Source organism: Cupressus sempervirens, chromosome 11 (assembly GCF_028749045.1).
Source record: "Cupressus sempervirens isolate cs-2001-9-10 chromosome 11, ASM2874904v1, whole genome shotgun sequence".
Taxonomy (NCBI): domain Eukaryota; kingdom Viridiplantae; phylum Streptophyta; class Pinopsida; order Cupressales; family Cupressaceae; genus Cupressus; species Cupressus sempervirens.
This window is the reverse complement of record NC_143128.1, coordinates 363605955-363678043: the sequence shown is the minus strand read 5'-3', so window position 1 is coordinate 363678043 and position 72089 is coordinate 363605955. Positions and strand designations below refer to the sequence as shown.

The 72089-nt window shown below is 33.4% G+C and overlaps 1 protein-coding gene and 2 pseudogenes across 1 annotated transcript; all 3 read left to right on the top strand.

The window, feature by feature from the left end:
- Positions 1 to 26731: 26731 nt before the first annotated feature.
- On the top strand, positions 26732 to 48772 carry LOC149529581 (uncharacterized; annotated as a pseudogene).
- Positions 48773 to 55338: 6566 nt separating this feature from the next.
- LOC149529580 (large ribosomal subunit protein uL3-like) lies at positions 55339 to 56511 on the top strand (annotated as a pseudogene).
- Positions 56512 to 56700: 189 nt separating this feature from the next.
- Positions 56701 to 64742, top strand: LOC149529579 (uncharacterized). Its single transcript, XM_089808163.1, has 5 exons — positions 56701 to 56756; positions 56862 to 56976; positions 57317 to 57406; positions 57515 to 57613; positions 64689 to 64742. Exons 1-5 carry the CDS (start codon positions 56701 to 56703, stop codon positions 64740 to 64742), a joined length of 414 nt encoding a protein of 137 aa, XP_089664289.1.
- The last annotated feature ends 7347 nt before the right edge of the window (positions 64743 to 72089 follow it).

Here is a 72089-nt window from a genome sequence, read left to right as displayed (position 1 = left end):
CATGTAGATATTGAGGATTTGACCTCAAAATACTATCAAATAAAAGAAGTCTTACTTGGAGAACCCACTATAGATATTACCAATTGAAGGTCACTACATGAATCAAATAAGTGTTTAGGCACTTAAAATAGGATAAGTCTAAAGTGTTAAAGCTATGAAAGAAGAATGAACTCCTAAGAGGTTATTTGCATGAAATAGTTGGTTCATTGGATCCGGAAAATCTTGAGGAGACTCTAAGAGTGGCGCTCAATAAGAGGGAAAAGCAAAATGTACAATTAGATCCATTTTTGAAGGCTTGTCAAAAATGACAGGAAAGATTTGAAGAAAAGGGTGTGCAGATCATACAAGGAAATCTTAAGTTGTTGGACCACATGTAGGATAATTCAGACAAGTTGGTTTCCATATTGAACCAAGATTTTGGGTTGATGGATGAGATACATACCGAGGATAAAGACCTACAAGTATTACAATCAATAAAGGGTTAGAGGTATCGGATGTTGATGGATGCATATACGATAGATGAGCTCAGTAAGATAGATGATTGGATAGAGAATATTGTGGATGGTAATAAAGTAATGGAGATATTACATGTAGATATTCATAGGCTCAAGGATCAAACCCAAGAGTAAATTTTGGAAGCAGAGAAATATTACAATGATTCTTGCCTTGATGTTTTTGAAGATGATTCAAGGGATAGACTTATGATTGTGCAAGTAGTTGTTGAAGAATTTTAGAAGACTTTTGAAGAAGCTTCCATTGATGAGGATATTTGACAAGAATTTGAGACCAAAGAGGCATTGCTAGAATTGGATGTAAAATTGGGAGATTTTGCAGAGACTTGCATAGAGGTGGGAAACTATCGACAAAATGTAAAGGATAAATATGATTCTTTAGATTTTTTGGATGCAGCCTAAGAGATAGATATTATAGAGAAATTCAAGAACAAATACCTAGACATAGCTCTAGTATGAAAGGGAACAAAATCCAAAAGTTAGAATTTCAGTTTTGACACTTGGTAAAATTTTTCCTTTTTGAGCCCATCTCCAAAGGTGTGCAAGGTGCACTTCTCCAAAGGTGCACCAAATTTTTTTTGAAGAACTCAGAGATGTGTCAACAATTAATTGCTAGTTCTAAATTTAGATCTTTTCATGCATCGAAAATGCATTTTGATAGAAGTTTAACTCCTACAAACATCTAGAGAAGGCTGAGCTTCTACTTTTGGCATCTCTAGAGACTCCTACATCATCTAATGGCTTTTTTCTTCTTATTTTCTCATGATTTCTTTGGTTTAAGACATGTAAAGGTTCATGCACCAATTAGATGATATAAATAAGGGTGGAGTCCTACTTAGCACCAATTAGAGAGTCAATTTATACATAATTAGATTTGTTTTATTAGTTTTAAGCATATATTTGCATGAAGAGATCTCTCGCTCTCAACACAAATTGAGGAGATGATTTCTTATAAATTTAGGAATATAACATGTATTCTAGGCCATTTTTTTGATGCAATAATATATGCTATTGGTGCTCTCATTCTAAGTGAAATTTATTCTTGTCGAGGTTTGTTACATATTGTGGATGTATGTTCATGGAGTGTAATGGAGCCAATAGTTTTGTTGTGTCATTTTGATTGAGAGGTCTTTTGATTTTGGTGATTTCCACATGTTTACAAATTTTTTTGATGTATTTAGGTGGAGATCATAGATTTTTGTCTCACACGAGCATAGTTTTCATGGCCTTTCAATCTGATGAAAAGTGAAACATCTTATAGCTACTGAATTCCCATTGATGATTACATTAGTGGAAGTAAGGAAGTGTTGCTCCTATTTTCATTGGTTACCTACCTATCTTTTCAAAAGCTTAACTCACAAATGTGTTGTTTTCATGGCTTATGTCCATTAGGGATTTACTTTTCATTTCATTTTAAACTTCTTGTTACCCTATCTTCATTATTTTCTTTTACAAACTCTTGGTTAATTTAGGAATTCATATAGTTGCATAGTTAAAACTACATTCGTTATAAATAGAAAAATGCACAAATATATTTCATTTTTTTGTGTTGTTACTTTTTTTTGAGATAGCAATTAGATTCAACATCTTATCCAAAATTGGTCAGAACCAGAAAAGGCCTCCTCATGAACACTCAAATTTATCTTCTACTGAGTGGATTCCAATAGGTCCCAAGATCTCCCAAAACCTTGGAGTTGATCCTAGATCAGCTTTTCAAGGGAGGAGTTTGAAAAGATTCTTGTCATTAAGGATTGTGCAAAATGACACCTCAACACATGTATTTGTCTTTCTTTATCAACACTTGACCACATCATTAGGAATAGTATAGAACAAATCCTTAACCATACTATACCTAACCATCAATACTCTATCTGCACGACCTCATTCTTTATCTTCTACTTTGCCAGTCTTCAAAAAAATATTGCTATGTTGACATCAATGACAAAAATAGTCACAAATGAAATATGTCAATCATGCTAATACACTCCTATGTTCTTTAGAAGTTATTAGGATACTCCCCAAAGGAATACCATCAACATTCATTCTAACAAATAATTTATCACATATCTTTTGGAGGGAAGTAGTGAAAACCCTAGTATACACAATGAACAAAATCCAGATTAGACAAGGCATTGATAAGACAACTTATTAACTTTGGTTTAGACATACGTCTAATGTGAGATACTTTAGAATCTTTGGATGTAAGTTTTATATTAAGAGAGATGATGATATTGGGAATTTTGATTCCAGAATTGATGAAGGATTATTTCTTGTATTGATTGAAGAAAACATATATATATGTTTTAATTAGAGATTGAAGACTATTGTTGAAAGAGCTAATATGAGAGTTGATGAAAACTTTACAATTCAAGAAAGGATACTTGATTATGATTTTGATGGAGCAAATAATCAAAGGAAAGAATCAAAATCTTGAGCAATATTTTTTTTATGAAACTAACACTAATTTGGAGAATGAATTACAAAGAGAAGAACCTAGAATAAAAATCAGAGTTTAACAAGTAACATCTAATAGGAATGTTGCAAAGAATCACCATATAGAATAATTCATTGGAAGTGTGAACAAAAGAGTAATGAAAATAAATAAGGTTAGTGAAAAATTATTTTTGATATCTCAAGTTGAACCTAAAAATGATGATGAATCTTGTAAAGATGACTTTTGAATAAATATTATTAAAGAAAAAGTAAATCATATTGAAAGGACCAAAACTTGAGAATTCCTTCCTAGAGCTAAAGACAAGAATGTTATTGGAACTAAGTGGGTATTTAGAAACAAGATGAATGAACAAGGTGAAGTTGTAAGAAACAAAGAAAAACTAGTTTGAAAAGGATATTCACAACAAGAAGGAATTGATTTTGAAGAAACTTTTGCACTTGTTGCTAGATTAGAGGTAGTGAGATTTTTTTTGGCATATGCAACTAGCAAGAACTTGAAAGTTTATCAAATGGATATTAAGTCATCTTTTCTGAATGGAGAACTTGAATCTAGGAGGTATACATTGAAAAACTTGATGGTTTTCCTTTGATAGAAGAAAAGGATATGTTTGCATATTGAAGAAAGCATTGCATGGATTGAAACAAGAAACTAGAGCTTGGTATGCAAGATTGGAGAAACATCTAACTAATTTTGGATTTGTGAAAGGTTATGTTGATAGTAATTTCATACTTGAGAAATAATGAAGATGGTTTTCTAATTGTTGTACTCTTTGTGGATGAAATTATTTTTGGAGGTAATGATAAAGCTATCAAGATATCTTCAAAAGAAATGAAGGAAGAATTTGAGATGAGTATGTGTTGGTGTAAATAATTATTCACTATTTGCACTTACTTAAGTTTACTTAGGTTAAATCATTATTTTAATATTTATTTATTAGCCACCTACGAGTATGTACACTCTTTTGAGTTGCCGTGTTGACAACATAGGAGTTCACACCTCTTTTATGCACATGGTGTCTACAACCTTCTCATTCTTATCCACTCATCTAGAATAATGGATAAGGCATGTTCTTAGTTGTCATGATGCTTATCTTATCTCCTAGTTCTTTCTAGAGGCATTCTAGGTGCTTCTTGAGAGGCCTTTATATACAAGCACTCCTAGTGTGTTTGTACATCATACACTGAACAGAGCAATGTATTAGGACATACTCTGATTAATTGATCATATCCATTTTTGGTCTATAGTTGTGCTTGTGTTTGAGTTCTTAATTATTAGGTGAATTTTTCCCTTAGACAAATTCTTACATGGTAACAAAGCTCTTGGAGATGTCCTCTACATGAAGCCATTTGAGACCATCATCTTGCTACATCACCACAACCCAACTCTAGAGTATCACGAAAATTGGGAGTGTCCAACACTATATCTAACCTCACCATTGCGTCCAAAACATTACTTTGATGAAAATTGGCTATAAATATAGGTATATTTGGCCATAGTCAACTGTGAGGAAATTTTTTTTTTACAAATCTAACCCTGAAGGCCCCGATTTGCAACACGGGTATGATCTTAAGATCTACAATTTAATTATTCAGATCTGGTATTTTTATTTTCTCTATAGCATATTTTTGGATTTTTTTTCAATTTTTTTTGTCCAAGCTGCCTTGCAAAGAAAATTTTTATTGCAGGTATCGGGCTATCAGATCCCAGCCCTACAAGTTCGCACAAGTGATTCGACGACCATTTATTATATTTTTGACACCACATAGTTTAATTTGGCGAGTGCCCCTTTTATTCAATGGCTACTCACACCACTTCCGAGTGGTTAAGCCTCTACAAGAGCCCCAATGAGCTCTTTGCTTGTATTGTTGTGAAGATTTGTTTTTATTCATTGCTTAAGGCACCCACATAACCAATGTGGGATTTTTATTCCCACTAACCCAACAACATTTTGCCAATATTCTTCCCACTGCCATAGTCTAATGATTGTAAATCTCCATCTTTGGCCACTGAAATCCAAGTCCGAAATCTGTTGTATAAAAAAATGGTGTTAGCTTTTATTTTGCGACCACCATTTTTGAATTCCTGATACATGGAAATAAAATTTTCAGCAACGTAGAGACAATAGGTATCCAATGATAGGGAATATTTTGGCATCATTATCAAGATTTTGGTGCAATTTTAAACCTTTTCTGGCAATGACTATTGGTGGTTTTTCGGTGCCTAGCAAGTGTTTTTCCAACCCATAGTATTCAAACTTGGCAAGACCCGCGGTATTGGTCTTTGCAGTCCATTGTTTTCAAACCCAATGCACATCTTTGCTGTAGACACATGGACCTATAAGGAGCCCCAACACGGTCTACTATCCGCCCAGTTTAGCATTGGCAACTAGACCCTGTACAGCCACATGGACCATTGAAATAGTGACACATGGACTGCTTTAACTCTGCCATGTGTCATCTTGCCACAAATTTTATCTGCCAGCTATCTGTGCCTCGTCATTGTTGACATACAGCTAGAATTTCCATGTTAGCCATGTGGACAGCTAGACATTTTGATGCATGTACAGACTGAACACTTGCCACATGTCTTATTTCCATACATTCTGTATAGTATGGAAATCTCAATCAACACCCCAACATCTGCCACATTAGTAGGGGGTCCTTATTTTGCTAACATCAGATTTTCACTGGTTTAAATTTGATGCCCATTTGACCATCAAACCTAGTCATTTTACAACTATAGTGACGGTCTTTTGACCATCAATTTTAACATTGCTATTTTTTTCTCCAGATTGCATTTCAGTTTGGCAACCTGACTTCGTGAGCTCATATCTTGGACATCCAAACTTTGATTTAGGGGCAATTTTTTTTGAAATTGGGTAGAATTTTCTAAATTTTCTAGTGGTGGTGTTATTTTTTGGTTTTGGTGCAAAGATTTGTTACAATTTATGTCTTTTGGTGATTGTACCTACACAATCCTACATTTTGTACCTTGAAACAATCCGTATGGGCTCATCTAGACTCCTTTTTAGGTTCTATTTTTTTTTAAAGTGCATATTTTTTCATCTACCTTCTAGATCTAAAGTTAGAGTCTAGGGTTGTCTGGAAAAATTTGTCACTTTCAGAACTAGGGTCATTTCTGTGTTGTATTGCTTTTAGAATTTAGCTATAGTGCTTAATTCTAGTCTAAGGCCTCAAAAGGCAGTTGCAATAGAGAAAATTAGAGTTTACTTTATTTATTTTGACAAGTACACACACCACATATAAAGTGCCAACAACATCTATTTTTTGGAGGGGGGGAGGGTTCTTTGATTTCTTTGGAGGTTTCATTAATTAGTCCATCATGGAAGAGGATGATTTGATCTATTTGCACCCAGATAACTATCAAGAATGGAGTCAAATAGCTATCAAATATCTTAGTCAGCACAATGCACTACCTTATGTGAGAGGACTTAACTATGATATTGAGACTTTCTCCTTCATTACTCGTGTTCTCTTTCTATATATAGATATGGACATTATGGATTCACTTATTGACCTTAAGGAAACTAATCCATATGTTCATTAGATGTATCTTTCGGAGCACTATGGAGATCCAAACATTCCTTCATTCCCAAAAGATCTCATCCCTCTAGTTGCTGTTGACTCCTCTTTAGATGAGATCACACCTCCAGTTCCTATTGCTCCTACTAATCCTATTCTAGCCACAAATGCTTCAGATTTAGTGTAGCAGGATACTTTATGTCTTCCTACACTACCTTCATGTGAAGACTTCCTTCTTACCCTTGCAAGCCTATTCATGGAGTCTCACATTGAAGATGTGGGAGACATTATTGATGACATTTGTCTTCTTTTTGAGGTGAATTCCATTGCCACAGTGATAGATTCATGTACTTCAGCACTACAGAGTACACATAGTCTTCCAAGTGATTATTTCTTGCCAGACATTTCAGCTCTATTCTTGGAGTCACACATAGTGGATATGGGAGACTTTTATGATGATTTCTCACTTCTCTTTGCTGAGGTTGATTCTTCTATAGTTATTGCACATTCTCTACATGATCAATCTTTCTAGGTTGGCATGATTGTGGATTCTTATGTACACCATCTGCAAGAGGTCTCTTTCACATTTGAGAAGATAGTTGGTTTCCTAAAGTAGCTTCTTCATCACTCCTTGTTCAATCTACACTTCTTCATAGTAGTTTTGGAGGAAGCCATAATCAGTATCAACATAGGGACTTTTGATCAGGTTTCATCGACATCGATCATCATAGAGATTCCTTCTCCATATAGGGAACACATCTCATAGGTACCCTTGCCTTTGTTTCTTCCAAAGGGGAGGAGAATCATTTAGAGGTCATGGATCAGCTTCTACATTGGCACATTTCTCACTAGTTGGCACACTAATTTTAAGGTGGGGGGATTACCTTGTCTCCTTCTTCTCTTTTTTTGGGAGGACTTTTTCCTCTTAGGGGGTTTTGTCCTTCTCCATTTTTCTCTGGTATATACTGGATGTATGTCATAATGGGGGGGTCTTGATTACTCCATCCATCCATGCATCCTTATTTATCTCTCTTTTTGGGGGAGGGTTTTTCCCATAAGGTTTTCCCTTTTTCTCTACTTTATGGGAGATTGCATTTCATTATGTACATGGGTACCTAACAGGGCCTAGTAGCCAGGACCTATTATGCATTTCATCCTAGTTTTTGCGAGCTTAAGTGCATTCCCCTAAGTTTCACTTAAGGGGGGGTGTTGGTGTAAATAACTATTCACTATTTACACTTACTTAAGTTTACTTAGGTTAATGCATAATTTTAATATTTATTTATTAGCCACCTAGGAGTATGTGCACTCTTGTGAGTTGTCATGTTGACAACATAGGAATTCACACCTCTTTTATGCACATAGTGTCTATAGCACAAGATTTAGCACACTAATTAAGCACATGGTTTCTACAACCTTCTCATTCTTATCCACTCATCTAGAATGATGGATAAGGCACGTGCTTAGTTGTCATGATGCTTATCTTATCTCCTAGTTCTTTCTAGAGGTATTCTAGGTGCTTCCTAAGAGGCCTTTATATATAGAAACTCCTAGTGTGTTTGCACATGATACACTGAATAGAGAAATGTATTAGGACATACTCTGATTAATTGATCATATCCATTTTTGGTCTACAATTGTGCTTGTGTTTGAGTTGTTAGTTCTTGGGTGAATTTTTCCCTAGGAAAATTCTTACAGTATGATTGGTGAGATGAAATACTTCTTGGGATTATAGATTTCTCACAAAAAGGATGGAATGTTTATATCACAAGCTAAGCATCTTAAGGATTTGTTGAAGGGATTTGGATGTGGAAATCTGTAAACCTATTGGAACACGTTTAGTGACTAGATGTAAATTATCAAGAAAGGATGATTCCCCTATTAGAAAGATGAAATACTAAGAGGGGGGATGAATTAATATTTCATAGACTTTAGCCTAGAACTAGATATCTTTAATAACTTTATAACTTACATAAGAAATAAAACTAACTATGTCGAATAATAACTATAACCATGCAATAAGAGAACTCATAACACCATATTTTGTTAACCAAGTAAACCCTGGCCAAGGGAAAACCTCGGTGGGGATGATACCCAAAAAATGTTCCACTAATAAAAAGTATCTTGTGAAAGATATTGACCCTATTAGGATTCTATTACACCCATTTAGTGTCTTGATCCTTTATAGAGGACTATGCCTTGGTAGAAGCTCCAATCCTATTAGAAGTTGTTATATAAATTAAAAAATGTATGCAAGATGAGCCCACTATCAAAAAATGCAATGTACAATATAGTTCTTTAATACAAAGAGATAAATACAAAAACCTCTTTACATTGTTGTTGATATCTTCAATATTTGATATTGCCTTTTTTGCTCATCACAAAATTTGCATTCATCTGATCCTACATCATAATTTACATCACAAATCATTATATCAATATCACATTACACCACACTAACATTGGATTTAGCAATATTCCTTTATACCTTGCTAATTACAATATATTTTCCTATTCAACCTTCATGCCTTTATATATTTCCTTATCAGAGATTACTTTAATGGTGAATCTTTGCCATTTGGCAATCTTGTCCCATCAGTCGATCTTCATTTGGAGAATATCACATGTAATGTAGGTCAAATGCATCACCAAATATTTATAATATTTGAATCCAATGCTCGCGGTAGTCACCCATTACTTTTCACATAATTGGTAAAAAATCTTGGTCCAATCGCCATTGTAATAAATGTTTTGGATAAATTTATTTTTAAAAAAATTCCATCCTTTGCATGTTTTTTCTTATTGGACAACGTTCTTTTTCCATTACTACAACCAACTAATTTTCCCTTGGGTTGGGCATGACCTACCATTTTCCTCATGTGTGTCAACCACCAACCCCATTTAGCCAACTATTTCCTATTATGGGCTTGCATAGGAAGGTGCAATTCACCTACATTTGACATTCCTGCTTGTTAATCCCACATAGTTCACTAGCCAAGATTGGTATTATATATACATTCATTTTATGTAATTTTCTATTTTTTTGGTCTGGAAGTGGAAACTAACATTTCTTATTGCTACCAAAGTTTTAGAGTGCTGAGTGCATTTCCTATTGACTCGTAGACCATTGTTTTCATAATAGGTAATTGATTTTTAATTTATATTTTTATGTTATACTAGTACTGGTTATTTTTTACTATCCACTGGACATTTCACATGCTAAGATAGGTTTGCAAATTTTATTGGGTAGTACCGTAGATTGTAGTACCATAGTATCCTTTTTATGAGAATGAATCATATTATTGCTATTATATGTAGTCTAAGTAGTCTATGTTGGAAATACAAGGTAGGAGAGGTTACTGAGAGGGGAAGGATGAATCAAGAACTAGTAAAAGTTTATCTTACTTCACCAATTTATCCTTCATATAATACTTTGATATAATTGCATGCATGGAAGAATGAAAGAAAATAAACATCCATAACACTTTGACACAAGATATGGTGACCCTAAAACCTTCCAAAGAGAAAGTAAAACTAGGGTGAGGATGATACCCACAAGCTTTAGTATGATAGTATAAAATTAACCTATTAAGGCTTACAATTGACCACTTTTGGTGATGTACCCTGTTAGGATCAATAAGGATTGTGAGGTCCACCTTGTCAAAGGATTTAGAAACATACAACAAAGTATGCACTCGATTAGGAGATTTAGCAAAAACTATTAAGTATACCCTGTTAAAGGATTTGATTGATGCACCTATTAGGATGAAATAGTGGTTGATCTATAATTTGCAACTCTGATTTGCTGGTAGAGATTTCTTGTATTGCAATGATCACCTGACTATGCTAGATAAATTTTTGCTATCCCTTATACTACTTGTAGCCTTCTTAATTTTCACTTCTTCTCATCATATGTCTTCACATATTTCTTATTTGGATATGATACAATGCATTACATATATAACAATCCAAATCATAACTTACTAGAGTCGGCTCATATTTCACAAAGTCAACCCAACTACTAGAACTTAGGTTCTAAAGAAAAAATTGGTGATGTTCTAATACTTAGAAAATACTATCAATGCTTGGCAATATTTGGCACTCGGTTGAACTTGAAGCTTGGTCCATACTAATCACTTCCAAGTAGCTTGAACTCGGTCAACAAAGTGTGACTTGGTGAACTTTGAGAAACTTGGTAGCAACTAGATCACTTGGTTGACACTGCATGACTTGGTCAACACTAAATCTACTTTGTTAACCATGTAATCTTGGTAGACATTGATGGAATTGGTTAAAAATACAAAGCCTAGTTAACACTATGATCTTCTTCACTTCTGTTGAATAGCTTGGTAGCATTTTCTATGCTTAGTTTATATTGTACATTGTTTATGAAGCTTGGTAAACATTGTGTAGCTTGAAAAACACTAAAAAATAACTCAGGTGCTCAGTAGACACTATATTCTAACTTCTTGGCTTGGGAGAAACTGAATTACTTGGTTAACATTGCAAAGTGTATGATAGGCTTGGTAATAATTGTAGAGCTTGGTAGCAATGTAACCAATTGACTAAGTGTTGAGTCACTGACAGAAAAATTGACCTTAATGTCAACAATCTCCCCCTTTGGCATTAGTGACAAAAACACTTATCAAACCAAAAAGATAAATCTAAGCTACAAAACTATAAGTCAAAACTTCCTTTGCCATCATTCTATGTCTTCAACTTGGTTTGACTTACTAAAGCTATGACTTGGTAACATACTCTATTTTTTTGATTTTTTTATAATTTCTTTTATAAAGAATTTTTTTATTATTTGTATAGGTATTTACATGATACTATACTGCTTCCCATACATATATCTCTCCTATATACATACAAATGGAGTATAGGATATTTATTTTTCTTTACAATATTTTATATATACTTCTCCCCCTTTTTGACATAAATTCCAAAGGTGTATAATATCTATATGATAATACCAAAATGTGACAAGAATTCAAAATGTACCTTTAGAATAAGTACCATTGTCTTGTCCCAATTCTCTTGTAGTACCTTGCTTGCATGTAATGCAATCTGAACTTGTATTGATAATTCCATCATGTGACTAGGTATGGAGAAGTTGTTATCACTAATGAGTGTCTTTGCATGTGCAATGTATTTTTGTAATGCATCCATCTTTGGAAGAATCATGCTTTGGATTTCTATAAGTGTGGCCCTGATCTTGGCTTCTTCCTTTAATAATTTTGCCTAAAAGTTTGTCAAATATCTAATCTTTGTGTAATGTGTAGAACTATGGCTTGGGTCAAGTGATAATTGGTGTGCACTTGCCTTTATGTCTTCATCTATCTTGGACAACTTCTCCTTGATATCCTTTGTAAAGATAGATCTGTCACTTGACAAATAATGAAACAACATTATTAACAGTTATTTCTAGTGAACCAAGAATAGTAGCTAATTCTACTTGATCTATTGTAATTCTTTGTGCAACTTGTTCTAAGATTTTATTTTCAAACTTTCTTTTAGATCTTTGAAGTAGCTTATCCATTTTATTCAAGTCTTCATTAAATTTTTGCATAATTTCTGCTAACTAATCAAGAATTGCTTGAGTAATATCAACCTCAATACTTAGAGCATCAACAAATACACTCTTGATGTCTTCAAAAACTTGATTTTCTTTCTTCTTTTCTTCTCTAAGCTTTTTCTGCTTAGCTCTCTTCTTCAATAATTCACCCATGGTGTCCATTTGATGAGGAGTGAGGGTAGAGATATCCCAATTTTCAATAACTATATCCTCATCTAGATAAATAGCTTCTACTGCTTTACACTTTTCTTTTAGAATGGTGGAGGACCTTGCTATTGCTTGGTCAAACTTGATGATGGAGGACCTTGCTTCTTGGTAGATAAAGTGCTAGGAACTTTAGTCAATGAAACATTTAGGTGAACAAATTCAAAGCTTGGTTGGGTGCTTAGTATAGAAGTGGTATCCACAACCAACTCAGTAGAAGCTATCTTTGAGCCAGATTGCACTAAGGATGTGCTCAAAGAGTGAGGAAATGAGGCCATGATTGCTACTACAATTTTCTCTACATCAATTGCCTCAATGCTTTGAATTTTTGGAACATTTTCTGTGGTAGCTTCCTATTCTTCCTCTTCATCATCCAGATTGACATCATCTAACTCACCATCATTTATTTCTATATTTTCTTCCTCATCTTCCTCATCCTTTTCATCAACATGTACAAAAAATTCACTGGGTTGGTGGAACTTACAAATGTTTTTCTATGTATTTTTAGTTGTCTTCACCATATATTCAATGTCTTTAAGTAGTATCATACATGTGTTGAATTTAAGAGTGAAATTCTCTTCATTTTTCTTCAAGAATTCCTTTACTTCTTTCTTACTAATATTAGGCATGAGTTTCCTCAGAGTTTTTTCAAAGATGTCTTTGATAGTCTCTGTTTCACTTTCCCATCCAGGTTTTTTTACCTGTAGAAGTTCATTAGGAATTTTTTGTGCAAGTTGATCCAATGAGTACTTCCATTTGCCTAATTTTGACATAAGCATATCCTCAATCTTCCTTTTCTCTTCTGCATTCTTGGTTTCATACTTAATAGATTTGAAAATTTCCATGCCAACTCATTCTTCCATTCTTTTCAATCTTTCCTAAAGTGTAGGTGCATCTCCTTCAAAGATTATTTGCTCAACTTAACCTTCACCTAACTTCAATTTCTTCCTTTACTTGGCTGCCCTTCTTGTGAATACAATAGGGGATGACTTGGAAGGTCTAGTTATGATAACCTTACCTTTCTTCTTGAGAGGTTGTTCGTCCTCATATTTGGCTTCTTCTTCATCATCCTTTGCATCATCATCTTCTATGTCATCTCATTTTCCATTGGTAAGCATAAGAGTAGAACTTTATTGCTTTGTGCCTTTTAGTATCTACTCCACTCTTTTCCTTCCTTTATTCACTTCTTGATGTAGCTTGATTTCAATTTCAGTTCTTTCCTTTGATTCATCATATGTATTGAAATATGTGGCATTATAATCTATAGAATCATTCAATAGAGCCTCTATGATATCCTTACTATCATCAATGTTAACCTCATACTCTAGAGGCTTACCCCATGCCACTCTAGGTCTGACTGCCTGAATGTATACTTTGTCACAATCCACCATAAAATAGATATCATCCTTGTAATCTTCTACAATTTTTTTAGATATCCTAAATAAACTATACATTTTCTCTTTGAATGATTCAAAATAGTTAATCCATGATACTTACAAAAATTTTACCCATCTCTGCTATATACTCATCTATTTGATATAAAATAGGAACATCTTTCCTCCATATTACTATACCTTTGGAAGGGAAATTTTTTTGAACAAAGAAGAATAAACATGTCAAAATAGGTCTGACCTTACATGGATATTATTTGATCCTTTTATACTCTCCATGTATTTGTTGAATTGATTCAACAACAACTTGGCAAGGTCAAATGATAGGTAATTCTTCACAACCTTGTGTGCAAGATCAACAACTTTGAATGATACACTATTTAACTGACTAGAATTGCAAATCTTATTTTCAATTACATGTATGCTAAACTTTAGCTCCATGTTTGTTACTCTACAAAGCTTCATTCCTCTTCTATCTTACTTGGCAAGAGTCTTCTTAGTTAGTTCTGCCCGATCTAGGGTTTTGGTTGTCTTGTCTTTAGTTAGCATGCAAATCCTAGTAATTTTGTGAATCATTTTCTTTGTAATTTGAATGGGGTGGTCCAACCATATCTTCCCATTGTGAACATGGCTTAGAATATATCTAATCCATTTGACCTAAAAGTCTCTTGGCATATGTAAAATGTGGGTCAAACCCTTGGTTTCCAGATGTTGATATTCAAGCTTTAATGCACTACCCACACATAATTCCTTGAATGTTTCATTCATCTCTAGGGTTTCTAGTTCTTGAATAGAAAAATGGTAAAAGGAATGAATTTCATGCACAAGTAATGCCTTAGGCAAAATTTGAGACTATACACTAGTTGAGTCAAGCACCTTTGCAATTGATGAACTCAAGTTGAAATTAGGTGCCTTGTAGTTAGCTCGAAAATCAACCTTTCATATCCTTTCTTCACTATTCTACTTGAAGATGCCATGCTTAGTAGGGTTTCTAAGAACTTTGAGAATTCTTCAACAACAAGTACTCAATTTTCTTGGGGGCTCTAAAATCATTTTGCACAAATAAGTCTAGAAATTTGTGATGAAAATAATGCCTTCAATTTCTTCCTTTAATAAATTTCATTGTTTGATTTCCATTAATGCTTTGTACTTCATACTCACTTGGTGATAGGTTGTCCTCTACTTGGTTTGTCATTAATGATCAAGATATATTTACAGCTCGATACAGTCACCATCACTCAATAGGAACTACCAAATTTGTGTCTGCAACAATATGCAACCAACCTTACTCGGTAAGGTCTTGCAACCTGACCTTTCTCAGTAAGGTCTTGCAACCTAACCTTGATTCGTAAGGTCTCCTACTTCTCATCATGCTTGATGATCCCTTTGCATCTTGAATGCTAATTTGGATCATTGTTCTTGCTAACTAGAAATGATATTAGTTTTCTTCTTCTGAATCAAAACTCCAGTTATATCCATAAGGAACTAAGTTGAAATGATGGAACCACCCAACTCATTGACTTGGGTGTCATTCACTTCATGATCAATGTTTTAATTCTCTAGAGATTTTGGTACCCATTTCTACCTCATTTTCTTTCTGATATTGTCAACTTTGGCTTTTTTTTCATCTTCAATTCTACATGTGTTTATACAGTTCTTGGAAATATGTCCAAGTTCTATACAAATAAAACATATTTTTGTAGTATATCTTTTCCTTATATGATGTTTCAAACGGTTTACTCCAATGTGCCCAAATTTACCATAGTAGTGACATCTATACCATGTGTTGTAGTCCCATCCAAATATTGCTCTCATAACTTGTTCTACTAGGTTCCAGTACTTGGTTTGACACTATCAAGATTTGTGTCCTTGTTTCTTGCAATTGTGACATTTACCTTCAAACTTAGGTTTCTTTGTACATTCACTTGCTCTATGACCATGCTTATTGCAACTGTAACACTTTCCATTGAATTTTTATTTACCATTGCTCTAAGATTTAATTGATGTATGACCTATCTTACCACAATTATTTGAAGTAAGCCTTTTATTCTTTTGAGCTCCTTTTTGAGATGATTCACCTTCTTCTATATATCCTATTCCAGCTTTACCTTTGTGTTTGTACTAACTTTGGTTATTCAATTGATTCATACTCTCTTGAGATTTCATCATTCTTTTATAGGTTTTCTTTTCAATATTGAGATCATTATGTAGTCTTTCATTCTCTAATCTTAGATTCATAAGTTCTTCATTTGTATTAGTGAGTTGATCAACAAAGTCTACTTGCTGAAGGGATAGTTGTTGAATTTCATTGTTATTTTCTTCTATCTCTTATTTGTCTTTGTCTTTTTCTTCCATGACTTCACATAATCTCAGTAAATGGATTTCTTGTTCTATTTTTATCTTTTGAAATTCTTCTTGAAGATTTGAATTCTTTTGTAATAGGTATTTGATTGCTTCATCAACTTCATCAAAATTTCTTTCTGGATATATGTCTTCAATTCTTTCTTTAGTATAGAGATTATCATTCATTTGTACTACAAGATCTTTCCTTCTTTACAATGATTGAGAGATTTGCTCCTTTGCTTTCTTCAATTGTCCAATAACCAATTCAAGATCCAACTTTTCATTATCAATAGCCTTATCTAGCCTGTATACCTCTATTTCCTCTAATCTTTTCTCAAGCTATTAAAATTTTGATGTGAGAACCTGAAAGCTCCAATACCAATTTTTGGAAATATCAGGTAGGCAAGGTTACTGAGAGGGGAGGGGTGAATCAAGAATCGATTAAAATTTATCTTACTTCACCAATTTATCCTTCATATAATATTATGATCTAATTGCATGCATGAAAGAATGTAAGCAAATAATCATTCACAACACTTTGACACAAGATATGGTGAACCAAAAACCTTCCAAATAGAAAGTAAAACTAGGGTGGGGATGATACCCAATTTTTTTAGTACTATAGTATAAAATTAATCTATTAAGGCTTACAACTGACCACTTCTTGTGATCTACCTTGTTAGGAGAAATAAGGACTGTGAGGTCCACCTTGTTAAAGGATTTACAAACATAAAATGAAGTATGCACTCAGTTAAGAGATTTAGCAAAGACTATTAAGTCTACCCTGTTAAAGGATTTGACTGATGCACTTATTAGGATGAAATAGTAGCTGATCTCTTATCTAAAACTCTAATTTTCTGGTTGAGATTCCTTGTATTTGAAATGATCACTTGACTGTAATAGATAAAACATTTTTTTCACTTATACTACTTGTAGCCTTTTTAATTCACACTTTTTCTCATCATATCTCTTCACATATTTCTTATTTGGATATGATACAATGCATTACATATATATCAATCCAAATCACAACTTACTAAAGTTGGCTAAAATACCAATTTCATCATAATTCACAAAGTCGACCCAACTACTAGAACTCGGGTTCTAAAGACAAACTCGGTGATGTTTTGATACATGGAAAACAATTTGAACACTTAGAAATCTTTGACACTTAGTTGAACTTGAAGCTAACTTAGAAAATGAAGGACAACTATCTACATATTAGGAATGCCAAATTATACGAGTTACAAAAGAAATTATGGGAGAAGCATTCTATAGTAAAAGGTTCCATTGAAGATTTCATTAGGAAAGAAATGGAAGTATAAAGTATGGGAAAAGTTGTTCAATTCAATGTGGTATTTTATATTTTGAGTAGAGGGATTCTTGTGATGGACTACCCTTCAATTACTAGTTTATTGTACTTATTAAAAGTTTAACTCTATTCAAACAATCATTGATCAGTGAAAAACAGGTGACAATGGGATAGTTGTCTTGCACAAGCTAAAAAAGAATATATGAAGGAAAAAATAAAATAGTCAAATTTCATTGCATTTTCTCTAGATGAAGTTATAGAAATTGATGATACTTCCTGGGTGTGCATGCATGTTTATATGGTAAATGATCTTTTTCGTCAACCCCTTCTACTATCTGTTGCTAAATTGAATTGTAGTGCAACAATAAAAAATTCAGATGATTTATTAAAGAGTACTCTAATTGATTGTGGAGATATGGATAACATGGAGATTGCCATAAATTTGGTGTGTGTTGGAGTGGATGGAGCTTTGGTTATGCAAGGTCATAAAGGAAGTCTTTGCAAAAGGATCATGAATGATTTGGCACCCTACACTATTCCCATTCACTACATGGCCCATCGAATGAATCTAGATTTTTGAATTGTCAGCAATTTTGATTATGTAAGTAAAGTGGAATATTTAATCAAAGAGATTTACCAATACTTTTTTCGAAGTCCAAAACAAGTCTAGGAATTTCAACACTTTTGTAAAGGACTTACTAATGGGAGGAAGCTTCTTAAAGAAAATGATACCAACTGGATCTCTTTGGATGGACCAAAACATTAAGTATTCTCTAAATATCCGTCATTGGTTGGACTAATCCACTCTGTATGAGACATATTTCCTTAGCTATATTCAAGTCCAACTAATATTAAGATACTCTTAACTTTAATAGCTATTCTCCCCATGCTACAGGACATGAGAAATATTATGAAAAAGGTTCAACAAAGAGCTATGTACATTGAAAAATATAATAAGCTATGTAAAATGATATGTAATAGTCTGGATACTCTTTATCAATTACAACCATTAGATGAATCAAAGTTTGTAAAGTGGACAGAAATCACATATTTGATCAATCTTGGGAACTTTATTCATATTAGTGCAAATGATGAGGTATGTGCTAGAGGATGTGGATTTTACATACCAATGCACTACCATGCCCACATCGACCCCAAGTCCAATGCCAATGAAGCAACAAGAAAAATAGAATTAGAACTAGAGAAGGTAATTTCATGTGTTACAAGTGAAGACGTCAAGAAGATCAAAGAATCAAGCAAGTTTGCTATAATCTTTTGTCACAAATTAGATTCAGATTTTCTCTAGAGGAATTTCTCAAAGAAATGTCTATTGGTTCTCCTCAATATTGGTCTCTAAACTATCTGAGTGATTTTCAAAGAAGGATTATGAGTTTGATTCAACATTTTTGCAAAGCTAAAGTAATCAATGAAGTAACTATAGATGGAATTATAGATGAATCTTGACTAAGAGATCAATCATATTCTTTGCAAACATAATGAGGGAACAATCTAATCTTATGGAGAACTCAAATGAAGAGGGAGTGGTAAAAAAAACTTTGGAAAAACCTTGGTAAGAGTAATCAATTGAGAGAATCAATAACATAATATTTCAAGCTTACCAATTTATGTTTGACAATGATATTGGGTTTAGAGGATGAGAGAGTTTTTTAGTACTTTGAGCTTCCTAAAGTTAAAGGTTAGAAACAAATTAGACAAAAATTTGAATAATTGTTTGAGGCTCTATAATTCTAGGTATGAGGTACATAGTCTCCCTTATGACATGATTCTCAGCATTTGGAGAAACAAATATCAAAGAAGAGGGGTGGCCAATATTTCAAGCCCAAGTGGTAGTGGTAGTGGTGGTGGTGGTGGTGGTGGTGGTGGTAGTGGCAGTGGTTCATATCCTTATATGAGAAGCAATGAAGATGAAGTTAACTTTGGCATTCATACTGACAATGAAATGTTATATACAATAAATGAGGAGGATTCTAATGATAGTGATGCTAAGCCGGTCCAAGTAGAGTGTCCACTATAGAAACTTCTCAACTTCTAACTTATGTGTGAGTCAAGTAGTAGTCTAGTAACTCTGGTGTTATCAATTTCAATTCAAATTAATTTATGTGCTCTGGTGTTACCAATGTCTAAGACTCTATCTAGTAATTAGTTATATTTGTAGAAGTTAATTTATACCCTTCATTCATTGTCCTATTATAGATGCTTAATTTTTTTTTAAAGATGTTGATGTTACAAACTTATATTTTGATATTTTCATTCAAACCAGTTTTTACTTTTAGAGTCTACACATGAGATTTTCGTTGATTCTAGTTTTTATACATGTTGAACTTGAGATTTTCATTCATTCTAGTTTTTAGACTTTTTAAGATTTTCATTGATTCTAGTTTCTTTAATAAATTGTAAAATAATGCATTTTACAGAATAAGCTTTCTTTAAAAAAAATTGTATTATAATTTATAATTATAAATCAATGAGTAACATAATCCATTTAACAATTACAAACAATTATACAAATATAGAGCCTAGAGAGGTAGAATATTAAAACCCTTTGCAAATGACTCAATGTCAAATGACCCTAAATTCTATTTTATAGATAGAAGGGAGTAAAAATAGCTGTAGGCTAGTTTGTAATTGTATATATAATCTGATTATTATTACATTATGTATGTACAATCACATTGCCACATTGCCAACTGTACAATTTTTTCAAGTAGGAGTAGGGGGAAATTTCCATCTTCTCTATGTAGTACTAGTACACCAGTGCCTGGCTATCTAGCTATCCTGATATGTTGGCTCTTTATTTCTATAACAATTGACATTAAAAAAATTTGAAATTAAATCCAAATTTTGAAATTAAAGAGCAACAACTAACAAAATTATTATAGCACTATCACTTACAAAGTTGTTACTTCTTAGTGCTATTAGCTATGACTGACACTAATAGTAACAAATTGAGTAGATGACCCAACTGCAATGATGCTCTTTGGGGCACTCCATTCTACATCATTTAGAAGCTCCATTTTTTTGAGGTTGTACATAAATAGTTGTAACCTCGTGAAAAATGAATACTTCAAAGAGATATCTTTATATGAATCGAGGAATTTATCTATACTTGCATTCATTGTTGATAGTGGTTTGATGTAACTTGCAATTATTTCTAGAGTGGTTTCCTCAAGCAAGTTTCCTAAATCAAAGTTCATGGTGTTGTGCAACTTTTTCATGTAATCTTCTTTTCAAATGAATTTTCTGTTGGATTCATTTGGTTTCGTAATCCAACATTTAGCAAGTTTAGTATGCTGTGATTCATCTTCATCAAGTCTTAGGAAGAAGATTTCAAAGCTTCATCTATTTCCATTAATTGGTCACAATTGTGACAAACAACAAAGGTAATTATAGAGGCATCACAACAATTGTTTACTCCTTGGTTTTCCAAATCCCTGTCACTGGATCTCTGTACTTTATTCAAAGTTTATATTGCAAGATTTTTTAAGGAAGTGGTGAGATACTTTTTTTACCATCAACATCTATTTTACATTTTCAAAGACATCTCTAATATTGCTATTCAAATCAAGCCATTCAAACAAGCTATAACTGTTCTGCATTAGTTTCTCCCAATTTTCTTGTTTGATAAGCTTAACCATATTTATTATAGTATCCTTCACATGATGGTCTTTGGAAGATGTAGTTATATTTTGTGCAATTGCATTCTCCATGTTTTTCTTCATTTGAGACATCTCTATTTCACTTTTTTTCTGTATTTCCTTTAGTTGCCCTTTCCAATTAGTTTCTCTCTTCCTCTCATCCTAATTTCTTCTTCAAATATTGGATTTTCTTTGTAGCAGCTACCTTTTTTTTCTTCTCATCCTTGAGTTCCCTTTTCAAATCATGGATTTTCTTTGCAGTGGGCTCCTTTTTCGTTGCATTGTCTAATTCCTTCTTCAAATATTAGAGTTTGTTTGCAGTATGAGTAGACTAATCTTTATTTGTGTTCTTCAAATCATGGATTTTGTTTGTAGTTAACTCCTCTTTTTTCTTCACATTCTCTAATTCCTTCTTCATATGGTGGATTGTGTTATAGTTTGAAATTTCACTAGACTCCGTTGTCTTTGCGTTCTCCAATTTTGTCTTCAAATTAAGGATTGTCTTTGTAGTTGAATCCTCTTTTTTCTTCATATTCTCCAATTGATTCTTCAAATTGTGTACTGTGTTTGCACTAGACTCCTCTTTTTTCTTCTCATTCCCCAATTCCTTCTACAAATTATCAATTATCCTTGGATTAGACTCCTCATTTTTCTTTTCATTCTCCAATGCCATCTTCAAATAATGGATAGTATTTTCAATAGAGGAGTACTTTTTTCCTTTTATTCTTCAATTCAATCTTTATATTATTATTTTCCTTGACAACAAAGTCTAGGTCAGTTTTCAATTTATTGCTTACTTGTGCACTACACTCTACAGACTTGAACAACTATGTAGTAGAGGCTTTTTCATGCTGAAATATTTTTTTGTGCTCATCCAACTATTTAGTCATATTTTTTAGTTGTTCATTCATCTTTTCTTGTTGGACAATTGCCTCTGTAGAAGAAGAATTCTTTATCCTATTTTTCAATTCTTTCAACCTATTGTTTGTTGCTTTTTCCTTGGCCTTAACATTATCCATGTATACCTATAACTTTCTATTTCCTTTGCAAGACTTTTGTTTTCCCTCTCCACTTTTAAAAGTGTAGAGTAGAACATTTTGTTGCTCTCTTTTGATATACTTAATTTATCAATATTTTTCACTTTTGAGAAATCTATTTGAAGACTAGTAACTTCTACATCGTTACGATTTATTAAATTTTATGGTGGATTATTATCTCTAGATAGGGGCATAACAACCATGAAGTTCATCATTTTGGTGTTTGGATCATATGTTGGAGATATACTATTACTAGACCCCTGATGTTCAACAACTGCATCACTTTTCAAAGTCTCCATAGTTTTCCTATTTCTATTGCTTCTTTGATTAAACTTTGATGCAACGTCGTTTAAACTAAAATTTGGGTTTTTTGACACAATTGAGTGTTTGAAATGTAAATTATCATCTATATTATTGTATGGTCCTCTAACTCTAGTTACACTTATTCCACCTATAATTATATTTTTAGGATTGCCAACATACTAAAGAAGGCTCATTCCAAATTGTAAGAATTTGCCTAAGGGAAAAATTCACCCAGGAACTAAGAACTCAAACACAAGTACACAGTAGACCAAAGAGAGAGAGAGAGTATGATCAGAATGACAATGTATTCAATATGTCATGATTCAGAGTACACTAGGAGTGACTGTATATAAAGGCCTCTCAGGAAGCACCTAGAATGTCTCTAGAAACAACTAGAAGAGAAGACAACTAAGCACCTTATCCAACATTCTAGATGAATGGATAAGAATGACAAAGTTTCATATGTGTGTAGAAGATTCCTATGTTGTAGACAACATGTACTTAAAAGAGGTGCAGACCCCTGTGATGTCATCATGACATCTCACAAGAGTGCACAAACTCCTAAGTGTCTCACAAATAAAATGATGCAAAATAATTAAATAATGCATAAACCTAAGTAAACTTAAGTAAGTGTAATAAGTAAATACTTATTTACACCAACACCCCCCCTTAAGTGCAACTTAGGGGAATGCCCTTAAGCTACTGAAACTAGGATGAAGATGCAGAATGGGTCCCAGCTACTAGGCCATGTTAGGTACCCATGTACATAATGAAAATGCAATCTCTAATAAAGTGGAGAAAGAGGGAAAACCTCATGGGAAAAACCCTCCCCCAAAAAGAGAGATAAATAAGGATGCATCGATGGATGGAGTAATCAAGACCCCCCCATTATGACATACATCTAGTATATAGAAAAGAGAATGAGAGAAGGAAGAGAGACAAAATAGTCTCCACCCCCCCCCCCCCCCCCAAAAGAAGAATGCCAACAAGTGAAAGCCACTCTGATGAAGAAGCTGGTCCAAGAATGCAGAATAGTGTTCCTCCCCTTAGGAGGAAACAATGGAAAAGGTACACTCTTGAAGATGTATGCTTGCCCTAAAACCTGCTCAAGTATCCCTATACTGATGCTGATGTTTACCCCTTCCAACTGTGATGAAAAGAATGAATGCAAATTTGGCAAGGATGTCTGTTGAACCTATTCCACTAAACCATCTGTCTCCTCAATTGACAAAGAGACCTCCACTAATTGCTGTTCATAAGGATCCACAATCACACCAACCTATAGAAATTGATCATGTAGAGAATGGACAAGGGCTAGAGTAAGCCCTCACAACAAATGTAGAAGGATCAACTTCATCAATGAGAAGATGTAAGTCCTCAAGTCTGTCTCCCAAGTCAACTAAAGTTGTAGGTGGAAGACGAGATGTACCATGTTGTGATGGACCTTTCACTGTGGCAATGTAGGCATGTGGACTAGACTCATGTGACCTCTCACTGTAACTATCAATAGAACCCCACATGTCTGAACCTGTTGAAGCACTATCGTTGGTGTCACTATCACTTTCCACTATGTATGATGTGTGGAGAGGAGTAGAGGATAAGCTTGGTGAATTTTCCTCAAAATGTACATCCTTCTCCACAAAGATCTAATGAATCTCTGGATCCATAATTTTGGAAGCCTTTGCATTATCTTCATACCCGATGAAAGTACAAGGCCTAGGTGCTGGTGCCTTGCAACTCCTAGAAGATAGGTTAGCCCATGCTGGACAATCGAAGACTCTAAGGTGACTCACAACTAGTTTTTTGCTACACCATGCCTCAAAAGGAGTCTTACCATCTAAGGCTGGATGAGGAGACCTATTAAGTATGTGAGTAGCACTGCTAATGGCTTCAACTTCAAGTGTAGGATTGAAAGAATTGGCCTTAATAATGCAACTTTCCATGGTCTTGAGATTCCCAATCCTCATAGCTGCAACATATGTCTTGTATGGACTGAATGCTGGTGAGTTTTGAAGATCAATCCCCTCAATTCTGCAAAAGTTCTTAAGTCTTCTATCAATATATATGTTCTCATTGTCCACCCTTAGTACTTTGATGGCTTTCCTTGACTTGTGTTCAACATGAGTCTTGAAATCTTGAAGCTTATGAACCAATTCATTCTTATGATGAAGGAAGAAGACCCAAGTGAATCTCAAAAAGTCATCAACAAATGTGAGTATATAGCGGCCTTGGCTGACTGAAGTCATTGCGAAGGGTCCTGCTAATACCATGTGAACTAGCTGAAGAATAACTAGAGCTCAAGAAGACTTCCCTTTATCATACTTCTCCTTGAGATTCATATCCATTGAACAAGATGAACACTCTTCCTTAGAAAAGTTGATATTAGGTAGACCTTTGACAATGCATTTATAGAAAATTTGCTAAAGAAAGTGGAAGTCAAGGTGACCAAACCACTCATGCCAAAGGTTGATGTTTGAAGTAGAGTGAGTGAACAAGGCTCGAGAAGGACTCTTAGGAAAATAGTGGGAGAAGGAGTACAACCTCTTATCATCATTGACTTTCCCCACTCCTACCAATGAATCATCTTTGAGACTTTGCACCATCATAGAATCTGGAAGGAACTCAACCTTATGACCATCTCCAAGGTGAGTGATTTGGTAAACTAATAGGAGATTGGAGCTTAGATTTGGAATGTAGAGAACATCTTTGAATTCCCCATTTTCCATTTCCACATGTCCTTTCCCTACAACTTCCATCTTAGTATCATCTCCCATGAAGATGTGTGGCACCTTTAAATGCTTCAAGGATGAAAAATCTTCCTTTGAAAAACCCATATGATAAGAGGCACTTGAGTCAAGTATCCATTCCAATGAAGAGCTTGTGTTTTCCATAAGTGCTTGACCTTTACCTTTTGAAGAGGTTGGAGTTGAATCCTTGGAAGTACCTAGCACTTGAATCTTGTTCTTCTTGAGTAGATTTTCTAACTCATTGATCCTTTTTGTCTTGCAAATATGCTCATCATGATTTGGCTTTTTGCAGTATGCACAAAAGAGTTTGTCCTTATTTTCATTACTTCCCTTGTTGTTTGAAGAAGAACTACCTTGTTGAGAGGAGGATTGTTGTGTCTCAAATTGTGATTTCTACTTCCACTACTTCTTGTTGTTGTTGCTTTTCCCCCCTTGACTAGATTTTTGATCGTCACTAGCCACCAAGGCTTTGGTCTTTGATGACTTGAGAAGTCCAAAATCTACCAAGTGAGATTGTTCAACAATCAACATGTCTGAAAATCCATCAAAGGAAGGCTTCTAGTAAGTAGATCCCACGGTCAACCTGTGAGTATTAAAACTCAAAAAAAAGTTGGCATACTCAGAAGATAGCCTCTTTAGGATGTGATGAATCAACCTGTCATCTTTCATGGGATTTCCACAATCTTTAAGAAGTTCCCTATACTCATTCACTTTGATGATATAATCCTAAATTGTGGCATAATTCTTAGGATCTAAGAGAAGTAGATCATCCTCAATCTGAAAGCCCTTTTCTTCATCCACTTTACCATACAACTATTCAAGTTTATCCCAAACTTCTTTAGATTCTGAACAATTTTTACTATGAAAGAGAAGATCCCCTTGTACACAACTCCTGATAACACCTAAAGCCTGTCAATCTTGATTTTTCCAATCAATGAGTTCTTTAGCATCAGTAGGTTTGGTAATTGTACCATCAACATACAAACTATATCCTTTTTTCATTAATCTACTCCATACAATATCTTTATACGTAGAATAGTTGCGTGAAGTTAGAGGAGGACATTTAAAACCCATGATGAAAAAAATGAAAAAGGTACAATAGAGAGACACAAAAAACATAGTACACCCCCCCCCCTTTTCACTCAATTAAAATACCCCCCCAAAAAAGATGATGTTCGCACTTTATACGTAGTGCATTTACAATGGGCCACTTGTCAAAATCAAAAAAGTGGACTTTCTAATTTTTCTTTTACAACTACCTTATGAGGCTAAAATCTATTGCTTAAGCACTGTAGCTTAGTTTTACAACAATTCTAAAAAAGAATTGAAGCTTACAATGCCAAAAAATGCCTAATTCTGAAAGTGATAAATTGGTCCACACAACCCTAGAATCTAACTTCAGATCTGGAAAGTAGACAAAAAAATATGCACTTTCAAAAAAAATGAATCTTGAAAACGTAACCAGATCTGCTTGTACGGAGCTTTTGAAGTTGCAAAATACAAGATTATGCAGGTACAGTCACCATAAAATGCAATTTTTGCAAAATCTATGCACCAAAACTAGAAAAAACCACCACCGCTAGAAAATTTAGGAAATTCTACCCAATTTCAAAAATAATTGCACCTGAATTAGAGTCTGGATGTCTGAGATATGGGCTCGCAAAATCAGGCTGCCAAATTGAAAAGCAATCTGGAGAGGGCTCTGGAGTAAAAATTGCAAGTTTGAATTTGATGGTCAAATGGCCATCACTGTAGTTGTAAAATAGCTAGTTTTGATGGTTAAATGACCATCACTTTTAACCTCGAGAAATGATGATGTCAGCAAAAAAGACGATTCGCCAGATGATGTGTCAGTTGACTAGATTATCTATACTGTATGGATAGTCACATGTCAGGACTGTATGATGATGTGGCAAAAAAAGTCTAGCTGTCCATGTGGATGAGGTGGCAATGTCGGGTAGTGAGGTGTCACTTTGCAGTTGGCAGGTGACATGTACTGTCCACTTGTACTCTTGCGTGGCACTGGAGGCAGCTTAGGTGTCTCACTGCGCTGGCAAAAAAGTGAACTGTCTACTGCATGGGCTAATGGTGAATGGGCATGTGGCCATGGGCAAGAGATTGTGTTGTAGGTCACAGATTTTTAAAAAAGTGCCAAAAAAGGAGGTCATTGTCGTTGCCGAAAAATGTGAAACCCTCACCGGGAAATCAACCACCGTTGCCAAAATCTTTGAATATCCGATGCCGAGAAAGTTTTTGTGGTGTTGGCTAGTGGGAATTAGTCCCACATTAGTTGTGAGAGCACTGAAAGTACTTGTTAAAAGGAAGATGTTGCAGTTGTGAAACAAAGCATGTCCCACAGGAGGAATTTTGAGGCGTCTCTGTACGGTGGACTTAGACTCGCCAGTGTTGAGGGTTTGGTCTACGATGGTGTCTCGATGTGGTTGGGCTAGTTGTCTATTCAAAAAATGATAAAAGTCTACTGTAGATTTCTATGCAGTATGGCCTCTGGACCAATTTGCCCAATATGTACACAAATTTATACAGTCTACCTCTGTTGTATGGCCTGCGAACACAAAATACTCTCCAAATGGCAAATCTGGGGTGTCACTGCCCAGGTCTATAAAAAAATTTCTCTGAATTTCTATGGATTTGTACAGTCTACCTCTATTGTACAACATGTGAACACAAAATACCCTCCAAGTGGCAGATCCAAGGTGTCACTACTCAGGTTTGTAAAAAAATTTCTCCAAATTTTTGCAAATAATGTAACAGAAAATAAATAGCAGAGAAATAATAAAATTGCAGATCTAAAATAAATCAATTAAATCTGCAAAAAATGACCATACCCATACTGCAAATCAGGGCCTCCGGGTTCTGATTTGCAAAAAAAATTTGCTTCACGATCGACTTTGGATCAAGATAGGCGTGTTTATAGTCGATTTTCACCGGGTCAACATTTCAGACGTAATGGCGAGGTTAGATCTAGCTCTAGACACTCCCAATTTTTGCAGTAAGCCAGATTCAAGCTAAGTTGCTGAAGCAAGTGTGGTCTTGAATGGCTAGGTGATGAGAAAGTCTCTATGCTCTGATACCATGTAAGAATTTGCCTAAGGGAAAAATTCATCCAGGAACTAAGAACTCAAACACAAGCACATAGTAGACCAAAGAGAGAGAGAGAGTATTATCAGAACGACAATGTATTCAATATGTCATGATTTAGAGTACACTAGGAGTGCCTGTATATAAAGGCCTCTCAAGAAGCACCTAGAATGTCTTTAGAAACAACTAGAAGAATAAGACAACTAAGCAACTTATCCAACATTCTAGATGAATGGATAAGAATGATAAAGTGTCATATGTGTGTAGAAGATTCCTGTGTTGTAGACAACATGTGCTTAAAAGAGGTGCGGACCCTTATGATGTCATCATGACATCTCACAAGAGTGCACAAACTCCTAAGTGTCTCACAAATAAAATAATGCAAAATTATTAAATAATGCATAAACCTAAGTAAACTTAAGTAAGTGTATTAAGTAAATACTTATTTACACCAACACAAATCCTAGTGTTTTAGGACTATTTTTAGGGTTTTGTACAGAAGCTGCTAGTGCATACATTGGTGAAGTAACCACTTACATTGCTTGCATCATAATTTTCATAACTTTTTTCTTTTTTGCATAAGGTTCACGCATGCTAGTGTTAGTGCCAGTGCTAGTGGGATCAAACACAATTGGATTTGAAGATTTAACAAAATTTTTTTTGGGATGAACTTTAGAAGCAAAAGTATAATGTTTTTTACCCTTTCTTCTAGATGAATTATCTTCAATCACATTGGAGAATCCAATGACTAGTTTACTTCCACTTTTGGGTGGGTTTGGTATTGCAATTGGATTCCAAATCCCTTGACCACTTGCACCAATGGCCCCTATACCTGCATAACCCATTTTTTGTATCATAGTTGTCCCTTTGTTAATGTAGATAGGCATTCTACAATGGTAGAATGGGAGAGTGAGATGGTGTAAGCATGTTAATGTTAACTTTTATTGTTTTAGGTTAAATTTGACAACCATCCACATGTCAAAAGTTTAAATCTTATTATAAATATAGTATAGTTTTAATAACAATTTAATAAATACCACATAAAATATCTATTTAAATTATAATATTTGGAGATATAAATCATCCATTTTTAAGAAAGTAAAATAAAAAAACTTAAGTTAGTAAAAAACTAAATAAATACAGATAAAGGAAATATAAATAATTTTAATTGTGGTGAATTAAATTATAATTATTTTGTAGTGGATATCTATCGACATTTCTTTAGATAGATTTATTGAATATATCTATACTATTTACATGTTTGTTTAATAGAATCACTCATTTGATGATTAACAATATTATTGGTTGACCCAGGATCCTAAGTACCTTGAATGTCTCCACCAGACTCGAGGTCCTTCTATCTTTGACTATCATTATCATTACAAGTGCCAAATTCATATACTATAGTTGGATTCTCTTTATTCCAATAGTTTTTGAAAGTTCATCCTCCTCAATTTCCTAAAAACCTGCTGAGGTCTTTGGTTCATCCAAATTTTTCCTCATTTTCCAAAAATTGGTCATCTTGGTTTGAGACCATAATTCAAATTTGCATGCCTCTTTAATTGCTTTCTGCATAGAACTCTTAGAAGGTTGAGATGCTTTCTTCTAGAAATTTAAGTATGTTAGAGGCTTTGATTTGGGTGACTTTAATATGTGCAATGTCATAATTTGGGATGACAATTCTTGCATTGAAATATTATTCTATGTTGCATGTTTCTCCATCTCTTTCTTAACCTCATCCCACAAATCCATGTTTTTTAACTTTTCTATCAATGACATCTCCTAATGTTGATATTTTCTTGTAGAGTTTCCATTAGAAATAAGTCTTTTTTTTATTATGTTTATTGAATCATAATTCTAGTGACTGACAAAATCAAAGCCAAAAAAATTTACCAATTCATTTGCCACTTTGAAAGCCTTTCTCTCAAATGTGAGGCCTCCAATTGCAAAAGGGAAGGAAGGACATATCATTTTCTTTTACTATCCAGTAATAAGTTCATCCATTCTCTCCATCTATCATACATATTTTAGTGCAAAACCCTTTTTGTAACATGCATTGGAAGTTTGCACGGTTCAACTGCTAAACCATAAAACCTTAACACAATGTAGTCTTCCATGAAAAGCCAGTCAACCAATTGAATTTGACTTCCTAGTTGAATGTAATCTTTACAAGACATAGGCAATCTAGGCATTGAAGTGCCTATGAATTTCTTGTAAATGGGTTACAAAAAGAAGTCTAAAAAATGGTTGTAGTTATTATTGTTAGCAGTCATCCTCATCTTATGTGTCCACTCATATCCAAGACTTAGAGTCTCTGATTTTTTCTTAGTTTTTTCATCAAACTTATAGAGCTCAATTTCAAGTTTTTTGTTCTTAGTCTCAAATAGTAGGTGATGCTTTGCTAAAAGAAGGTAGCACAAGTAACTTGTGAACCTAAATCTCTTCATTTTTCCTGTAGTTGTAGTCTTTTTAATCATTAGTAATTGTTCTTGCATAGATTCAACAATGTGTTGAACATAATTATATCTTACTTCTACCTTCTCAACTGACTAACCCTGAAAATGGATATTATAAATTATTTCAAGAACACTTGCCCCCACTTCCTTGTTACTATCCAATCCCACACAAAATGATAAAAAAGAAATAGTATTTTGAACCCATGGCACAAAAATATCATATTGATAAGGAGGCTTATGGTCTATGTCCAATGTAATAGGAACACTAGTATGATCATTAGATGACTCTGAGTTTAATAAACCCTTAATATATGAATCTTGATAAACTCTATCTAGTTTTCCATAAGCCTATGCTAGTTTATCCAAGTTAATGTTCTCATTAAAGCTTTCTAAATTAAACCCTAGCCCTAGGTCTAACAAAGTGAAAAAATCACTCTCAGTTATGGATAAAATTTTCTCTTGAGTGTTTTGGTTTACAACTATCTTTCTATTTTCATCATAATTCTGAGCGCATGGCATCACAATTTTAGGGTAAAGGAATACTTCTAGTACTATGAGGTTTGCTAATTCACTAACCAAAGTAGCTATTTTATTTTTATTTGCGCCATTACTTTTGTTATATTTGAAATAATTTCTCCCATTTTTTGGATCTTTCCACTTATTAAAAAAAGAATGCCTAGTTCTCATGATTCCCAAATCTCCATGGATAACAAGATAAAAATTATCATGACATTCATTGACGAAACTTGGGGTTTGTAGCACTTGCCTAAAATCTATAATGCATTTCTTTTCCTTTATGCTTGCACTTGTACTAGAGGTTTTTGACTTTATTTTGACCATGCCTACTACTGGTTATTACTGTTTACACAAAATTCTTCTTTAAGCCCTATTTTAAAAACCTGTAATATATAAACTTAAGATAGTAAAAATCAAGATTTCTATTGTTGCAATTGCACTATAAATTTTAAAAAATTAAATTAAATACCTAGAATTGAGATTCAAGATTCAATAATACTAGCAATAGCAGATACTCAGATATTTGGTGTTGTCCTGTGATACTCAAGTTTTAGATTTTCATTCTTCAAAATAGAAAATAGAATTCAGTCAGAGTCTTTGAAAAGTTGAAATTTGAAAACCCTATAGTATTAGATTGTCGAGAACTCTGAACTTAATTTTCTAAAAACATAAAAGGTTAAAAGTTAAAATGTAAATCTTAAGTAATTAATGGTTTAAAGTACTTTACTGATACTATGTACAATGTACATGTAAATAACATCAAGACTCAATAATGTACATAATTATAATAATAAAAAGTAATAATTAATTACATTAATATACAATATACAATGCACATTTGAATTTTAAAATTTTTATATTTTAAATAAATTAAATAATAAAAATAAAACTTAATAATCGATATGATTTTTGGGTAAATTTGTGTAATGTTATCATTGTTGTCAAGAGTCATCTGGAATCATGACACTTGTCACAAACATGTGTCCTTGGCATGTGTCATGATTTTAGATGTTTCTTGACAATAGTGAAAACAAATTCCCAAAATTTGTAATGACACTCAATCAAGCATTGCAATGACTAGACATGTGTCACGATTCCAAATGAATCTAGGCATATGGGAAAACATACCCCAAATCGATATGAAATTCATCTCTGGTCGTCGATATTTCTTTTAATCAACAATCAAGAATCAGATGATGAACATAACTATAAGAAAGTATCTTGGACTACACATGTCCCAATTTTGGGTAGTGGAATGTTCTCATGAACATGTGTCACAATTCCAGATGTTTCTTGACAACAGTGATAACATTCCCAAAAGTTACACAAAATTCATTTGGGGTCCTCGATCTTTCTTTTAATCAACTGTCAAGACTCGGACATAATTATAAGAAAGAATCTTTGAGTACACGTGTCCTTTTTTTTGGGTAGAAATAGAATTTAACATAACTCTTTAAAAATTTGGCCTGAAATAGAGCCGCGATCATTGATCTCTCATTCATTGAACGATTGAGATCAATTCATCAATCGTTAAACCTTTCGCATAACTAATATTAATTATGTAATTTATAATTTATATTATTATTGCACAATTCAAATTAAAACTTAAATCACAAAGTGCGGTAACCAATTGCACACATTTTAACTAAATGATTTAGTTAAAACATACAAATTGTTTGAATTTCTTGACAATTTTTAAAATCCCTATTTTGGATTAGAATAAAATTAAACATGTAAAATTAATGAAGCATGAAATTTTTGAAAATATAAAATTATTATTTGTAAATTGTAATCAATTATCATTCATCGACCAATAATTGACAATTACTTGATAATGATAACTTGATTTAATAAGCGTAGCATTTTTATTTAATTAAAATTAATTTAGCTTATAATTAATATTTGTTAAATTATTTCAACTTGATAATGATAAGTGATAACTTAATTTAAATTTAAATAACTGTGGCATTTTTCATTTAATTCAAAATATGATAAAAAGTTAAAAATATTATGATGATCATAATATTTCAATAAATGTACATTTGAATATATGAAGTAATTAATAAATTAAATAATATTCAATATTTTATATGAACATTTATATATAAATATTCATTTGAAATTTTTATTGTCAAATCAAATTTCAATATTATTCACTGGTCTCCCATTGAGCACTAATAAATTTATCTTATCTTATCTATCTTACCTTATACAATTTAAATTGCATGATCATTGATCAGGATTGAGGAAATGAATCATGATGTTAAATGTATCATAAGTTAAACTTTAAAAAATTATTTTTTAATAATTTAATATTTGAAAATAAATTAATAATAGTTAAAATTATTATAACTATTAACTATTAACTATTAACTTGCAAGTATTGAAATTTAAAGGACACACACACACACACACACACACACACACACACACACACACACACACACACACACACACACACACACACACACACACACACACACACACACACACACACACACACACACATATTAGTATATTAATATTATAATTTTTCATTGGATAATTTTCAATTGAATAATTTTTTAATATAAATCATTAATCAAATATGAAACTATAAAGGGATTATTGAAACCCTTTTTTTGTTTCTAACTTTACAACAATTAATTTTTTATAACAGAGTCATAGACTAACATTTGAACAGTGCATTGATATTCTAAGAAGCCAAAAATAGAATTATAGACTAACAAGAACAACAATTTGAGAAGTGAAAAACTATTATTTTCATTGATTATATTTGAGATTGTAAAATGTACATACTACTGATTCATAGCATTGATATTCAAAATAGCTAATTAAATTAACCTGATTTTACTATTTCATAATTTAAATTAAAGGGAAAGGCACACTACAGAGAAAAACAAATATCTTAAAAACATTTTTTTGCCCAAAGGGAAAAGGTTAAGAAAACAAGAAACAGGGAACCAAGGAACAAGGAGCATCAACAGGCTAAGGGCCTCAAGTCTTCAATCAGAAAGGTCTTCAAGCCCCTCCATGAGGAATCTCGTGGAGATGATAATGTCAATGAACTCATTTAGTCATGTAAAGTTGGGGTCACTGACATAGTCCAATAACAACCACTTCCACAGAAAATCCCTCCTGAGCCGTGCCCACTTTCGATGGTGAGTCAATTTGCATTCATAGGCTTTCTCCCAATACTTCTCTGCTACATAGGAAAAAGGGATGCCAATTCTGAACCTGGTAACTTCTCCACCAATACAAGAATTTTCACTTTGTCTTCTAAAAACATTTTCTTAAAAAATATTTCGCAGAAGCATCAAAATATCTACTTGATTGTCCCCAAGGTCGAGAAGAGACATGAGTGGTGCAGGGCACCAAGGAAAATTGATAGAGAACCTAGTGGTAAATTAGGAACAATATTGAAAAATGATGTAATAATACCCAAGATGTAAGGTCAATTGGACTTTAGGTGCCATTATAAACCTAAGTGCCAAATTGAACCAAGGGGATCAAAAACTGCAAAATAGGTGATTTTTCAAGGTAAAAGGGATTTTCATATTTCTTAGTTGATTCTAAAGTTCCTTAGAATCATTAGGTTAAGTTTCAAGTGTCTAAGAGGTGAAATGTCAAAAATTGCAAAAGTTGTCAAGCATAATTGCAAAACTGCTGACAACTTTGCAATTTTGTTGCAAAAACTTGTAAAAGTTATAACCACCATTTGAAATGTGGTTATAACCATTTGGATGAAGGCATATAAGTATGAGATGACTGTATAGGCCTAAGGGGTGTTGGTTGTATAGATTTGAAGTGTTTTGAAGCAATAAAACTTGATTTTTTTGCTATTTTTCACTGTTGTACAAATGTGTACTGATTAGAAGATGTGAAAAAGTGATATGATTAGATATGTATCTGAATCACTTTTCATTTTCATTTGGTTTTAAGCTTTCATCTATTCATTTGTGCAAGTTATTGCTATTTTACCGGAGGTTGCTTGGATAAGGCAGTAAGTTGACTAGTTTGGATTCATGGCCCTCTAACTTGCAACCCAACAGCAAGATCTCAATGGATTTTTGTGGGAAGCAATTTATGGGTATGTTCTTAAATTTGGAAAAGTTTCAAGGGTAGAAAAGTAGGTCGACTATTTTTTCTCGTAGGCCCTAGGCTAAACATCACCATGTGTTTAGCCCTGTTTTGAAGAGAAAGTGGTCTAAAACTCCCAAACATGTTGGTGTGACCTAGGTGATGGGTAGAAATGATTTTTTTTCATTGTGAAGAAGAGCCCCAAGTGGTTGTGTTGATTCTATGACCCATCTCTTGACCCTTTCTTTGCAAAGCCAGCCTAATTAGGCCTATTAGGACTATAAACCTAGTTGGGGTTTAGGTATGCTGGAGTAGGATCAGCCCATAAGACTTTGGAATCTTCAAGAGCCCAGAAAAGGGTGTCTAGAAATGTTTTTTTTTTGCCACTCTATTTGGAGGGTTTGGGAGTTAACCATGAAAAAACTAGAAACATACTTGCTAGGACTTTTAGGCCTAGATTTGGAAAATTAGTCTATTGGTGATGTTTGAACCTTGAAAGTGGATGAATCCTTGTGGGTTAGGTTTAGGAAGGACAAAACAAGTCTTTTTTTAAACCCTTTAAATATTTTTCTCTAATTTTCCCTATTTGGCCTAGTTCAGGGATAGTGTCCCTAAAGCCTTATTGAGACCCAAGTTTGTTGTGAACCCTAGGGAGAGGGTAAGACCTTGAAGAAGTGGAGTCCACTTGGAAAGATACAAGTCAAAATTGGGAAGAGGCTGATGACTTGGCTTAGCATCTTGTGTGGGTTGGGTGATGCTAGGCACTGAAGAAGGTTTTGGTGATTTGAAGGTGTAAACTTTGCATCAAGTGGTATCAGAGCCACTAAGAACCTATTGAGGCAGAAAAATCTCTAAAAATGAGGATGGGGAGAGGGAGATACCTCTTAGAATCACTAATGTGGTGTTGGTCAAGTTGGTCAAGGAGAAAATGGCAGGAGTGGAGTAGTAAGGGAGGAGAATAGAAGCAAGAAAAGAGAGTTGGAAAAGTTGAAGGGCAAGATGGCTAGAGGAGTCATAGAGGACTTTGAAGGAGAAGAAGAAGGAAATGATGAAAGAGAACCAAGGTAGGAGAGAGATAGGATGCTTGCAAATCAAAGAGCCATGTTGGAGGCCCTAGAAAGGGTAGGAAGGAAGGATCAAAGATCACACCTACCTATGTTCAGTGGTAAATTGAATCTAGAGGAATGCATGGACTAGATTGAAGCACTTGACAATCACTTTGAATGTGATAATGTTCCTAAAAGCCAAAGGGTAAAGGTGGCCAAGTCCAAAATGAAAGGATCTGCCTTTAGTTGGTGGAATTTTCTTCAGAATGAGAGGATAGAGGAAGAGAAGGAGCCCATAGCCACGTGGAAAAGGATGAAATCAAAGGTCAAGAAATAATTCATACTAGAGGACTATGAGGTCCTAATGCACCAAAAGTTGCAAAGTTTAAGGCAAAAGGACTTGGATGTGGTGGCATATACATAGGAGTCTCATTAACTCACTCTAATGGCTCAAGTTCTTGAGAATGACAAACAAAAGTTGGCAAGATACTTGAATGGACTCAAGTATTCCATCAAGGATGAACTAGTTTTGTTCAATCCTAAAAGTTTCCACAAATGTTATCAAATGGCTCTCAAAATTGAGGAGAAACTCAAGAGGAAAAATGATTCCCATGGTAGAGGGAAAGGAGGAAATAATAGAGGTGGAGGAAGATTTGGGGATAGAGGTTCTTCTAATAGATCTCAAGGTGACCCTAATAGCAGTCAAGAAAAATTAGATGGAGAAGAAAATCCTTGAGGGGGATTTAGAGGAAGAAGGACTAATGGAAGAGGTAGATCTGGAGGGAGGACTCTAGGGGTCTTTACTAGCAGATGTTTTACTTGTAATCAGACTGGTCGTAGGTCTTCTAGATGTCTAGAGAAAGTGGGCAGGAATAGTCAAGATGGAGAAAGATGAATTCACTTGATACAAGAGGATGATAAACAAAGTGAACAAGGAACAAGAGGGAATGCTAATCCAAAGAGAGGAGAATCTCTAATGTTCAATAGGACCTCACTGAAAATAGTAAGAAAGTAGGAACCTCCCCAAAGAAAGACTTTATTCAAAACTTTATGCAAGGTAAAAGGTAAAGTTTGCAAGGTAATTGTTTACTATGGTTCAACTGATAACATAGCATCAGTAGAGATGGTAGAAAAGCTTGGATTGAAGAGATTACCTCATCCTAACCCTTATAAAGTTTCATAGTTAAATAAGGAGCAGCAAGTTATAGTTAATGAACAAGTTAATATTGAATTTCAAATTGGGGAGTACAAGGACAAAATTGTTTGTGATGTTGCAGAGATGGATGCTTGTCATTTGTTGTTAGGCAAGCCATGGAAATATGATGTCTATTCCAAGCATGATGGAAGGAGTAATGTCTATATCCTCACCAAAAATGGGAAGGAGTGCACTATGAGACCATTGCCAGAGGATGGAAACGAGACCCAACATGCATCTAGTGTGATGATGGTTGGAGAAGAGTTTTTGAAGACCCTCAAGGTGAAGAATACACCATGCTTTGCCATTGAGGTGAGGCCAAAACTTGAAGACAAAAAGAAGGAAGGTAGATCAGAGGAAAGGAACGTGGAACCCAAGGAAGTAAGGAAGCTATTTGACAAATACAAGGAGGTTATTTCAGACTGTACTACTGATAATTTGCCACCATCTAGAGAGGTAAGTCATTGTATTGACTTTATACTAGGTTCTACATTGGCTAACAAACTTGCCTATAGGTTGATACTAGAGAAAAACAAAGAATTAGCAAAGCAAGTTGAAGAATTGATTGCAAAAGGGTTCATAAGAAGGACCCTCAGCCCTTGTGTAGTCCTTGTTTTGTTGGCAGCTAAGAAGGAGGGTACATGGAGGTTATGTACAGATTCTAGAGCCATAAACAAGACAACCATCAGGTATAGGTTTCCAATGCCTAGGATGGAAGACTTGATGGACCACCTAGGAGGGGCAAAATTCTATTCCAAGATTGATTTGAAAAGTGGATACCATCAAATTAGAATAAGGGAAGGAGATGAATGGAAAACATCCTTTAAAACTAATGAAGGGCTTTATGAATAGATGGTGATGCCTTTTGGCCTTTCAAATGCCCCAAGTACATTCATGAGACTCATGAATGAGGTCCTAAAGCCTTTCATTAACCATTTTGTTGTTGTTTATCTTCATATATATTGATTTTCAGTCATTCTAAGGAGGAGCATCTCACAAATTTGGAAATGGTGTTGAAGAAACTCAAGGAGAAGGTGTTGAGGATCAACTTGGACAAATGTGACTTCATGAAAGAAGAGTTGGTGTTCCTAGGCTTTGTCATCTCAAAAGACAATCTCAAGATGGATCCAAAAAAAGTGGAAGCCATTCTTAACTAGCCTACTCCCAAGAATGCAAGTGACGTAAAGAGTTTTCATGGCTTAGCAAGTTTTTAAAGAAAATTTATTAACAATTTTAGTAATGTGTGTGCTCCTATAATTGATACCATCAAGGGTGGAAGAAAATGCAAGTTTTCATAGACTAGAGAAGAAAATCAATTATTTGAGTTTTTGAGGAAGAAGGTTGTAGAGGCACCTATCGTTGTTTTTCCTGGCTTTAATAAGGTGTTCACCATTGAATGTGATGTAAGAAATAGAGCCATAGGAGGGGTCCTAAGTCAAGAAGGTAAACTAGTGGCCTTCTTTAGTGAAAAGTTGAATGAGGAAAAAAAAAAATATTCAACATATGATTTAGAAATGTATGAATTGGTTCAGTCCTTAAGAAAGTGGAGGCATTATTTGTTGCCTAAAGAGTTTGTACTTTATACTGATAACCATGCATTGAGTTCTCTAAATAGATAGGACAAACTGAACAATAGACATGCCAAGTGGGTGGAGTACATCCAAGCCTACAATTTCATTATCAAACACAAAAAGGGAGTTTCTAACAAAGTAGTAGATGCCCTTAGTAGGAGGAATCTAACCATTCAAGAGACTAGGTTAGAAAGAATTGGAATAAATGCTATTAAGGATATGTATGAAAGAGATGAGGATTTCTGTAAAGCATTTCAAGTATGCAAGGAAATGACAGGTAGTTACCATACTGATTTTGTAGATTTTGTATTGTATGAAGGTTTTCTATTTGAGGTCAGCCAATTGTGCATCCCAAAGGGGTCCATAAGAGAGAACATAATAAAGGAGAAGCACAATGGGGGGCTTGGAGGACATTTTTGTCTAGACAAGACCTTGGAGCTAGTAAAGAGGTTTTATTACTGGCCAAGAATGCAGTCAAATGTTAGAAAGTTTGTGGAGAGGTGCATAGTATGCCATAAAGAAAAGGGAACAATATCTAATGTAGGTTTATATACACCACTACCCATTCCAAACAAGCCATGGGATTCCATCAGCATGGATTTTGTTTTTGGACTGCTTAAGACTAGAGTGGGGTATGATTGTATTTTTGTTGTAGTGGATAGGTTCTCTAAAATGGCACATTTCCTTCCTTGCAAAACAAGCAATGATGCTTCACATATTGTAGGATATTTTTCAAGGAAGTAGTAAGGTTACATGGTTTTCCATTATCCATAGTGTCTGATAGAGATCCTAAGTTCTTAGGACATTTTTGGAGAACCTTATGGAGGAAGTTAGGAACACATTTGGCTTATTCATTAGCATACCACCCACAGTTAGATGGCCAAATAGAGGTCATAAATAGGTCATTGGGGAACCTATTAAGATGTCTTACCAAAGACTATGGTGTTACTTGGTATGTGGTTTTGGCACAGGAAGAGTTTTCCTATAATGATTTAGTCAATAGGAGCACTGGTTTCAGCCCTTTCCAAATTTTTTATGGAACTCATCCTAGTGGTGTATTGGAGTTGAGAGATGTTAGTCAAGTTGTAAGGAGAAGTGCACAAGTAGAGGATTTTGCTACAGTCATGAGGGAGTTGCATCAAGAAGTCAAAACTAATTTGGAAAAGACTAGTGAAAGATACAAAGAAAGGATAGATAAAATAAGAAGGACCTGCAGTTCAAAGAGGGATGTATGGTCATGGTCCATCTTAAGGATGAAAGTTTTCCTAAAGGAAGATATACCAAGCTCATGATGAGGAAGATGGGACCCTTCAAAATTTTGCAAAAATATTGCACAAATGCATATAAATTAGAACTCCCTACTGACATTGGTTTGTTTAATATTTTTAATGTTTGTGATTTGTATCCCTATAAGGGAAATGTTGACTGTGATATAGGTGAAGTGGATGAAGTGGATGAAGTGGAGGTACCTGCAGGACTACCCAAGTAGCCACCACAAGAAGTTGAAAGCCTCTTAGACACCAAAGTGTTGAAGGAGACCAGGAGGAAGACATATTACAAGTACCTTGTCAATTGAAGAGTAAGCATGTGGAGGATTCCTCTTGGTTGACTAAAACTGATTTGATCAAGATGGGACTCAAAGTGCAAGATTTTCCAACTCAAGAGACTTGAGTATTCTTCGCCTGAGGAGTATGGTACAGGGCACCAAGGAAAATTTATAGATAACCTAGTGGTAAATTAGGAACAATATTGAAAAATTATGTAATAAGAACCAAGATGTAAGGTCAATTGAACTTTAGGTGCCATTATAAACCTACGTGCCAAATTGAACCACGGGGGTCAAAAAGTGAAAAATAGGCAATTTTTCAAGGTAAAATAGATTTTAATGTTTCTTAGTTGATTCTAAAGGTCCTTAGAATCATTAGGCTAAGTTTCAAGTGTCTAAGAGGTCAAATGTCAAAATTTGCAAAAAAATGCAAAAGTTGTCAAGCAAAATTGCAAAAATGCTAACAACTTTGCAATTTTGTTGCAAAAACTTGTAAATTTTATAATTACCATTTGAAATGTGGTTATAACTATTTTTATGAAGACATATAATTATGATATTATTGTATAGGCCTAAAGGGGTGTTGGTAGTACGAATTTGAAGTGTTTTAAAGTAATAAAACTTGATTTTTCTACCATTTTTGATTTGTTTTCTGTTGTATGGAAATGTACTAATTATAACATGTGGAAAAGTGATATGGTTGGATAGGTATTTGAATCACCTTTAATTTTCATTTTGTTTGAAGCTTTCATCTATTCATTTGTGCAAGTTATTGCTATTTCACTAGAGGCTGCTTGGATAAGGCTGTAAGTTGACTAGTTTGCATTCATGGCCCTCTAATTTGCAACCCAATGGTGGGATCTCAATGATTTTCGGTGGGAAGAAAGTTAGGGATATGTTCTTACATTTGGAAGAGTTTCAAGGGCAAAAAATTAGGTCCACTATTTTTTCTTGCATGCCCTAGGCTGAACATTATCATGTGTTCAACCCTGTTTTGAAGAGAAAGTGGTCTAAAACTCCCAAACTTGTTGTTGTGACCCAAGTGATGGGTGGAATGAATTTTTGAAATGAAGAAGATTCTGAAGTGGCTGTTTTGATTCTATGACCCCATCTCTTGACCCTTGCTTTGGAAAGCCAACCTAATTAGTCCTATTAGGACTGTGAACCTAGTTGGGGTTTGGGTATGCTAGAGTAGGATCAGCCCATAATACTTTGGGATCTTCAAGAGCCCAGAAAAAGGTGTCCAAATATGTACTTTTTTTTCCACTTTGTTTGGAGGGTTTGGGAGTTAACCATGAAAAAACTAGAAACAGACCTACTAGGACTTTTAAGCCTAGATTAATGAAATTGGTCTATTAGTGGTGTTTGAATGTTGAAAGTGGATGAATCCTGGTGGGTTAGGTCAAGGAAGGAAAAAAAAAGTCTTTGTTTGAACCCTTAAAAGCATTTTCTCTAATTTTCCCTATTTGGCCTAGTTGAGGGATAGTGTCCCTAAAGCCTTATTGAGACCCAAGTTTTTTGTGAACCCTAGGGAGAGGATAAGACCTTGAAGAAGTGGAGTCCACTTGGAAAGATAGAGGTCAGCATTGGGAAGAGGTTGGTGACTTGGATTGACATCTTGTGTGGGTTGGGTGCTACTAGGCATTGAAGAAGGTTTTGGTGATTTGAGCTTGTAGACTCTGCATTAGTGAGGAAGCGAGAGGTAATTTATGTTGACAAGTGATACCTCTTCTCATTTCTTAAGAATTCATGGCCTAACACCACGAAAAAAGTAGAGTGGATAAAAGGACCTGTGACATCTTCCTCGCAAACCATGGCTAGGACATCCTCAAGTATCATGCCAAAAAAGGGCTTTTGCAGACCCATTGTGGTGCATTTCAACCAAATTGGTGCATCCATGATGATTACAATTTACAACCCTAAGATTCTAAGAAACTCTGCAAACTAAGAAACTCTGCAAACTGAATTGAGATTTGAAAATTTGAGAAATGGTAATGAAAGGAGAATTGAAGAGACTCTTTAATGGAAGTTGCATTAAATTGTTCAGCATTTTTAATATTTCAATCCTTTTTTCATATTCCTGATAATTTTGAAGTGTGGGAAATGTAGTCGCCTTAATGTCAGATAGTCAGAGTGCCTGCTAAGGTGACTATAAATACAATGTAATAATTGTAACTATCAATACCAAATTTATGATTTTAATCTTGATGTGATGTTCAGTACATTCCAATTAATGGTTTTTGTGCAAAACATGTCATGTGTCTCCATTATAGAGATTTTCATGCCGCTTCAGGTCTTTTGAAGCAACTGACCTTGAAATACATCTTCTGTCATTTATCTCTAATTAATTAATGGTTGATAAAGCTAAAATATTAATGATACCAAAGTGATGGTAGCCAAGTTGGTAATTACTAATGGTGACCATTGACACTGACATTATTAATAATAGACAATACACTAGTCAGTAGTCAGTATAGTTGGTCACTAGCTAATGGTGATACTCATGTTATGAATAATAGAAAGTACACTAGTTAGTATAGTTGGTTATTAATAGTCACTAGCCAATACACTTGCACATTCACTTTTAGATGAAAATTTTTTAGTTTACAACTAAAGATTAGCCAAGACCATTATTATTCATTTTCCTACAAAGTACATCATTCGCCTTTGACATTATAATCTCTTTTTTTCGAAGGAAAAAAATAGCCATCATTTATTTATCTATCAACAAGAAAAATCTTTAGTTCGCCATAGTTAAAATAATTTTTTTTAGGGAAAGAAAAAAATTGCCAACATATGATATTTTATTTCCCTACATGGAACAAAAAAATCACCCTCGACATTAAAATTTTCAAGCCCACAAAATGTTGGATTCACCAGCATTATAGGCATTTTTTTGGGAGGGGTTTCTTAAAGTTATCGTTGTCCCTCATCATGCTTTTTTTTGTCTATATACTAATATAATTGGTAAACTCATCATAACTCTATAGGTATAGTTTGCATTGTCCTGCACACTCACATATGTCATCATCATAGTCTCAAATATATGTACCTAACTTTGCATTTGTCTATGATGTGACTATGAAGCTTTCAAATCAAAACTTTATCTCTTCTACCTGATAAACTACACAACACTTAGAGAAATTTCTAAGCATATCTATCATATCTTCATCTCCATGTTCTACCTACTTCATATGACTAATATGTTTCCATAAATGAAAACATCAAAATTTCTAACTTAGCTAAATTTCCAACATCTCCTAGGAAAAAAAAAAAGAGTATAGATCTATGATTGGTGCATTATAGTATTTGACACATACTATACCTGATATAGCTAATGCAGTTAGAATTGTGGTGAGATTTCAAGTAGATCCTAAAGATAAACATCTTGCAGTAGTATACAAAATTTTTAATACTTAAAAGGAACTTCAAATTATGGGTTATTGTATATTTGATCACTTGATTTCACAATTTGGACTTATAGTGATGTTAATTGGGTAGGAAGTGTGGATGGTAAAAAAAGCACCAGTGGTGAAGCATTCTTCTTGGGAGGAAGATTAGTTTCTTGGCTGAGAACAAAATATGATTGCATTTCATAGACTAAAATAGAGGTATAATATGTAGCAAAACAAATATTTGTAATTAGATAATTTGGATGAAGTCCATTTTGAAGGATATTGGAACTAAGTTTACTAAGCCTGTTATCATATATTGTGATAACACAAGTATAGTTAACATGTTGAAGAATCCATATTTATGTTAATATATACCATCTTAAATTAAAGGTACTCCAATTTAATTAAGGTTTAACACCCATTTAGTGTGATGTCAGGATTCTCTTTGCAACTTTCCAACTTTCTTCCCCTTTTATGTCCTTTCTCCTAGGTAGAATTGGGGTAAAACCTAATAGATCCTCTTTAAAGCTTCTATTTTTGTGGTATTAAGCTCTAGGTATGATCTATCCTCATAGGTCCTCCCTTCTCTTCATATATCCACTTGGAACCTACTCTCTACATTGAAATGACTATATCTTGAACTATGTGCCTAATTTTGGGGATCTAGGACCTATTTTGGGATCACAAAGGGATATAAAGATTTTGAACCTTGGTAATCAAGGATGTAGTGTGCCCCTATTAATGAGGGCCATAGTGTATCGTTGATTGGGCCATATTTTTCAGTCCATTTCTTGGATCTTGTGTTTGATTAGTGCTAGGGTGCAAACTTCTAGATAGGTTAGCCTAAATGGGTAATCTATTGTGATCCCTTTATAAACCCTTCCATTTTCTCTATTTTTCATCCAAAATCTCATCTCTCAAGAACAAGAACTTAAGCTCTCAAGTTATCAAGTGTTTTTCAAGCATTCAAGCCATTCAAGCTATATCTCCAATGAAGATCAAAGATTCGTGCATTCAAGATATTTAAGGATTTTAGGCAAGATCTATCATTCCACCATTCAAGATCTCCCTTCATACATTAAAGATCCTTTTTTGCATCTTTTACATTCATCCTCTTAAAATCTACATTCATCTACATGTATTCCTAAGGTAGATTTCAAACACATTCATTCATGAAGGTTTTGATGTCACTTTGATTCCTTTTTAGGGTTTTGAATTCAAGTCAAAGATATTGCTTCTACATAGATGATTACATTCTAAACTCAAGAGCATATTCACAGGTTTACATTATTTTTATGTTAGATCTATCACTACTACTTGCTAAAATTCTATCTTTATTCAATTCAAGGTTAATTCCTATACTGGGGTTTGACTAAGGTTCCAGATCATGAATAAATGAATGGGTTGCAAATATGGATACCTTTTTTAGCTTTCTTTGTAACTATGAAATTAGAATTAGTGTCTTAGACCTTTCATTAGTGGTACACTGCATCCCTGATGCTTCATTCCTCCCTCAATCATTCAGGTCACCCTTGATAGGTTGCCAAATGATTTTTGGGTTTTTTCTGTAGTCCAATTATGTGAATGGGCCCTTTTGGAGGTCATTTTATTCCCCTTTTCATGTTTGTATCTCACAAGGTATTTCATCTTTATGTCCTTCATTTCTATATACTCTATCATTTCATCATATCTTTATATCTCTTTTCTATATTGCATATCTTCTTTCTTAAACTCTCTTAAGGTGGAGGTGGGAGGGAAATACATATGATTTATTCATCTCTTTTGTATTAGCATTTGCATTGATACTTCTATTTTTATTGATCAAGACCTTAATCCAAGGGGTGGATCTTGGTCTTCCCTCTTTATTAATGTAGTGGTTGGATTGCTTCCATTTTCCTACCCTACAAAAGACAAACTACACTTCAATTAAGTATCACTTTTTGATAGAAAATGTAGCATAGAAAGAGATAAGATTGGAATATGTTAATACAAAGGAGTAGATAGTACACATAGTTACAAAAACTTTGGCTAAGGATATATTTTAGTATTTGAGAGGTATGCTTGGGGTTATGCCCTAACCTTCTTCATAATTGTTGATAAAAAGATTGCATTAGTCTAGTATGAATTAGAGAACTATTCTTTTGTTTGGGCTAGATTCTTGATGCTTCTCTTATGGGAGCTTATCTATGTTTGAGTTGAGTCATTAAGGACTCTTAGTAAAGGTATTTAACAATGTCTTTGAACACTTGTGGACTTTTAAAAATTGTTTTGGAAATGATTGAATTGATATAATGGTAACTTTGTCATTGATGTAAATTAGGAAGAGATATGCATGAAAAACATTCTTTTGGGGGAGATATGGGAGTAATACATGAGAAAGGGAGAGATGTAAATAGAACATGAGAAATTTATTTACTATTTGGGAGAGAGTAGCATTGATGTGTATGTATGGGGTAGATTGACACCTTCTTCATGCACGTTGATCAATGGGGGAGATGTACTGCATGGTTTTAATTAGAACATTAAAAAAATATTCACAACTTGTTTGAGAATGATGTACGTTTACATTCATGGGGGAGTAAAGGAAGATGAGAAAGAAATATATTTTGGTATTCATTGTACTTAGGTGTTTTTCATCTTATTTTTTCATCAATGCTAAAGGGGGAGACTATTGAGAATGAACTCTTGATGTACTTGTATGGTTGAGTTTTTCATATTGTAGGAGAGATGATTGTGTACTTATGTGATGCACTCATGATAATGTTTGTTATTAATATTTGTTAATGTATTAATCATTAGGGTTTTATAATTAGGTTATAAATTTCAGTTTTGGTAGTTATTGTATAGTAGTTGAACTACTATATGACTACTTTATTTATGTAATGAATCTTACTAATAGAACATAGTAAAGTTTTGATTATGTTTTGACAATTTTCCATTAGACCAAATCTTTGGGCCTAATAGTGGTATTAGAGCAGTTCTTTATCATACATTGTGAATGAGAAATGACTAATGTTCTCTTGTGATTAATGACCTAATCAATAAAATGGATGATGTCACTCATAATATCTGGTGACCTATAATGGAAGGAGGATTGAACATCCACAACTTCTTGGATGGATTGTTGCCACTACTACATTCGACCTCATTTCTCTACCAAAATTTTTGACCATCAACTAAAAAAGTTTAGGTTGGTTGGAATGTACAAGGCAAAAATTTCTTTTTTTTTTACATCTAAGCCCTGTATTGGTTGAAATTTTAACCAACACATGTAGGTCAAAATGTGTTTGTCAAAATTTTGACCAACATGGGGCTTACATGTTAAAAAAAAACATTTTCTGTTTGTTGTTTTTCTCATGTGTAGGATCATTTGCATTTTGTTGGAGTTGGAAAACTGATGCACGTTCTATCCAAGAGATGGAGATTTCTCTACACTTAGATGACTGAACTCACTTTCTCTCCACATCTTGTTTTGGGGTCTCATTATTGTTATTTGGACCCACTAATCCTGTTAAGCATTGAGAATATAATTTCCAACATCTTACTTCTGCATTCACACAATCTAGATGCCTTTCACCTCCATGACATTGGGTTCATTTGTAACCAATGATAGCACTTCTCTTGTCATAATGTTTGTAAATGGACAAGGTACGCATCTTGGTGTAATGTCAAACACATCACTATGTTTGATCACAAAAAATTTTCTTTAAAGGAAACTCCACCCCGTCCTCTATTTTCATGTACAAGTCTTGAAACACTTCATCTATGCAACTATGATCTCACTAGTTTCCCAATTAGTTTTGTTGGATTTCCTCACATTATTACTTGTTACCTTAGTCATGCTCTATTGACAAATGAATCTTTAGCGTCCTTGATTTTTCTTTGCCCCCTTCTGCAAAAACTTGAAATAATAGTAGATGTTGTGTTAGGTAATGTCATAATCATTTCAACTGGTATTGAACATTTAGATATATGAAGAGTAGATTCTTTATCTATTGACTTTCCTAAACCCAAAATTTTGAGTGGGTACATGATTGAGGATTTGAGTTTGAATGGCATAAGGTTCTATGAGCTTTCTTATGCCATCTTTCATCTTGAAATGCACTATGGAGGTACTTTGAAGGAATTGAAATTGGATTGCTCACAAGGACAAGGAAGCAATCCAAGAATTGTTTTAGTGAGTAGATTTCTTCATATTGTGGGCAACTTCCAGTACTTGGAGACAATTATCATATACATTTCTGGCATATTTGATAAGCAATTGGATATGGATGTTCCTCTATTTAAACTACTTTATAGGCTTCCAAATCTTCAATCGCTCCCTATAGTTGGTTTCTGTGCACATGTATTTACAAACTTAAAGGTCAGATTTAGTAGTTTAATGTCATGAATTTTGAAATTATTTAAGTAAAATATGAAATGTTTCTTTTCTAAACATGTCATTAGTAGAATTTGCTTCACATGTGAAAGGAACTCTTAGTTATATTAATCATTCATAGCAATACAATACAAGATATGGCAAGAGATCATACCCCTGCGTGCCTCACCACACCACATATCAATCTCAAGAAAATAGGTATTGAAATTCTTAGGTTTGACCATACAGAGGTTGAAGTAATAAGTAGCTTGCTTCAGAGTACACACTCTCTCAAAGTATTGGAAATTCAGCTGCCCATTATATATGAAGAGGGTCAATGTTTGAAACTATTTGATGATATTATGTATCTAAGGAGAGCATCCTTATCAGCAAGTATATTTGTACTGTGTCATAGGTTCCAAGTAATATGAACATTATAGATGTTCCCTCTATAGTACTTTGTTTATGGTAGTGGATTTCATGATGTTTTCTCAACTTTTATTTCAAAATCCTTTCATGAAGGCTAAGTTCTATCTGCTTTTACTCGCATTATAGTCTAGTGATTTGTTTTAAAATATAGAAAGTGGGAAAGGACTAGTCCCTTCTGAAATAAAGGGAGGTTTCAAATAATTGATGCTACTAAATTGTGATGAAACTTTTATTTATATAAATTTTGAAAAATCAATGTTCATTCATTCAAACCACTATTATCAATGTCAAAGACCAATCACAGCATTTAAACCACATCTATAATCACTCTCACAAAACAATGACAACATCCAAACCACTTTTATAGTAAAAAAATAATAGCATGCATGCAGTTGAACCAAAAACACTCTTATCAATTATCATGCACTAGACAATTATAAAATACTAACAGTATAGAGAAATTTTAATGCTCTTGTATTCTTTAGAAGTTTTAAATTTTTAATTAAATTTTTTATTTTTAAGTGTAGTTCATAGAGATTCTAAAATCTTGTAGATTTTAACAGTATAAAAACTTTTTTAGCATTTAACTTTCTAGGTTACTTACAGTGAATCGCTCCTAGATTTCGAAGTCAAATTGAAAGGGTATATTTTAGTAGTGTAGATAACTAATTAGTTCTATATGTTTAGGAAGTAAAAATGAGCAAATAAATTTGAAAAATATGTAAGACAAATTAGTAATTCAATATATGGACTTCCCCATTTAACCATTCAAAATATTTCTCAAAATATTTCTATATATAATTTTAACTATTATTTGATTGCATGGGACAAGCTGAGACATATAAATAGGAATAGTACTCCTCTGCATGATATCCTTGTCTTAATTGGAGTTAGATGCATTTACAACTATTTGTAATAAAAATTGGGGTTTAGATTATGAAAAATGGCATTTAATGAACTCATGCAGCCAAGAATTCAAAGTCTTATGATTGCAGGGATATATCCAACATTTTTTCCTATAAGTCATTTCTTCCACATATTCAAAATAATGTGCTATAGAAAAAATTCTAATATAAGCAATGAAGGATTTTTCTCAAGGTGCTCTGCTCCTTTGTGATTTCAACACAAAATGTATTAAGTAGAACGTAAGAGAACATTGTTCGGCATTGCCCTCCTCATGGTTGGATTAATGCCAATCTAGTCACATGGATGCTCCTCTTTATGAAACTTTCTATAAGTTATGAAATGCATTTATCTTTAGGTCAAGGCGTCTCCAAAATATAATTAATTGCCTCAAGGGAAAACAAGCCCACATGGACAATTGCAACTATTATTAAAGAGGTTAGGTCAATTTTAAATACCTTTGAGAAAGTAATTATTTCTCATGTGTATAGAGAGGCCAATGCCTATGCTGATTACATTGCCAACTTGGGAGTACAAGTTGAAATAATAGCTATATGGATATGGATATAGATTTTTCATTATCAGTTGGGGTTGGCATTGCTATAGGCTGCATATTCATTCTTGCATCCAAATCCTCAGGTTGATATTACTACTAGAAAAAAAAAAATACAGCTTGTCCATTAGAATAGTAGGGCAAGCCCTCTAAAATGAAACCCTGGCATATGGTTGAGTGCTTGTTTTAAAGATAAGTCAATCTGATGCTCTTCGAGTTGACAATTGAATGTTTGGCCAAACCCTTCTCCAAACATGTCTCCTTCATCTTGCGAGAATCACGAATGAAGGAGGCAACCGAGGTTAGGAATTGAGATAGAGGATCTAGGTATGTGGTCATGATTCGATGACAACAAGGCTTCTCCTGAAAGGATCGCTTCACTTTGCATTCTTCAGCCCTTGGTTCTGCACTAACCTTTTCTAAAGTGGTATGATTTAAATTTGAGAACATTGTTGATTTCCATTTTTTGTTGCCACAAATAGGTAATGATAACCATATGCAGGATCTGATAATTTCCTTAAAACATTAAGAGTTCTCAATTTTGTTGTACCCTATGGTAGTTAGCCATGAACTTTTCTTTGCATATATAACTTTGGATCAATGTTCTTGTTCGGGAGAAGTTACTCTCTAATTTGGCTATGTTACAATTATTGTTCTTTTTTGTTATGTTTATAAAAATGTAATCATAGTGCAAACTAGAAAGTTTCTTCTCCATGTTGGGCTATATCAAGTGCAGGTGCCATGTTTTATATGCCTGCACATTTTTTGACTCTTGTTAGATGGTATGAAAGAAGAACCACCACCTGGTCATCTTTAGAGTTGCAATGAAAAATGGTTACAATTTTAAAAAACATCTTTTGATTACAGTCGTTTATTGTAAGTCCTTCAAAATATTAAGGGAGAAAATTAGAGTCTACTAATTTTTTGTTAGTTGCAATTTCTGATGACAACTATCTCCTGTAAATTTGATTCCTATAATCCATTGTTGTTATGGAATAATCAATGAAAAGTTTCCATTCTATTTTTTTCCTACATTATTTTCTTATTGTTTATTAAATTCTCAATATGTTAAGGTTATGATACTTATTATTTAGCTTAATATGTTTGTATTCAGATTAGGATTGAAATGGCATTTTCCATTCTGAACAAAGTCATTTTTTCAATATTAAGCCTAGTGATACATGGCAAGTTAACAACTACACTGTTGATTTTCTTCTGCCAATATGAGGTGTCTAAGAAAAATGATCACTTAATCCTAGTCTATTGAGGGTTTTTATGATAGTCTAGTCTTTAATGAAGGGAATGAGAGATACAAAGGTGGTAGTTTAGCCCATGGAGGGAGGGAATCATAACTTTTCCATCCTGATAGTCTCCAGCTCTCAAGAAATTTATAATTTTATCATTCTTTCATTTTCAAATTAAGAAAGAGAGGAGATGGAATGAATAGATTCTTTCAAGAGATCTACATTATCGCTTTTTGTGTTTGCACAGGAGTTGGTAATTTGAAGGTATTTGGTTACTTGGGTTTCCATTGCCAGGGACTAAGCCATTCCTATTTAGAGGCTTTAGAGTCTCTTTCCCTCTTAGATTTCTTAAATCACACATGGCACACAACTTCCATAGCAAATGTTCTATTAGATATAAACTATTCCTATTATGGAAATAAGTCAAGCGGACCGGTAGATTGCGTGGATCACTTCAAAGTGTGTTGAATTTATCATTTGTAGTTGCTTTTATTTTCCAATTTCAAATGAATTATTACATATGTGCATTCTGGTGGTTGTTTGTTTGTCTAGAGTCTTTTAGATATTTTTTTATTTTTAAATTGAGACTACCCAGTAGATTCATGAATGCACATAAGAGACTTGCATACAAATCTTTGTCTAGTGGGAAGGGGCAGTGCTGGACTTGATTGCATGTTGGATATAGAAAGGAGTGATTGGAGTTATGTATTCATTATGAAGGTTAACATATTTTTAAGCCATCTTTTGTTCTGAACTTTTTGGACCTGTCTTGTTGAAGGGTGCCTTCTATCGTAGGTTGCATGAAGGGTTTTCTAGATTTCCTTTGCAGTATTTTCTGATTAAAAGTAGTATCTTTTAATGGTCAAACAACCCTATGGATCGTACATTAGTAGCATTGCACATCACAAGATTATTAGCTACTATTTGTTTTATTTTTCCCAAATTAAAGTTGTTCTAACATTGACACAACTTTTTCCTATCAAGTGAGTGCTTCAAAGTTTTAGGGTTTAATTTTAGCAGTTCCTGAAAAAATTTGTTCTAAACATTAGCTGTTCTTTTAAGGGAGAAAAGTTCTTAAATTTTTTTTTTTTTAAATAACATGTTGCAAGACTACTCATAGATAAATTTAGATTGTGAGTCACTTTCATGCAACCTGGTTTTTATTCCTTAACATTTTACGACAAAGCATTTTTTTGATCTTCTGACATAGTTCAGGCTCTCCTATTGCAGTGGCTTAAAAAATTCTTCCTAAATATCAACTATTATATTTTTGTGTGGAGTTTGCAATTTTTTTTTCTGGGCTCTAAATAAGTAATATTTTTATCGGACCATTCATAGTTCAAGGCTAGATCACAATTACCTACATGTATCCTTATTTTAATTCCTAACATTTTATAAGTGCTTTGTATTTGTAGATATTGGGATATTTATTTATTTATTGGAGGATAAGAAACATCTTCATTGCTGCATTTTACTATTTTACAACCAACGCATGAGGTGCTTGAATAATTACTTCTTTAAGCTTAGCTAATGTCTTAGGGTGACTACCCTTCTACCCAATTTGCTTGGGGCATGATCTTGGCCTCATCCTGTAAGAGCATCAGCCCTTTGCACTCAAAAGAAATTTTCCTTAATGCACAATGTCAACCTCACAAATAAATGTTATTTAAGGATGATGATTGCTTATGCTTCTAATACAAGACATGCTAGGTAATCTCTATTGGATATTTTGAGTTTTCTACTTAGGGCAATTATGAGGGTAAGCTGATGGTAGATGGAGAATTTAATACCTGACTGTTTTAGTTGTTTCAAGATGAGATTTTATGTTCTATTTTTAGGCTCAACATATACTCTAGAAGTGAACTGAAGTGGTTATTCTCTTAACAAAGTACTCTATGATCATCATATATAGATAGTTAAAATATCATTTACTTCTAAAAAAATGTGAACAATTTAATTGATACCTGCATTATTCTAAGACAAGCATTTCTTTTAAATAAATGTGAACTATTGCATTGACTACCATCATTGTTCTAAGACATTCACTAATAAAATGCAGATCAGTAATTTGAATTGTAACTTAATTGCACAAAACATTACATTTTTAAGACTCTCCAATTAAAAAAATTGCATTATTTGCTGATGGTTGAGTATGATGACCATATAGGTATTTGATAGCCATAGGTGCAAATTGTATGGACATTGGAGAATAATCACTTTTTCTCAAAAGGAAGGTGATATCAAGAATGAGATCAAGGTATTTTATCATCTTTCATTCATTGTTTTACTATAAAATTTGTGAGGAGTATTTCTCTATGGAGGATGCTTGAGTAGGTCTTTTCCCTTTATTATATCAGTATTCCAGTGTCAAACAACTATGAAATACTGATTCTATTGAATTCTAATCTACCTAGGAGACTTCCAAGTGTTGCATATTGATATCAAACTATTAGTCCAAAATCTAGCACTAATATTGTCATCTAAAAGATGTTCATATTATTTTCTAGTTATTATAAAACTCTTATCATATTTCCCAATTCTCTTGCTCTCTTTCTTTATAAAAACATTTTATCAGTGCTTTGGAATGAATTCATAGGTTTCTCCTTGTGAGATTGGCTACACATGTAGTTAGTATATGGCTATTTCTGAGGAATCTATAAACATATAGGCAAAGGTGGCACTTTAGGTCACCAACAAGTTTAGACACCAATTTTGGTTAATGAAACCCATCATTTATCTTATATATTTATCTAGTGAGGTGTAAAATCCAAACACTCCAAATTTTTCTCTGTGACCTCCTCACTTGAGTACACACACCTCCATCATCTAGCCCATTCCCCTGAACTGTCTAGTTCACTAAAGTTCGACGCATGACTACATCTTGTATAGTTTTAAGGTTTTTTTAATAGACTGACTAAAACATTTTAGGTGTTTTGAATCTATGAAACAAAATTTATGACTGAAGGGCTGTTCCAAGGAATCGAGCATCACTTTGAGTCCCCTAAGTTTTAAGCACTAAAGGCAGGACCCCTCTACTTGCATTGTCTACTTTTCCTTCTATTATAGTGGAAACCAAACTAAATTTTGGAGCATTTAGTTGCCATTCTAGCTTCCTCAATGGGTATTATATATTCCAAACTAAAATTTTGGAGTATTTAGTTGCCATTCTAGCTTCCTCAATGGGTATTATATATATTTTAGGACCTATACCAGTTTCTGATAGGCCGTAGCTATCCTAAATTGCAGTTCCCTATATTGTTTAAATATGGATATTTTTCTAGTTATAATAGGTTTCCCTTCGATAAGGGAAGAGAAAAATACTGACAAAAATAGCTACAGTGCAAGAAATTCAAGATTGGGGGCCTTAGTTTGCATTATCTTCTCTCCTCTTCCTGTTGTACTATATAATCTTATGCTTAGATTAGGATTATTTAGTTGCAATTTTGTTTCAATTTTTTGACTTTTAGTGTCAAGTTTTCAAAGAAATAGAATGATGAGTGTTGTGTGATTTGAGTCCAAAAAAATTATTCTATTGTTTATCATGAATCGTAATCATGCTAAGTTAATGGATTTGTGTTAGTTTTTAAAAAATATATAGTTCAGTTTATTCATTGTAGAAAGAAGTTGGTGTGGATCAAAATCTGCAATAATTTTCTTGTTTAAATACAAATCTACATACTTTTGGATGACACAACCCTACTTTGTTGTTCAAGCATCATATAAGCTTCCATATTTTCATAGCTCTGTGGATTTAAAACCTTTTTAGGGTGAGTCAAAATGTGCAATAGGATATAAAATAGGATATAAAATGTGCAATAGGATATAAAATACATCTAGAAATAAATTCTAGCCACATCAACATAGGTCCATGGCGAGACTTCTCACTATGTCTCAAATTTGTGATACCACAGACACTTTGCTTCAATACTTGGTCACTCAGATCCAAGCAGATCAATATGAAGCCAACAAAGGATCCTATGTGCAGGTACACATTGGAAATCAGTAACAATAGATGAGTCATTCAATTTATGATCCTCAAACCAACAAAGACTATCCTCATCTAGGAATTAGTGAAGCACTTCCGCGACCTACAACATTTAAACAATTTATCTTATGTTCTTATTAAACATAAGTTATAACAAATATAAAACATTTGTTGGTGAATGCCCATTTTCTCAAATGACATGTAGAATAGCTTGCACCTTTATTGTTGGCAATGGTATGTTTCTCTAGATCCCAAGATTGGTGTTTTTTTTTTTTGAAATTCTTTTGACAATACTAATACAAATTTATTACATGGAGGGTTTTGTGAAAACAATAGTCTTGATTTGGACAGAGCAATAGTTTATGCCAAGCTTTTCATCTAGAGAGCTTTCAATTTTAGAAGCGGATTCTTGTGTTATGATGTGTAACAATTTGGATTTGATCATGGAAAGTGACTTAATATTTTTAATTAATTCAAAAATGCTACTCATATAGGTAGTATTTTCATATTTACGTTATTTTGCAGGTGAAGAAGATGAAAGGGTTGAAGTAGAAGAAGGCTCACCTAATGGAAATCCAAGTAAATGGTGGAACAATCCTAGAAAAATTAGATTATGCATACAAATTTTTTGAGAAGGAGGTACCCATTGATGCCCTTTTATAGAAAGATGAAATGATTGATGTTATTGGTGTTACAAAGAGAAAAGGGTATGAAGGTGTTGTAACTAGGTGGGGTGTAACAAGGTTGCCTCGTAAAACACATAGAGGTTTGTGAAAGGTTGACTACATTGGTGCTTGGCATCTAGCCAGAGTTTCCTTTACTATTGCCAGGGTTGGGCAGAATGGATACCATAATCATACTGAAATGAATAAGAAGATCTATAAGATTGGCAAGCGAGACTAGGAATCTCATATTGCAGTCATTGACTTTGACCAGACTAAGAAGGATATCACTCCAATGGGTTGATTTCCTCACTATGGTATTGTGAAGGATGACTATATCATGATCAAAGGATGTTTTGATGGTCCCAAGAAGTGATTTGTCACTTTGTGTTAAGGTATCATCCACAACTAGTTAAGGTATTTTTGTGTATAAGTAATCAAGAATAGTTTTAGGGCAGCCTAATCATTTTATAGCAATATAGGATCCATCCACAACTGGTTAAGATATTTATGTGTATAAGTAATCAAGAATAGTTTGAGGGCAATCTTTACAAGATAGCCTGAATGATCTTATTAATTTATTATGTTTTCTGTACTGATCTGGCTTTATAATATTAAATCTTTTGTAGTTGATGTAATGTATGTGCACTGTTATTATCTAAAAATTATTTTTCCATGTTGAAGCATTCTTCACTATTAAATCACTTATTCTAAAGTTACAATCCCATGGGAACTCTAATATAGGATAAATGATTTTGGCATTGATGGAGGAATGGCTGTAAAAACTTTTGAACCCAAGTTTGCATTGTTTAAAAATCATGTCACAAATATTCGGGGTGTTCAGTTACCAGAAGTTGAGGTAAGTGAGCTGATATTCACCTATTTTAAATTATTTTTATTTTTTCTTAACTATCAATTGTTTCAATCTCTGTGCATGAAGTGATGTCTTTTGAGACCATACAAGTTACCATCATAATCTTTTGATTTTCTGTTATCCTCAATTAAACATGAAGTTGGGAAAGAAGCCTATGGCTTAGTATTGTTCATGTAGATGTCTTGGTTATTATTTGCTGAAATGTATTCTTCACAAGTGGGGAGTTTGCTCCTCAAGTCATGCTCTCAAGTCTCTACAATACTAATAATAAAAGTAGAGTTTTGGTGGTTTTAATGTTTTTAATTTTGTTTCATTTCACTTTCAGTTTAAGCATTTGTTAATAGTAGTTATTGGCATAGAAGGTATTGGAGGCATTCTTTTCATCTTTGGCAGTAGTCTGTCAGCTTATTTTCTAGTTTGTCTTTCTTTTAGTGTGCCTCAACTAGATTCTAACTATGGGTCAATTCTTGCATTTTTTTCTAGACATTGTATTGAGTAGTATTACTTTTTGGCTTCCTTGTAGCTCATTTACTTAGCAATTGTGACACCAATTGTATATGACTTCTACAACTATGACATGGCCTCATCTAAATATGTAACTAAGTTCATTGAGTTCCTGAAGGTATGTACTTTTAAAATCACATATTTCTGATCTTTAATTTAATGCATAATCCATATGCAATTTGTCTTAATGGGATGTAATTTGGATATGAGTTGTCTGTAATGAAGTTATATTTTTGCAAATCAAATGTTGCTATGTAGAAATAATTGCTTTTGATAATTTTGATTTTGGGATTTTCCCTGGTGCTACTAGTTATTTGTGGCATCTTTGGGATTTTCTATTATTTATGCTTTCTACTAATTTCTCCTGGCTCATGCCAATTAAAAATCATTTCTATCCTTAGATTTCTGATTAAAGTTTATCTTATTTTTCTTGTTCTTGACTATGGAATAGGGCATTCTTCTAGATGGTAAATTAATAGCAGTGAACCAACTGTCATCTGAATCTAAGAAAGGAAAGTGTGAGTTTATAAATGAAGTAGCTATAATATTTGTAGTGCAACATAAGAACCTTGTTAAATTGCATGGATTTTGTGTAGAAGGAGATCATCATATTTTGGTCTATGAATGTCTAGAAAATAATATTCTTGCACAAGCTTTATTCGGTAACAATATATGGTCACCCCACTTACCTTGATTTGTAAGCATTATTTTGTATCCACTCACATAGTATCAATGCAAAAATTATCAGGCAATAAAAGATTTGACATCCACATCGACTGGCCTACTTGGCTCAATATCTGCATCGAAACTACATGTGGGCTTGCTTATCTTCATGAGGAATCCAGTGTCCGAATAGTGCATTGAGACATTAAAGCAAGTAATATCCTGTTGGATAATTGTTTGAGCCCCAAGATAGTAGATTTTGAGTCATTAGATCTCAAGCTGGTCAAAGATGCTATCTTTGGGTTCTCTTTCAATCACCATGACTTTTCTTTATTGCTGCATTTTTATCATTGTGCATTTGAAAGTAAATATTTTTCTCATAAAACTATAGCCAAGGAGCAATCTGTAGTGGTTGAAATACCCTTTTATTACCTCTTAATCGATTCTTCAAAGGACTAAACAATCTATCTTAGGAAAACTACTAATAAAAAATTCAAATGAGTGTGAATGAAATCTAAATATAGAGACACTAGACCATGGTTATCTCAAAGTCGGGTCCTACTAATGGACCAGAAAATGTGGTTTAGTATTTTGATTCTATTATCATCAGTTATTGTGATTTCTCTGTAACATTATGCATTATGGAATCTTGAAGTGTCTGAGTATTCATTTACCCAAAATATGTCCATATCCTTGAAAATGTCAAATTCTCCATGAGATGGTTCCAATATCATAGACGCACTTTTCTTCCTTGTTCCATGTTGTATCAAGCAATTATTTCTTATCCAAGCCATTTAATCTGCAACCTTTTAAATCTCTGCAAAGATAAAGTTGGAGCAGGAGAGTTTTTCTTCTCAAAAGTGTCTTCTGATTGTAGAGCATCCATTCCATTATCTATTGAACTAGATATGTCTTGTTCATTGAACAGATAATGGAATGGACACTTTACAATCAGATAACACCTTCAAAAAGAAAAAAATTTCTACTCCAACTTTATCTTTGCAGAGATTGAAAAGGTTGCAAATTAAATAGCTTGGATAAGAAGCAATTGCTTGATACAGCATAAAAAAAAATTTGAGCAAACATTGGTGTAAATTTCAACCAATGCTTGTTAGTTTTCTACCAAACATTGGTCAAAATTTCGACCAACTAAAACAAAATTTGACCAACCATTGGTGGACATTTCCACCAATGCTAATAAATTATGACCAAACATTGGTGGAAAATTTGACCAATGCCTATTAGTTTTCTACCAAGCATTGGTCAAAATTTCCACCAATCAAAAAAAAATTGACAAATGGATTGGTCAAAATTTTGACCAATTAAAAAATTTTGATGAATGGATTGGTTGAAATTTTGACCAACATTGACAAATTAGGGCCACCAAAAATTAAAAATATTGACGAATGTATTGGTCAAAATTTTGACAAGAAAAACTTTGGTAAACATCTTGGTGAAAATTTCAACCAACCTGGGTCAAAATTTCAACCAATATTGGTCAAAAAATGAGGTCAAATGTACTAGTGTACAAAGAAATATGTTTGTCAATAGATGCATGATTGAAAAAAGATATTGAGAGTTTAAACTATCGGCAATCCATAATGAACTTTTACTATGTAAGTTTGTGATTTGTGCAAGGGGAAAGGTGTCACTTTTAAATCATATTGTCTATTGTGGGAGCAACTTCACTGACTCTTTTTTTGTGGAGAGGTTGATGATTATTGTCAAAGTAGTTACATAACTATTATTATTTTTACAAAAGAAGAGGTTGTGAAATATTAGCTACAAATACTCCTTTTAAACCATCACTAGTTTCAAAAATTATAATGGTGTTTGGCGCCTGAATTTAAATACAATTATATGGTATGCGGTATAAATATTTTTTGATTTCAATCCTTTTAGTCTCAATTCCTTTTTTATGACTCTACATAATTGTGGAATAGTATACATTGAATCAAATATGTTATTCCAAAAGAGAGGAGAATGCACATAGGTGTGAAGACAGTTTAAGTTATTTTTTAAAAATTGCAAGAGCAATACATAATAGATTTTTTTATATAATTGGTGGAAGACCAAACTATATTTATTATCAATTTCTATTTGAAAATAGAGATATGGCTGGAATTATTACACATCTTGTGGTTTGCTAGAGGTGTTACATTGGACAGTGCTATTATTGTTGAGATCATATGTGTTAGCATGAATGCTGATGATACTACATTGGGGGAGTATCCTAAGCATTGGAGAGTATTGATATGTTGCATTCATGACTATGTTTGTCATTGATGTCAACATACTAGTGGTTCTATAGAGAATGGACGAATAATAGTCAAAGATCTTATGTTGTGTAGTAATTAAGTAAGGGTTAAGTGTTGTTTAGTTATGGACATGTTCTTGATAGTGTCCTAATGATGTGGTTAAGAAGATGAAGTTAGAATCTAAGATGTACAGTAGTTGTGTTTGATTTATTGTGAGCAGTGTAGAAACAAAGCATTTATTTCATAGTTTTTGATGTTTGCATTATATCTTTTACCCAAGATATAATGAGGTGATGTACAATCAACTAGTGATAGAGGATAGTTAGGTGATGATGTTAGCAAGTGTGCAAGACCTAGAGTCATACGTGTAAAGTTTTGTATAGACTGTGAGCCAACAATGATAGTGTAATTGTAATTAATTATATATCTTATTTTAATTAGTTGGGAAAGCCTTAAGGCTGACTCAATGAATTATTATGAAGGTATGGTATAAAGGAAATATTTTTTTGTTAATTGAAAGTAAATCAAGTATCTATTGTACATTATATTTGCAAAGTGTGAAAAGGAGTAAAGTGTTGATTGAATTCGTGTAAGTGATCCAAGGGATTATTGGATGTGCAGCTCATGATCTAGTTACAAGATCATAAGGAGCATAAGTCTGAGTGACAAGACAAAGAAAAAGGAAGGAATTACATTTCAATTCTATTATTTTGCAAGGAATAATACATAGATCATTTGGATAGTGGGTTCATTGGTCTTTCTCTCAAAGCTATTTGGGTTGTGGTTCCAGCTATCTTCCACAACTCCTAATAGGGATTCAAAGTCTCCTAACCCTAACAGGGACTCATATGTACTAAATGTTGTAATAGAATCCTAAGAGGGTCTATCCTCTAACAAGGAATATTTATATTATTACATGATATTGTGGGTAACATCCACACTAGGTCATCCCTCTGATCAAGGGCTTCCCTAATTAACATATTTGGTGTTATTATGTATGAGTATCTTGTTGTGGTTTTAGTTTACTTTACTCATATGGTTAATATTGTTTAAATTTTTTTATTGATGATATTATTTATATAATTTCTTCACCCCCTCCCTCACAGTTATATCTGTGGACTATATATTCTAACAATTAGTATTAGAGCATTAGGTCCTTGAAGGTTAAGCTTAACAACTTTGGGAGATTGATGGAAAATATTTTCATAAAAGATAGTCCTAGATTTGATGGGGCCAACTATGACAGTTGGAAGGAGAAGATGAAGACTCGTCTATTGTGCATGGGTTCGAGATATTGGATCTTAACAAAGGGAAAGAAGAAAATAATTAAAGAATCAAAGGTGGAAGATTACAATGAGGAAGAAAGAGATTTGTTCATGTGTAACATGAGAGCAAGAGAAGCTCTATTTTTAACCCTTCCAAAGAATGGATACAATTAGGTAAAGTCACTTGAAAAATTTGATGAAATTTGGAAAGCATTAGAATCTACTTTTGAAGGTGATGATCATGAAAAAGAATGAGCTTACAAAGTTGGATATGTGCATATCAAGATGCTAAGATGATGGTAGATGAATCTATAAGAAGTTATATCGATAGAATATTAGAAATAATTTCAGGAATCCAATCTCATGGTGGAACCAAAGATGATGATGAAGTCATATGGAAGATTTTGAAAACTTTGTCACTACCTTTCAAGCCAATTGCATAGATGATACAACTAGTGATGCCCTACACTAAGGATTACACCAAGGAAACCTTTCTTGGTAGATTGGAATCAAAAAAAGAAGATCTAAGATAGTCTAGTGAACTTCCAATAGTCAAAACAACCTTTAGTGCCTGAAACATTTGATCTAATTTGACAAGGAGAGCAAGCACCTATGAAGATTTTTCTACTAGCATCAAAGCTAATGAGGACAAGAAGATAGAGGAAGGAATAGCCCTTTTGATGAGAAGATAAAAAGGATGGTAAGAAAATATTTAAATGTTGGACTTGTAATAAATTTGGTCATTATGCATCTAAATGTCCTAAGAGATAGAAAAAGTATAAAGGAAAATTTAATCCTAGAAGAGATAAGGTCAGAGTGAAAGTGATGATGGATTAGGATTTGTGGCTATCAAGTAAGATGATCTTGAAAAATAAATTAAAGAAGAAAGAGCTCTAGTTACCCAAGTTGAAAAGAAATCTGATTGGATAATTGATGGCGGTTGTTCACACCACATGATTAGTGATATGAAATAGTTTGTTAAGTTCAAGGATCATGATGGAGGAATTTTTAGAGTTGGTAACAATGTAGCCTATCATATTATAGGAATTGGATCCATTACTCTTGATGGTAAAACTAACACTGAGGATATCTATTTTTTTGATGGATTGAAGTATAACTTGTTTAGTGTTGGACAGTTGGTGGAAAAAGGTTATTAGTTGTAGTTTACTAAGAAGACCTACACTATCAAACATAGAGACGGTAAGATGATTGGAACTAGCACTAGATCTAGAGGTAATGTATTTTAGTTGAGTCATACTTAGATGACATGTTTGGTAGAAAAGATTGATAACAGTTGGTTATGGAATATAAGATTTTTTCATATAAACTTTGATAATATTGTGAAGGTTAGTAGTATGTTTGCAGTGAGAGATTTGCCTAATATTATTAAGTCTACTAACATTACAATACAAGGAATGTGTTTTGGCCAAGTAGAGGAAAGTGTATTTTCCTAGCAAGAAATTTACTACCATAGAGAAGTTGGAGATTTTTTACACAAATCTAAGTGGACCTGCAAGAACCAAAGGATTCTATGGTGAAAGGTATTTTATGATTTTTGTCAATGATTTCAATAGAATGATGTGGGTAGTATTTATTAAAGAGAAATAAAAAGCTTTTGAGAAGTTCAAGATATATAAGAATTGAGTTGAGAATGAACCTAGTTTTAAGATTAAATGTTTGAGATCTGATAGAGGAGGAGAATTTACCTCTAGAGAATTTAACATATTATGTGAAGAAAATGGAATCAAAAGAAAACTATATGCACCTAGAACACATGAGAAAAATGGGATTACTAAGAGAAGACATAAATCTATAGCAGAGGCATCTAGAGTGATGCTATTTTAGAATGATGTTTCTAAGACACCCTAAAAAGAAGTAGTGTATACTCTGAAAAAGGTACAAATCATAAAATATATGGACAAGACACATTATGAACTATGGTTTGAACATTCACAACTAGTCAAATATTTCATAATATTTGGGAGAAAATGTTATATTAAGAGCCGATCACATTGGTAAGTTTTTTATCCAAGAAATGATGAAGGTATGTTTTTTGGCCACTCCTTGAAAAGTAAGGCTTACATATGCTTTAACTATAGAACTAAGACAATTTTTGAGTGTGTAAATGTGAGGATTGGTGTGAAGTTTGGAATTAAAGAAAATATGATAGATTATAATTTAGATGAAGAAATTGGATAAGTCTACAATTTTTAGACAAAATGTTGAAGTCTTCCTTAAAAATAACAATGACTTGTAAAATGATGCACAAATTATTGAACAAGGAGAAGAGCAGAGATCTAAACCTATAGAAGAAATAAGAGTTGAGATGTCAACTTCCACCCCTAATAGAAATATGATAATGAATGACCCTCCTAAGTAGAAAATTGGAAGCAAGGACAAAGGAGTAATGACAAGGAATAGAGTAAATAAGGAGATATGTTTGATATCTCAAGTTAAACAAAAGTGATAGATGAAGCAGTCAAGGATAACCATTGGATCCAAGAAATGAAGGAAGAATTGGATCAAATAATAAAGAATGATACATGGGAATTGGTTCCTAGACCAAAGGACAAGAATGTGATAGAAACTAAATGATTTTTCAGAAATAAGATGAATGAGCAAGGAGAGGTTGTGAGAAACAAGGATAGACTTGTTTGTAAAGGTTATTCACAACAAGAAGGCATTGATTATGAGGAAACATATGCACCTATAGCAAGAATGGAAGAAGTGAGGATGATTCTGGCTTATGTAGTGAACAAGAAATTCAAGCTTTATCAGATGGATGTCAAATCTGCATTTTTGAATGGAGAACTAGAAGAAGAAGTTTATATTGAGAAGCCTAAAGGTTTTTCTGTATTAGAAGAAAAAGACATGGTATGTAGATTGAAGAAATATCTTTATGGTCTAAAGAAAGCACCAAGAACCTGGTATGCAAGGTTGGACAGTTACTTGGCAAAGCTTGGATTTTATTGATGAAGCTAGTGGCAAATTTTATAAAGATATAAAGAATGAATTTGAAATGAGCATGATAGGAGAAATGATTTTTTTCCTAGGATTGTAGATTGCACAGAATAATGATGGTATATTCATATCACAAAATAAGTACCTAAAAGACTTGTTGAAAAGGTTTGGTTCGAAAAGTTGTAAACTTTTTGGTACACCCATGATAACAATTCATAAGTTATCTAGTAGTGATAAGACACCTACAATAGAACAAAATAATTATAGATCAATGATTGGAGGTTTGTAGTATCTGACTCACACAAGACCAGATGTAGAAAATGTAGTTTGAATAGTAGCTAGATTTTAGGCTAATACTAAAGAATATCATTTTGCAGCAGTAAAGAGAATATTCAAATATATAAAAGGGATATTTGACTATGGAATTTCATATGACAGATTAAATGATTTCACACTTTTTGCATATACTAATGTTGATTGGGAAAGTATTATGGATGATAGAAAGAGCACCAGTGATGGAGGAGGATTGGTTTCTTGGTTAAGAAAGAAGCAAGATTATATTTCATAAAGCACAACTGAGGCAGAGTATGTTGCAATAATAAATAACTATAATCAAGTTATGTGGATGAAGTAGATGTTGAAGGATATCAAAATTGAGATTGAAGAACATGTTATCATTTACTATGATAACACAAGTACAATGAATATATCTAAGAATCCTATATTGCATTCTAAAACTAAACATATATCAATTAAGTATCATGTGCTCAGAGAGAAAGTAATAGAAAAAGAGATCAGATTAGATTATGTAAGTAACAAAGATCAGATTGTAGATATCTTTATGAAACCTTTTTTGAAAGATACATTTGAGTACCTAAGAGGTATGCTTGTGGTTATGCCCTTTGCTACTTCTAAGTAGGAGATGCAAAGAATGCATCAGTTCAGTGGTGCAAAACACTATTATTTGACTGGACTTTATGTTGGTGCTTCCTGAATGGGGGAGTTTCTAGTAAGTACTAAGTCATTAAAGACTTTTGGTATTTGGTATATGGTATTGAATAGTTTCTTTGGTCACTTGAGGTGGTTGATAATTTGAGCAGGTAATTAACAAAATTGGTATTATGATTGACACCTTTCACATTGACGTTAATGGGGGAGAGATAAACATGAAAAAATGTCTCCTAAGGCATAGAGGAGAGTGTTAATGAGAAGTAATCCTAAGTAATAGGGGAGAGATATCTTTTTAGAGAGATTTAGAAAGATTTGTGTAAAGATGCTAAAAAATGTAGCAACTAAAGTTTACTTGGTATTCTTGGAACTTAGATAGTTTTTCATCTATGTTGCCATCAATGAAAAAGGGGGAGATTGTTAACATGAATTTTAATGATACTACATTGGGGGAGTATCCTAAGCATTGTAGAGTATTGATATGTTACATTCATGACTATGTTTTTCATTGATGTCACCATAGAAATAGTTCTATAGAGATTGGAAGAATAGCAGTCAAAGATCTTATGTTGTGCAGTAAATGAGTAAGGGTTAAGTGATGCATAGTTATGGACATGTTCCTGAGAGTGTCTTGATGGAATGGTTAAGAGGACATTAGAATCAAAGATGTATGATAGTTGTGTTTGATTTATTGTGAGTAGTGCATACACAGAGCATCTCTTTGGAAGTTTCTGATGTTTGTATTATATCTTTTAGTCAAGATATAATGAGGTGATGTCCAATTAGCTAGTGATAGAGGACAACTAGGAAATTATTTCAACAAGTGTGCAAGACCTGGAGTTGTACGTGTAAAATTTTGTATAGGCTGTGAGATGACAGTGCTGGTGTAATTGTAATTAATTATATATCTTATTTTAATTAGTTTGGAAAACCTTAAGGCCAACTCAAGAAATTATTATGAAGGTATGGTATAATGGAAATATGTTTTCCTTAATTGTAATTGAATCAAATATCTATTGTGCATTATACTTGTGAAGTACAAAAAGGAGCAGAATGTTGATTGAATGCGTGTAAGTGATCCAAGGGATTATTGGATGCATAGTTCATGATCTAGTTACAAGATCAAAAGGAGTAGAAATCCAGTTGACATGATAGATCTAGAGGAAGGAAGTACATTATAGTTCTATTATTCTTCAAGGAATAATACAGAGATCATTTGGATAGTGGGTTCATTGGTCTTTCCCTCCAAGCTATTTGGGCAATGGGACTAACTATCTTCCACACCTCCTAATAGGGTTGGCATAACTCCTAACATGGTTGGAATCTCCTAATAGGGATTCAAAGTCTCCTAATAGGGACTCATATGTATTTAATGTTGTAACAAAATCCTAATAGGGTCTATCCTCTAACAAGGAATATTTATATTAGTACACCATCTTGTGTGTACCATCCCCACTGAGGTTTTCCTATGATCAAGGGTTTCTCTTGTTAATATATCTAGTGGTATTATGTATGAGTATCTTGTTTTGGTTTCAATTTACTTTACTCATATGGTTAAGATTGTTTAAAGTTTTTTATTGGTGATATTATTTGTATAACTAATTCACCCCTCTGTTATTTATATATGTGGACTATATATTCTAATAATATGTTGCCCTACACTACCTAAGGTATTCAATTAGACGTATTATTATTTCAAAAAGATATACATAAGGCATAAATAATTCAAACTTTTATAGTGTACCAAATGAGTTTGATGAATTTGTGTATGATCTCAAAAGGAAGCATATTTCACTAGCACATTTGGGGGTCACTTTTGACTAAACATTTCGATAGCAAGCCAATTTGGCATATCAAAATTATTATTTTTTAAATCTGATCTCGATAACATCAAAATTTTGACAAAAGTTAAGTTTAGTACCAATATTTTTACATTGTTGGAGATATAAACAAAGAAGAAGAAAAGTGAAAATTTATTTATTCACATGGCAAAGTGTGGGTGGGAGGGAGGCTTCATGAAGATTTTTACAACATCGTTGAAGCTAAGGGTTTTCATAAAACAATTTGCAAGGCTTTCCTTGTTTCAAACCAAGTTCATTTTTTCTCTATCTAGTAAGAAGGTTGTTGAAGAGAAGAGGCTAGAAAAATCAAGAGTGGAGATGAGCTCTGGTTATTATTATCTTATCCATTCTAATAATTTTCTAGGGTTTGAAGCCAATTTGGTTGGTAGGTTGTTTAATGATCTATAAACCAACACAAAAAATTTAAGCTATTTTATTGTTTATGTTATGAGTTAGAATGATTTTGCATTGTTATATGTCAATCTTTGTGTGTGTGGTTTTTTTTAGAAAGACTTGTAATCTATCTTGAATTATAAAGAATGCATGCTGGTGTACACAAACAAGGGCTGGATTGCAATTTCTTCCAAATGTTGACAGGACAAATTTGACAATCAGGGTATGGATACTTTGATTTTTTTCTGATATTAATTGTATATTGTTGACTTTTGATATATGAACAATGCTACATCATTTTTCTTCAGCATTATGTCTGCATATGAAATATCTTTAGGTGTTAAAATTTAAATCATTTAGTAGGAGATATGTTTGATAGCAAGTGAATTTAAATCATATGACAAACAAAACCGTCTAAAAACTATTGCATCTTAGCAATTTGGATGGCTTGCACCCTTACTAACCATGGAAGCAAGCACTTTTACCTCTTCATATTTAACATCCCAAGATAACTCCACCATGCTCCATCCCATTTTCCCCATAGAATCTACATGTAACTATCAAGTAATTGGAGTAGTTTTGATCCATAGTTTCTCTATGAAGCTATGCAACTACTAATAGTAATTCATCTTGCAAGAAGTATTTAGTGAGTTTAAATAAAGAGGTTAGTTTCTTAAACACACGATTATCACTCATTTGTATTGTTATCAGAAAGAAATTAAATGAGAAAAAAATTAAACATTGTATCCACTGAGTGACCCATAAAAATTAATACATTAGTAATGCTACTATCATACCCTCCCCTATATTTTTTTGTTTTGAATTCTAGTTTTGATGTAAGTAATGGGTGTAATAACATTGTTTGGGATTTTAAGCCTTCAAACCTAAGACCCACATCAAAAAAAAAATGTCCACCACCAAGGAAATCCTTCTACATTGATACTCATTTGATATCAAGCATCCATGATATATTCTTTGTCTTTTGCAACATTATTTTAGATTGTCAACACACCAAGCATACCAATTGCTTAGCCTCAAATGTTGCTAGAATATCCCAATTTTGTGGGTGGTGGTGAAATAAGAACCAAAAAGGACATCTTCATCCTAATACCCTTCTACAAACAAATAATTATGTTTTCCACCATTGAAATTAGGAGGGAGGAGCCATTTCAGTTAAACCCCTAACTGTAGTTGTTAGAATTCTTTGGAATAGCTGAGAGAGGTGGGGGGGGGGGGGGAGGGGGTAGGGGGGTGTGAATTAGTTATTCAAGGTCTAGATGTACCTTTAAAACTTTTCACTTAGCTTATTAAACATTCATATCTATGCATGTATCCAAGCTTATCACCAAAACTTACATGTTACTGTTAAATCAACATGCAACAATAAAACCATGAAACATGAAAATTCATACACACACTTGACACAATGATTTAATGTGGAAACCCAATTTTGGAAAAATGACCAGTAACATGCTACTCCTTTTCACTCTTCTGAAGTGATGCCCCATGAAAGACTTACCCTGTTAATGGCTACAACACACACTGTTAAATGTGACCCGATTAAGGGATTTCAATCACCCTATTAGAAGTGAGCCTAGTTAAAATACTTTAGACCATTCACTTGGAATGCCACCCTATTAAAAAAATTTCTAATGGCTATTAAGTCAACCTTAGTCCAAAGGATTTTACCCTAACTGATACAATTGTTAGAGTGTAATAGTATAGCTTTGATCTGATACAAGTTAAAACTTATCTTGTAGATTTTAGATCAAAATTTAGTCCTCAATTTTCTTGCCTTTCATTCTTTGTAGCTTTGACATCTTGTTCACCCTTCAAGCATATATTTCCTTAAGCCTTCTTTTATGACCTTCTCAATATCTTCCCCTTGATACTTTGCTTCATGACTAGACATTCCTTAAATAGGAAATTAGAATACTTTTTCCACTTTGTTCTCCATCGTCCATTTTAGGGTTTGGGTGGATTAGGTAGGATACAATGTATCTACCCCTTATCTTGTCTTCTCTAGAAACTTCTCCTAGAATCCATTTGAATTTTCCTAAAATTGGTTTATCTCAAATTTTGTACCACCAACTCATCAGCCTTATCTTCCACCTGGTTCATAGACTTCAAGAAAACAAACTTGTAAGCTCAGATTTGGAGAATCTTTGACTTTTCTAATAATGCAGTAGCTCATCATTATTAATCTTTTGATGCTTAGCACATACTGCATTGCTTGGCATCAATTATGAGTTTACTCGGCATCAACTATGATTTACTGATGCTTGACACCTATTGTGTTTGCTTGGCATCAACTATTTTACTTGACACACACTAGAATTTTCTTTTACTCGGCACCAACTAATTTTTTCCTCGGCATGAACTAACTTTTCTCAACACCTACTATCAACTTGGTCAAGCTTTGTAGATAGTCTTAGTATTACTTGTTCTTCTAAAGTTTCTTAGTGTACTCAACCTTTATAACTTCAAGTAGATTATCAATAGATCATTTCACCATTGTCTTAACTAATCCTTGTCCTACATTACATAACCATAACTCAACCTTTCTTCTAGGTGCTATTGTTACATCTTATTGATTAAATCCTCTTCATCAATAAACTAAGTGATAGGACTTGGATCTTATAATCAATTATCTTACCGACAAATAGCAGGGGTGACATCAGTGAGAAAACAATGATTGAAATATATGTTCTGCTTCAAAAATCTCCCTTTTTTAGCAATGATCTTTTCAATCAGATCTCAACAATCTCCCTCTTTGGCATTGATGGAAAACCAAATTGATCAACAAAGTCACCTAAATGGTAAAATATTTTTTTTGACCAAACTGACTAAGTTAAAATAGTAAGACAATACCAAAAATAAATCTTGTATCAAAATTATCCCTCTATCAACATCTTCCATTAGGTTACAAAATTCTTTCTTATGACTCCCTCTTATTAGGTAGATTATCAGTTTTTGATATTCCTCCCTCTTTGTTCTTTCTCCCTGATCTATTTTGGAATCTTCTTCTATTATTGATTAGTTTCTATTATTTCTCCCTCTTTGACAACAATGCCAAAGACATATCATCTTTTCATCTCAACATATAGATATAGAACTTTGTTGTATCATTAGTTTCTCCCTCTGTCACCTTGCTCTTGACTATTTTGGGGTTTCAACACTTTGATTACTTCAGGCAGTACCTAAAGTAAGATCCTCTACATCAATTTGTGACATTTGGAAATCAACCTATTTGATTCAGGGTAGTCCTTATGTTACTTAAACAACCTTTGATAGGGGTATCACCCCTAACTTACCTCTAAGATATTCATATGTGTCCTTAGGTAATGGTTTTTTGAAGATGTCAAAAATTTGTTCCTTTGAATTGGCATACTCCATCTTCACATCTTTGTCTTCAACTAGCTCTCTTAAGTAATGATATTTGATTGTAATGTGCTTTGTCTTGGCATGCATCATTGGATTCTTTGATATATTTATATCACTGGTGTTATCACAATAAAGTATCGCAAGTTCTGTTATTTCTTCCCTCATTCCTTTGAGTAGATGCTAGATCCATACAATGTTTGCGTAGGTTATAGAAGTAGCAACATATTCAGTTTTAGCCATGGATTGTGAGCTACAACTTTATTTCTTACTAGTCCATGTAACTAGCCTCTTGCCTAAGAAAAGTGCTTCTCCACTGGTGCTCTTTTTGTCATCTATATTGCCTCCCCAGTCAACATTAGTGTAGGCTCTTAAATCAAACTTTTCATTCTTCTTGTAGTATAGGCCAAAATCTTTTTTTCCTTTCAAGTATCTCATTATTCTTTTCATGGACATTAAATGATTTTCTCTAGGATTTGCATAGAATCTTGCAACTATCCCAACAAATCATGTAATATCAGGTCTACTATGTACAAGATATTGCAACTTGCCAATCATTAACCTTTATAATGATTGATTTACTCCAACAGAATCATCATTCTTTGATAGTTTGTGTCCTAATATCATGGGTGTGCATATTGGTTTTGAATCTTCAAGTCCAAATATTTTTAGTATTTCCTTGATGTACGTTGACTGGGTGATAAATATGCCATACTTCAATTGATATATTTGTAGTACCACAAATAGTTTGATCTCACCAAACATTGCCATTTCAAATTCAATTTTCATCTTATTAGGAAAATCCTTGCATAAAGCATCTTGTCTTCCAAATATTATATCATCGACAAAGATTTTAGATAATAGAATGCCTTTATCTTTTTTTT

Coding starts and splice junctions, on each gene's coding strand:
- LOC149529579 (XM_089808163.1), top strand. CDS start 56,701: ATGTTTTCTGTACTGATCTGGCTTTATAATATTAAATCTTTTGTAGTT. Junction 56,977..57,316: donor TTCAGTTACCAGAAGTTGAG/GTAAGTGAGCTG, acceptor TTTCACTTTCAG/TTTAAGCATTTGTTAATAGT. Junction 57,614..64,688: donor AGTTCATTGAGTTCCTGAAG/GTATGTACTTTT, acceptor AAAGATATAAAG/AATGAATTTGAAATGAGCAT.